The sequence below is a fragment of the Cyprinodon tularosa genome, unplaced genomic scaffold, assembly GCF_016077235.1.
Source record: "Cyprinodon tularosa strain WSP-4 unplaced genomic scaffold, ASM1607723v1 ctg589, whole genome shotgun sequence".
Lineage (NCBI taxonomy): Eukaryota > Metazoa > Chordata > Actinopteri > Cyprinodontiformes > Cyprinodontidae > Cyprinodon > Cyprinodon tularosa.
In genome coordinates this window covers 379179-451014 of record NW_024039328.1, presented here as the reverse complement: position 1 = coordinate 451014, position 71836 = coordinate 379179, and the positions used below count along the sequence as shown (strand labels likewise).

Genomic DNA, 71836 nt, shown 5'->3' with positions numbered 1-71836 from the left:
GTGCCTTGTCTGTTTCAACACCGAGTCAGCCGTGGCAGAATCTTATTAACCCTGAGCATCCTCCTGGCTCAGATGATGCAAAAACATTACCAGCAAATGATTTTGGCTTTGCAGTTTCTTTAAAGATGAATACCTTATGAAATTCTTTGAAAATCGATTCAAATAACTGCTGAGTATGGCTGGTAGCAATTAATTTTTTGTCTCATGTTGCTGAGCTAATATTTCATAAGTAAAGAACTAAAGACATCTAACTTTGTGACGCTTTCGCTCGGCATAGACCTGAGCTGTGGCTGGATCTTTACAGTACACTTCTTAAAAAAAAAAAAATGCAAAATGGTCACTATATAAGACAGTTATGTCAGGATGTATAAGCATCTGTCTGTTAAGTGGAATAGGTCATATTTAAAAATTAATCTGTGCCTCGTAGCAGAAAATCTGAATTTGACCTCTAGCGTTGTTACTATTTCATGCTTTAGAGTACAAGACATTTCCATATGTCTTGTGTGAATTTCTTGTGGAGTCAGCATTTCCTTACAAGGCTTAGGCACTGTGGCTTAGTTCGTCAAAGTGCCTGTCTAGTAAACAGGAGATCCTGGGTTCAAATCCCAGCAGTGCTTGACCTGTTTTGATGTAAATCTAGCTGACAAGTTTAGTAAGCGTTGAATTTGTTCGCATGTTTTTTTGTTACACAATTTTTTGGTTTCGAAAAAAATGTATTTTCTGTATGCAAATGGCGCTGTTGCTTAGTTGGTCAAAGTACCTGTCTTGTAAACAGGAGATCCTGGGTTCAAATCCCAGCAGTCCCTTTTAACTAAGCATCCAGAATTTGCTGGTCATGATGTTTAGTCTTCTTGTAAAACATCTTTAAGAACCTCATGGAGAAATATCATCTACCCTTCATATTTCGGAGTTGGTCCTTTTCAGCCATCTGCAGCTCAATGATAGGAACCAGTTTGTTCATATGGCGGAACACTCAAACTTATAAACAATCATTTCCTTGTCCTGCATTTTCCCAAAAGGCGACAAAGTAGCAAAATGTCACATGCAAAGTGCACTGTACTTTGAGACCTCAAACACTTGAATTGTAGCTTATATCTCATCTGCTAAGCTGTGCTTAATCTCCGAATCATGCCTTTAAAGCAGCTGCTATTGGTACTTACCTTGAACTTTTCTCTCTTTTCCAGTGAAGTCCTGGACCAGTGCTTCTGTATCCATTTTTATGTAAGTGCCTTGTCTGTTTCAACACTTAGTCGGTCGTGGCAGAATCTTATTACCCTCAGCATCCTTCTGGCTCAGATGATGCAAAAACATTACCAGCAAATGATTTTGGCTTTGCAGTTTCTTTAAAGATGAATACCTTATGAAATTCTTTGAAAATTGATTCAAATAACTGCTGCGTATGGCTGGTAGCAATACATTTTTTGTCTCATACAAGACATTTCCATATGTCATAGAGTACAAGACGTTTACATATGTCTTGTGTGAAGTTCTTGAGGAGTCAGTATTTTCTTACAAAGTTTAGGCGCTGTGGCTTAGTTGGTCAAAGTTCCTGTCTAGTAAACAGGAGATCCTGGGTTCAAATCCCAGCAGTGCCTGACCTCTTTTTATGTAAATCTACCTTACAAGTTTAGTAAGCATTGAATTTGTTCGCATGTTTTTTGTTACACATTTTGGTTTAGAAAAAAATTCATTTTCTGTATGCAAATGGCGCTGTTGCTTAGTTGGTCAAAGTGCCTGTCTTGTAAACAGGAGATCCTGGCTTTGCAGTTTCTTTAAAGATGAATACCTTATGAAATTCTTTAAGAAGAAACAACTTAAACCCCCACCGAAAAGAGTTAGAGCTTTTGTGTCTGGATTAGCCATGGGGTCGGACCCAAAAGGCATGGATGGAAATAATTCGGTGTGAAAACTTATCCTGATGTCTAACGTTAGTTTTTATAAATGTGCACATGGAGTTTAACAAGGATCCTAAATTAGGCTGAAAAGCACTGGTGCAGAAGTCTTAAGACCGGACTGGTGAAGAGATTATGATTTTTTTGTTTTTGTTGAAATTGGGAAAATTCCTCTATGAAGATCGATCAAAAAAAAATTGTTACTGATGGATTAAGCAAACTTTATGTGGCCAATTTCTGTCTGTCTGTCCTAAATGTTGAACGCATGTGAGGTAGAATGTGTATGGTGCGTTTTGAAATGATCTAGAAAAGTTTTTGATGTGACATTAATATGATTTGCATTTTTACAGAATTTAGAAGGAGCTCTGGGGACATAACAGAAGTGTAATCCTATCTAACATGTTGCTCAGAGGCTCCACCTATGAGAGGCTCTGACAGGACTGCAGCAGGTTGCTGTTGTAAGGTGTGAGATAATTTTTGGGTATGGAGTGCAGCTGAGAGACGCTAGATTAATAGATTATAGATTTAAAAAAAACTAAAATCCCAGATGGGGACATTACATTATTTTAAGTTAGATGTATTTTTTTTCTAGCTGAGCAGGTTAGCCGGATCAAACTTTTAGAAGCAAGACTCAAGAGTTAAAATTAATTCTGATGTGACCTGACCCTGGGTTTTTCAGCCTCCTGTTTTTCATTACTAACACTTATCTTTTACTAACTTTACTAATGAAATAATTACAAAGCTCTACAAAATAATTACAAATAATTACAAAGGGGTCATTTACTTTTGCCCTGCCTGTAGATAGTGACAGTGAGGCTGTCAGTGAGCAGGCATGATAATTTGGAGGCCCAGTTAAGTAGAATGAGGAGATTGTTTTGCTGAAATGTGTTTTTTTTTAGGCTATGTTCCTTAAATGGTAACATTTTTCTTCCAGGACAGGCTGGAGAAATCTCATCCTTCGTTGTGTTTTGTTTAAGATGTGCATTAACCCTTATTTTCCCAGCAGGTGCAGAAGTCCTGGCAAATAAAATGAACAACTTGGCTGAGAGCAGCCAGAGAGAGAGGGGTTAAAAGGACTTGAGTAGGTCCTGACTGACTGGACTGACTTGGTTAATGACTGGACTGGATCAGAATCATTGATTAGGACATCAGAGAGATGGTGTGAGAACGTGTTTAGAGATTGTGAGCTGCATGTTTTGTTCCTGGCTGAAGGCCATTCTGGAAAGCTCTGAGTATGTTTTAATTCCTCTGTGGTTCTGATATAACCTATGAGGTGCAGATGGATGTGGTGGTTTGAAGCTCGAGGACTTTTGTTGGGGTGGAATTACACACCGATTAAGAGCAGTCATGCTGACAGAGGCATTAAACGAATGACATGATGAACCTACAACTTTTTTAAGAAATCGGATACACCACGTAGGTTGTTTTTTTGTTGTCTTACATGTTTGTTGTCGTCCTATAATTCTCTTCTTGACGACTTAAAATTGAAGCTAAGTTTTATAAAAATTCAAAGTTCTTAAAAAGCAGAAAAAGTCTCAAACAAAGATCAAAAAATTCAGACAGAGGGCAGCTGAGTCCGGGTCCAGTGTTTATTGCTAAACACTACACATTTACACAGAGCTGGTGAGCCGAAGCTGAACAAATGAAGAAACCAGCTCCCTTTTATACATTTCTTATCGGTGGAAAAAAAACCTTCAGAACATATTTCAGTCATTGGTAAAGGTTACATTGATATTTATCTGCAAAACACGGTGACATTCATAGACACATCTCATACTTGTGAGAGCACTCTCTCAGGCCATGAAAACATCTGGTGCATTCAAATCAGAAACTTATGACGGTTTAGTCAAAAACATGTCAGCCCTTGCTTCAAGCTATGTCAATCTACCATACTGCTCCCCCTTCGTCTCATCACCCTTTATGGGACCATTACTGCTCCGTGTGCTTTGAAAATAACAACTCCTTTGTATGGCCAGATTTTTGCTGAGCTGGACTACCTTGGGATGTCAAATATTTCATTTTTATTGCGAGTGCTTTCTTATCACTAAGGGGCCTTAACCCTGCGTTGTCCTGTAGATCTCACTCCCAGCTGCAGCTGATACACACACTCACTCTGCTTCTCTCCTCTTTAGCCCCGAATTGCTCTTATAACAGTTTTTGGGAAAACAACTTTAAACTTATAAAACATTAACTTTATTTTATCTTAGGATTAGTGCAGATTAATACACAACATTGTCATTTTTTGTGTCTGTATGTTTGTCCTTTTTGTTTGTTTACTAACATCTTAGCCTTTAGGAGGAAAAAAAAGATGTGGCATGCATGTTAATTTTGTTTGAATAGCTCTGACTACACAATGGATGGAAACGTTTCAAAATGTACAATGGATTTTTGTTTGGAGAGACATTGGACACTTCCTTTCTTGAGTCACAGGAAGGATTACACTACAAGGGACACAGATTAATTTTACACCTAAACTTCAGAAGGACAGAGGGTGCGCAGCCATTAAGGAAGTGACTGGATGCCCACTGCTTCAGATGAGAATAAGCCACTGGCAGTGATGGGGTGATGGAAGGTCATGGGATCATCTGACAAAACTGATGAAAAAGATAAGTGAACTAACTCACCAGACTGCTTATTCACAATGAAAATTATGAGATATTTGGTTTACAGGGATCAACAGGTAGATGTAATGCCTTTCTAAACAACACAGCAGTAGTTGGGGATTTTTATAAAAAATACCAGTAGTGATGGCAACAACAGAGTTTATATTGTGGGGATAGGTAACCACACATTTAACACATGAAGATTTTTGCATCTGGTCAGGGGTCCAGATTTAGTTTTTTTAATGGACTATAGCTGGACACTTGGCATGGAGGAGGTGCTGTCGAATTCAGCATTTTCAGGAACTGTGAATTGCCCAGTTTTGGGACACCCAGCTGCGCGTGTTGCTGCCCTGCCGGGGTCGTCTGGCTCTGCAGAGGAAAAATAAAACAGTAACCTGACAGTAAAGTAAATGTTTCTCGGTTGATAATTTACCCATCATTGCAGGTAAAACACAAACCCTCAGGGAAGATTCAAGCATTATAATTACATAAATATGAATTGTCATGATCTTGGCACTGATGTCCGGTCTGATTGCTCATCTCGCACACCTGCTTAACTCTGCCCAGTTTTTATCTGCTTATCGGATCCACCTGCACTAGTCACTATATTACCAGCCTCCAGACCAGTCATCAGTGCCAGATTATTTTCGAGCCATGAGAAGTGTTCTAGAATTCCTGTATTGTCATTACCTGACCCTCACATGTTCTGCCTCTGGACCTCTAAGCTTGTCTGTTCCCAACTGATCTGTTTGCCTGACCTGTCTTCTGAGTCCTTCCGTATATCTGCCTGTGTACCTTACCTCTAACTGTGACACGACTCCATTCAGGATTCCCCCTTGGCACCTCCCAGGATCTCTCACCTCCTGACTCTGACTATCGAGCACATCACAGACATTGACTCTGGCTTTGCCCTCCGGATTATCCTGCCTTCCTTCATCTGCTCTGTTCTGATCTCCTGCATGTCCTCCGACCAGCGATCCGGGACTCTCTGTGCAGCAAACGCCACTTTGCGTTTGCATGCTTCCGGCTGGAACCATCCCTACCCTATAGGCTCGAACTGAACTATAAGACCAAACCTCCCTGTCTTAGATGCCAATGCCACTCACTCGAGTTCAGTTTTCAAGAAACGCTTTGAAAAAATCCAAGTGTTTGTGTGCTTTGTCTATTTTGGGCTCTCGTAGCATCTAGTCTAATATTAAGTCACATTTGTTTATATACTAGTGTCATTTATTGATTTTTATATATATTGATTTTAATCATTAAAAGCTTGTTTTATGTGATACATTACTTTAGTAGAATTGTTAAAAAAAACAGTCTATTTAAATATTTAATTGAAAAAGAATTACAGAAATATATGTATACAATATCAGAAGATGCAGCACTCTTTTCAATATATTTGCAATATATTAATGATTTAATGAGAACAAAAAGTTATATCTGAGAGTCTCATTTCTTCCAGAGCAGCACCCTCACATGTAACATATGAAACATCTAATTAATAAGTTTTTTATTTTATTTTCAAGTGGGCCAAGTCAATTATATTAAAAGTAAACTAAAGGGAATTGCCACTGTAATTTCATAAATAGCTATGTTCTCTGGTTTAAAACAGGTGTATCAGTATGTAGCCAAAGTTCGTACATCTGATGTTGCCCATAGTGGTCCTCAGTGTACTCATGACACATGAAATATTAGAAGGAACTTGGCCCACAGACCTGCATCCGTGCTTGTAGGTGGTTAACATTTACAACATAAATCAACATAAATATCACAAAAAATAAGTAAATAAACTACAGTGTTGTTTTACTGTTATAAAGAAGATGAAGGGTTATGAATACTTTTGTATTGCACTGTACATGTTCTTTATATTTATGAATGACATACTTTATTGAGAAAATAAATCCCTCAGGAGAAGGTATTATGCAGTGTAAGCCTCAGGTAATGGAGCATCATAATTTGAAGAGTCAACATAAAAATCCTCTGCCGCCATCTCCTGGCCAACATAGCACTGTGAAGCACTGCATCCTCAAGATTGTTGAAATCAGTGATTCATCTTTCAAGCAAAATCTGTGCAGATTTGCATGACAGCTGTAGCTGTTTGCTTGTGCTAGAGCCTACCCATCATAGCTGGAGACCAAAGCTCTGTAGGAAAAATAATAAATTGCTCTAGTCATGAAGCCAAAGCTGAATGCTGTGTAGAACATTTATAGATTTGCAGTCATGCCTCTTAGAATGCATCTCCCACAGTGAAAACCATGTCTGTATCAAAATTTATTTCACAGGATAAAGAACATCTGTAAAGATAAATAACCATGTTTATTTAAAGATTATTATGGTTTAAATGGTAGAGGCAGGACAGCTAAGCAGTGAGCAGCATGTGTTCATGTCAGAATAAATGAAGGCACTCCTTCATCTATTTCCATAAATACATTATTGCACAAATAAACACCAAATTGATTTTCTCTGCAATCACTGAAAACACAAATAATGAAGGTTATTAATCAGACTGAAAACTAAAAGCTCATTCTTTGGTGTAGTTTGTGTAACATACATTTAATTCAAGCTCATAAGTAAAACTCAGCTATTTGTGAATAAATAAAGCATAACTTAGATAACTTAATAAAAAAAAACAATGTAACTCTGAAAAGGATGGATTTGCCCAGATTTAGTGATGGGGTTGCTAGTTCTATACATACTGTCTTAAACAATACAGCCCCTTTAAAAAAGAAAAACTTTTAAAGTAGAATGCTGGATCCCTGGTTAAAAGCAGAGCTGCACACTTTTAAGCAAGAGGCTAGGAAACTGCAGAGATGCCTATGGGAATCCTACCTAGTCTGGAAAAACAGTTTACTGCCGTATAAGAACAACATGAGAATAATAATAATCAGGGTTGGGAACTGATAAGATTTTCGATTCCGATTCCCTTATCGATTCTGTGCAACGATTTGTTTCTTTGTCGATTCCATTCCATGAAATAGATTTACTGTAAAATTTCTGGAAATAAACTAATCTCCCCCTGATTTAAATAAATGAGCATCGTAGCATGTTTCGTTACATCCATTGCAATAGCTGGAATCATGTAAGAATCCAACTATCAGTAGTTCTAATTAAACATGCGCATGCTCCCTTAATAACCCCAAAGAGAGGTAGGAAATTGGTTTATTTCCAGAAATGGCAAAGGACTTACTAGGAACCACATGAAGCACAGCCAGTGATTTAAAACTAGCTACTTACCACCAGAGTTGCCATCCATGCTGGTCATAACTAAAACACGTCATTTGTTAAAATGTATGCCATTGTCTGTGCGCAGGTGTGCGGATGAAATTGCCACTTTGCAGTGATAGCAAAGCGCCTTGTGTTTTGCTTTTCTAGACTTACGCCTGATCACGTCGTAATTGCTTTTAGAATGCTGTATACGTAACTTGTGTAAAAAAGGTGATGTATGTCGTGCTGCCTGGAATCGATAAGAGAATCATTAAGCCAGCTGTCAAATGGTTCCATGGAATTGGAACATACGGAACCGGTTCTAAACAGGAACTGGTATTTGATTCCCATGCCTAAGAATAATTCTAGATTTATTTTTAATACAAACTCACCCAGAGCCATAGCTCTGTTAAACCATCCATCCCACCTGCAGGATGGATAGACTTAATGTTTTTATGGGATTCTTTATAAATAAGATTGATTCTATTAAAAATAAGATCATTAGCACTCCTCTAACTATGATTGGTTTTCTCTCTGGAAGGTGTGCCAGCATCTGAGGTTGCCATAGAATCTGAACCGGGTCTAGACTGCTTTGATCCAGTTGAACTTTCAGAGTTAGCAAAGCTATTGTCTTCATCTAAGCCTTCTAAGTGTTTGTTAGATCCATTTCCAACCAGGTTATTTAAGGAAGTATTCCCTTTGCTTCTCCTCCATTCATTTTAGATGTGATTAATCTCTCATGTTACAGGGATAAGTACCAAAGGCTTTCAAGGTTGCTGTAATTAAACCTTTACTTAAGAAACTGTCTCTTGACCCAGATGACTTGGTCAATTATAGACCTATATCCAATCTTCCTTTCTTATCTTAAATTCTTGTGAAAACAGTTGCCAAACAAGTGTGCAACAATTTACACCATAATGATTTCAGTCTGGCTTTAGAGCTCATCATAGCACAGGAACAGCTCTTCTTAAAGTCACTAATGATATTCTCGTGGCCTCAGATTATGGACTTGTATCCGTAGTTGTGTTGCTAGATCTCATTTCTGCATTTGATACGGTTGATCACAATATTCTGTTAAGAAGATTTGAATATTTTGTAGGAGTTAAAAGAACAGCACTAGTTTGGTTTAAATCTTATTTATCTGACAGATTTCAGTTTGTTCACATTAATGATAAATTTTCCTCATGCTCAAGGGTTACCTGTGGAGTACCACAGGGATCAATGCTAGGACCAATTCTCTTTACTCTATATATATGCTCCCAAATGGTAGTTATTGGACAGGATGGGATTAATTTCCACTGTTATTCAATTCAATTCAATTCAGTTTATTTATATAGCGCCAAATTCACAACACATGTCATCTCAAGGCACTTTACAGTTCAACCAGATCATACAGTCAAATTGATACAAAGTTTTCTATCTAAGGAAAACCAGTTGATTGCATTGACTCATTGACTCAAATACAATCCCCCACACTAAGCATGCTTGTAGCGACAGTGGAGAGGAAAAACTCCCTTTTAACAGGAAGAAACCTCCAGCAGAACCAGGCTCAGTGTGAGCGGCCATCTGCTGAGGCCGACTGGGGTTCAAGGAGACAGAAGCAGAGATACAAAAAGCAGCTGTAAAAGGCGGCCCCGTCCAGGAAACACACAGCCAGGCAGACGAGCTCCAAGGCAGCTCCCATGCCAGAGGACGAAGAGAGCACATCCACTCAGTCACGGTCAGAGAAACAGGACCACACTGGAAAACAGGCCGATCTCCAACATCTATTAACAAGGGTGTTGATAGAAGCAGCACAGCTGATGTTTTTTTTCCAGGATGACGTCACAGCCAAACAGGAACAGACGAGGCAAAGCTACTCTGAGGAAAAGCAGAGAGAGCAGAAGGTTAGAGATTGAACTAACAGATTCTGCAGAATAGGAGAACAGAGAGAGAATGAAGCAGAATGATGAAATGGGGGTCCCTATGTCCTCCAAAAGTCTAAGCCTATAGCAGCATAACTATAGAGATAGCTCAGGATAACCTGAGCCACCCTAACTATAAGCTTTATCAAAAATGAAAGTTTTAAGCCTAGCCTTAAAAGTAGACAGGGTGTCTGCCTCACGGACTAAAACTGGTAGTTGGTTCCACAGGAGAGGAGCCTGATAACTAAAAGATCTGCCTCCCATTCTACTTTTAGAAATTCTAGGAACCACTAGTAAACCTGCAGATTGAGAGCGAAGTGCTCTGTTAGGAACATAAGGAACAATCAGATCTCTGATATAAGATGGAGCTTGGCCATTTAAGGCTTTATATGTGAGAAGAAGGATTTTAAATTCTATTCTTGATTTAACAGGAAGCCAATGAAGAGAAGCCAGGATAGGAGAGATATGATCTCTCTTTTTTATTTTCATTAGAACTCTGGCTGCAGCATTTTGGATCAGCTGAAGGCTTTTAACTACAGTTTGTGGACTTCCTGATAGTAAAGAATTACAATAGTCCAGCCTTGAAGTAACAAATGCATGGACTAGTTTCTCAGCATCACCCCTGGACAGGATATTTCTAATTTTTGCAATGTTCCTCAGATGAAAGAAGGAAATTCTAGAAACCTCTTTGATATGGGATTTAAATGACAGGTCCTGATCAAAAATAACACCAAGATTTTTTACTTTACTTTATTAGCGTTATGCTGATGATACTAAGCTATATCTGTCTATAAATCCAGATGAAGCTAACCCATTACAGGCATGTCTTGAAGACATAAAAACCTGGATGACCGTTAACTTTTTGCTCCTGAATGCAAACAAAACTGAAGTCATATGTTTTGGATCAGAGTCTTTGGAAAAGAAGCTTATTAGTCAGTCACTTTATTTAGATGGGATTAAACTGATCTCAGAAAATAAAGTAAGAAATCTCGGTGTTGACCTGTCATTTAAATCCCATATCAAAGAGGTTTCTAGAATTTCCTTCTTTCATCTGAGGAATATTGCAAAAATTAGAAATCTCCTGTCCAGGGGTGATGCTGAGAAACTAGTCCATGCATTTGTTACTTCAAGGCTGGACTATTGTAATTCTTTACTATCAGGAAGTCCACAAACTGTAGTTAAAAGCCTTCAGCTGATCCAAAATGCTGCAGCCAGAGTTCTAATTAAAATTAAAAAGAGAGATCATATCTCTCCTATCCTGGCTTCTCTTCATTGGCTTCCTGTTAAATCCAGAATAGAATTTGAAATCCTCCCTCTCACATATAAAGCCTTAAATGGCCAAGCTCCATTTTAAACAGATATCTGATTGTTCCTTACGTTCCTAACATATCACTTTTCTCTCAATCTTCAGGTTTACTAGTTGTTCCTAGAATTTTTAAAAGAAGAATGGGAGGCAGATATTTTTTTTAGTTATGAAATCATGATTTCAGGTTGTGAAGCCAACTTAAAAAGTGAGATTGTACCTACATGACTTTAATCACATATTTTTGTTGAGATTATGCTACATTAAGGAGACTAGAAAAATATATATTTTCTAACTCTATATAATGTTATTAAATGTCTTGAATGGAAATATTGAATTTATAGTAGAGTGTTATGATGCTAGCATAATACTTACAGGCTGCATTAAAGATATAATTAGTATGTTTGATATATGCCTGTGTCTAAGGTATTGTTAATCAGCATGAAAAAAATGCACATAGAGCAGTCCTGTTACTAAGGTGAGCTTCTTGGCTGGTTAGACACTCCCACAAGGCGGTACATGTTCCAGGCTGCACCATGAGTTAGTCTACACTCACTAGAGATGCTGCTCTTAGCTCAGTCCTACGTCTTCCTGTGTAAGAGCAACAGGTCTAACAGTGAAAGCCATGGCGGTATTCCGGATGAGGAATCTGCACAAACGGAAATACACGCTCTTTTGCCTGGTTATTGGTTGCTTCATCATCTATAAGTGTCTAGGGTAAGTGTTGCTTGTTCTTGGTTTGTTCATGTTTCTATTCATTAAGCTATTTGTCTTCAGTAGTCTACTTGTTAAAGGTTTGTGTACATTTCCAACAAATATTGTATTTAAATCTTACAGTATTACTCATTTGGAGTAAGGACAAGCAGTAAAACGTAGATTTCATAAAACTATTGAAAGTTATTTAGGAAGGTAAATCTAAACATATTCATATGCACATATCAAAATCTGTTTAGACTCTACACACGATATAGTTCAGCGTCTTTGTTATGATTTTTGCCAATTCAAGACATCTGCAAATTCCTACAGAGCATGTCATGTGGTCAATTCAAGAACAATAGCCTGTGTGTCACATAACCTGATTGTAACAGGAACTATGCACAGCTTCTTTTCCAGCACGCCACAAACCGGCTGGAAGAGGAGCAGAAAGGTGGGCCTGAGGGCCAATTCTTCACAGTTCACCCTGGAGCGAGAACCCTTCCGCATCCTTGGGGGATCTGTTCACTATTTCCGTGTGCCAAGGGCGTACTGGAGGGACCGGCTGATGAAGATGAAAGCCTGTGGGATCAACACCCTCACCACGTAGGGATTATGCATGTTTTGTTTTGTTTTTGTCATGAAGCCCTTTCCTTTAGCTGAATGCTAATTTGTGGCATCCTCACAGATATGTTCCATGGAGTCTTCACCAGCCAGAGAAGGGGGTTTTCAACTTTCACACACAGCTGGATTTAGAGTAAGGAGAATATGGGTTTACTTGTCTTAACTATAGAACATGTAGAAATAATTACAAAGTCCATAAGCTGCTTGGCATATCAAAAAATCTACATCTCAAAAGAAAATTCCTGCATTGTTCCACTAGTTGTCATAAAAATAAAAATTTTTAAGCCTTTAAGGAACACTCTCATCATTTAACCCCTAAAACTCAAGGGAGAAAAGAGAGTGGGAGCCCCACCTGACAACAGCCTAATCTCCACAACAAGAGCAAATTATTAAAGCATGTATCCACAAGGTGAAGAGGGATGTGATGCCACCATTTGCTGCAATGCTTTCCAGGCACTTTTCAAAAGCCCTTGTATTTCGGTCTTATCATGAGTCTTAAGTTTGTGATCTTTCTCTGATTGGCAGATCGTACCTTTCTCTGGCAGCTGAGCTGGGGTTATGGGTTATTCTACGTCCTGGGCCATACATTTCTGCGGATATGGACCTGGGTGGACTGCCAAGGTAACCCTTTTTTTGTTTACATGAAACCTCCTTGAAGATTTATTGATTTTCTTCTATTTCAGAGTCTTTTTCTGTTTGGGAAAAACATTATTTGCTGTCAAACGATTAGTTTTCTTCCCATGTAAATGTGAGCCTAAATGTGAGAAATACGCATTTTTTAACAAGATCTGTTTGCTTCATGACATATGTGTGTTTTGCCCCGTATGTGTATTGGCATGAGTTGTGAATTGGGATTAGCCCACACAGATGCAGTGTGGGTTACTGCATCAGTAAGCGGTTAGTTAATTCTGAATAAATGTCACCAACTAATTTTCCCTTTTTCCAAACTCAATAAACGCCTGACCACCAGGAAATGAAGGCTAAATGACCAAAGAGTTTGCAGATTATTAGCTCGAATAATCACAGTGTAGGTCAGGCTGCCATGCATTGGAGCCACTCTGGATACTTGGCATGAGAGGTGAGATTATCTTCATTAGCACAGATAGAGTTTTTGCATGGTGAACCTTGAAATATTCTAGCAGCAAGGCTGTTTCCTTAGCAGTCGTCCAGTTGTAACATTTGTGCTTGCAAAGTTTAGTGATTTGTAAGAGAAAAAAAAATAACATTAAATCTCTGACAGCATGGTTTAGCAGTTCAAATTCTACCTGTTGGTTGCGGATGTACAATTCTGTCAGATGTCAATGTGTGCCTTAGGTTTAGATCTGCTCTTGCTACTGGTAGTGTAAAGTACTTTGAATGGTCAAACTACAAGAGGATCCGTATTTAGTTTTTAATTTTATTTTAGATAAATTATTTACATAAAAGTGTATTACTTCATAAAATACTTAAACAAAACACAGATGCAAGGCTTTTTTGTGTGTAGCTGGCTCCTTAGAGATGACAGCATGAGACTAAGGACAACTCACCCAGGCTTCACTCAGGCTGTCAACACTTTCTTCGACAAACTTATACCGAAAATGGTTCCACTACAGGTTATTTTTCATATTTTATTTGGAACCAAGTGTATCTAACATCAATTCATTTCCCTGGCCTAAAATATTTGTTTGTCTATTCTAGTTCAAGAAAGGGGGTCCCATCATTGCAGTGCAGGTTGAAAATGAATATGGATCCTTTGCAAAGGATCAAGGCTATTTGTTATTTATTAAAGAGGTAAGGTTACTGGCTCATATTAAAACTTTTTCATCTTAAATAGATGTGTTCTGATTTGTTCTGCCTCTTCTGTTATTTTTCTTTATGTTGAAAGGCTTTACAGTCCAGAGGAATCAGTGAGCTCCTGCTCACATCAGATAACATCAACACATTGAAGTCAGGGGGTGTTGATGGAGGTACCTGTTAGTGTTTTCACCTATAGATACAGAAAAAACTTTTAAAGTATAACTTGTTTTCTTTTTTCTCGCCATTATCCGATCAGTAAAGCTGCAGAAGCTGACTCAGAGAAACATCCAGGAACTACACGGCATCCAGGTCTATAATCTTTTTTTTTCACATCAGTTTCCTGTTTGTTTTTAAAAATCGGAGAATGTGCTTTATTTTTATTTTATTTCTCTCTCTCTCTCTCTCTCTTTTTTTTTTTACTTTTTTCCCCCCATTTTTTTCTCTTTGCACTTGATAAGGCATATAGAAGAAGTTTTATCGTCTCCCTTTTATCTCCTCTTTCTTTCATCTGTTCTCCTTTTCTTGTTTTTCCTTTCCTGTTCTTCTTTCCCATTGCAGTGTCCATATAATCTGAAATACTCCCTGCATTAATTATAATCAAGCTATTTACATTCATAAATCAAGCAGAACACTAAAAAAAAGAAAAAAAGGAAAAAATTGGGGAAAAAAAGGGAAAAAATGTTAACGTACAATATCCCTTGCCCTGGTTTTCAGCCCAGAGGTCCTTCCATAGTGATGGAATACTGGACAGGCTGGTATGATACATGGGGAGGCCTTCACCATGTCCTGCCTCCAGAAGGTAATTCATGTCCTCAATGTTAGTGTTGACTTTCTAGACCAAGTCTCTCCTGGTTATTTACCAACATTTCTTATTATTGCTCATTGCTATTGTTGCTCATATTTTTTATTACTTACTCTCTTACTCTGTTGATCTATAAAGACATCTTCTCTGTATACCAATGCCTAATGCTGTATTTGTTTACAATGAAAGTCTGAATTCCTTTCATTTCTGCCTTATTAAAAAAAAAAAAATCGTTATTTTAGCCAGACTTATTGAATCTCATCTGACTGAGAAAGTAAGGATTAGGCTAGTTTAGTGAAAATCATGTCTCCCAAATGCCAACATTTTTGATAGTTAACAGTCAAAACAAATCAAATCAATCACCCAATGTCACCTTATTAACAGAATGTAACACAAAATAAGTGTGAGGTCAAGATGGCCTTCCAACATAACCTTTTAACACCAGGTTAAGATATATGATAGGTAAGTTTTGGATATTTTTGCTTTTGAAAAAGAAAATCAAGATCCCATTATTACTAACATGTTGATAGAAATAGGTTGTTCTTGCAGTTTTGCATTATCTCTTTGTTATCATATTATCCTACCCATGAAATAATGTACTATCTGCTATAGGCATGACTAACTATGGACTGAACTGGATTTGTAAGCATAAGAAAGCCAACTGTAAAAACAAGGGGTCATAATGCTTTAGCACCTAACAATAGATGATGATTTTGAATATTCCTTAATAGGTTTTGAAAATAGTTAATAACTTTGGTTATTCAAAATTAAAGTAGTGAAACTGTCCATAGAAGGATTAATCTTATGATGCTATGAGGCTTTTTGAATAAGACCTTATGTGTATATGTTGCATTTCGTTATAGATATGGTGTCCAACGTGAGGGAAATTCTGAGAAGAGGTATGTCTGTCAACCTGTACATGTTCCATGGAGGATCCAGCTTTGGTTTCATGAATGGAGCAGTCTCTAACCCCTCCTACAGAGCGTTGGTCCCCAGCTATGGTGGGTAAGCACAAACAAAACAGCCACGGCTTGCATGCAAATCTTTACAGATTTAGCTTGATTGATGAAGCGCTGATGTTACATATCTCAAGAATGCAGTGTTTCTGCTGTAATAACCAGCAGGTGGTGGTAGAGGACAGTTACTGTGTCTGATGCTTTCCAGATTATGATGCTCCCTTATCTGAAGCTGGGGAATACACCCCTAAATTTCATCTCCTAAGGGATTTATTTTCTCAATACAACAGTAAGTTAATCTCACATTAAACTTTAAACTATAAACGCAACCAACATTTTTCCTATAGTGGTGGTTGTGTTTATTATTATTTCCAACAGTTTTGCTCAGACATGTTTATAGATTCTGTCCTACCAAACAGGGTGTTTTTTAAGGTTTCTCTGGCTTTACTTCTGTTTATGTTCTCTAGTTGCTGCCATATAGGTCATCTGTTAAATCCTGTGTTGTTGCTTTTTATCATAATCTCTTAGATTTGTTTCCATCTGTCTCCTCTCATGTATTACTCTCAGCTCTCTTTCCCTTCACTTCCCCTTCATTAGATTCAGCTGCTCTTTCTCTCTACTTCATCACTCACCTGCGTCTGCAATGCCATTTTTCAATTAAATTAAATGTTATTTGTATAGTGCCAATACACAACTCATGTTATCTCAAGGAACTTTACTCAGACAATTCAATCAGAACTTCCAGTCAGATGGATTAAAAGTTTATATCTAAGAAAGACCAGCTGATTGCATTCCGTCACAGACTTAGAAGCATATGCTCCTCTTGGTGAGCATGTGGAGACAGTAAACATTAGCTTGTATTGTGTCACTGAGTGCACAGCAATCCCTCACATGTAGTATACATACAGCGACAGGAGAGAGGGAAAAAAAACCCTTTCAACAGAAAGAAGCCTCCAGAAAAACCAGGCTCTTTGTGAGCAGCTTTCTACCAAAGCTGATTGGTGTTCATAGGAGACAGAAGGAGGCTTACAAAAAGCAACATAGAAGCACTCATTCATAAATACTTTGTATCTTAGAAAAGCTAATAGTAATCTAAGCTCCATAGATGGCTCTGTCCAGGAAAAAAACAGTTAAGCAATGAACCACTTTTAATACCAAATGGAGTAAAATAGAAAATAGAAAAATTCTTAGTTCAATAAAAGCTGAGCCCATAGTTATGTCTGGGAGAGAAACAGAACTATGCACTGAAAAACAGGCCCAACTCCATAATCTATAAACAGGGTTGATGACAGCAATGTATATTTTCCTTCAGGATGGTCGCACAGCAAAACAGAGAACATAAAGTTTGGGATGGAACTAACTAATACAGAAGAATTGGAGAGTAGATATAGAATGAAGCATAATGATGAAAAGTGGTCCCTGTGTCCTCTAGCAGCCTAAACCTATAGCAGCAAAACAATAGATTGGCGACAAAGCTGATTCAACAATTTTCTTTGTTTACAAGCTCCCTGGTTTTAATTGCTCTTTCCTGGCTTACTTCATTGCTGTATCTTAATGTCACCCATCTGTTACCATTGCCATTTTCTGTCCATGCTCTATTTCCTGTTCTTTTTTATTTTAATCTGCACTTAATTGTTTTCATTGTCATTAAAAACTCTTCACCTTAGGATCTGCCTTTATTTGAGTCACTTTGCAGACCAAACAATATGCTTTGTCCGTTTAATTTGTACTGCCATAAGTTTCACGATTATCTACTAGTTTCTGTTGGCATTTCAAATAACATTCCATTAAAATATATTGAGGTTTGCGGTTTTAACATGATTGAATGTGTAAAAGTTTATAACTTTTGAAATGTGCTGTCATCGCCTGACATTGTGGCCTGATTAGTTATTTTATCTTTGTTCAGCAAGAGGAGACAGCCTTCCAGACATGCCGACACTGAGATACAGGGAGGCGTACGAACCTGCCATTATGTACCAACATCTGTCATTATGGGATGCCTTAAGCTTTGCTGAGGGTGTGAGTTTTACATACAATGATAGGCAAATTACTATCTAACAGAAAAAAGGTTTGCTTACCAGTCAGATTTTTGTTTTCTCTTCAGCCCTTCAAGTCAACCAAGCCAATAAACATGGAAAATCTGCCAGCAAACAATGGCAATGGCCAGTCATATGGCTACACACTGTATGTGACCACCATCACCAGTGGAGGGTCATTACACTCGGGTGACAATGTTCGAGACCGTGCCCTGGTGAGTCATGATTGGTTCACAGCAAAGTTTAATCTTAGACTTTAAACACTTTCATGGTTATTTTACTTTGTCATGTCGTATCTGAAAGATGGTCGTTATGTTTATTACTGCTGGATGAAAAACATACCACTTGGGATTGGGAACGTTAGAATGAATAACTTTTTTGTTAACAATTAACTACAAATTTTTGGGATTCAGGCGTTAAAGACTAAAATACAAAATATTGAACAAAACTTGCTATGGCTTCTAGCATGCTCAATAATTGCAAGAAGAACTTGGTTAAAGTGTTTGACTGTATTGCTGGGGAACTGGCTCAACTACCAATTGAATTAGGAAAGGAATCCTGTGAACTTCTAAAGTTAAATCTGTGAGCAAGAAGTAATGACTTGATGTTGTGACCCCTAAATACAAAAGCACCCTAAAAGACACAAACATTAATCATTCAAGAATCCAAAAATAGAATGACTTGTAGTATTTGTGGAAAACCAGCATAAATTGTTTTCCAAGCTCCTCATGAACAAGTGGTAGATAATAATCTCTGAAACCAAGCCTAATATCAGTACATTTTATTTTAGGTGGCTGTTGTTTGCAAAAAAAAAAAGAGAGATCACCACTTGTTGTTTTTCTCAAACATCATAAATATAACTTTGCTCTCAATTAGTGCTGTAGGTTAGCCTATCCCTTAAATGATTGGGGTTTTTCGGTTAACTTCTCAAGTTTAATCAAGCCTTTTTTATGAATATCACCAAAATATGGTGCAGAATTTATGAAAAAAACTACTTAACTTTAAGGGAACCAAAAGTGTTTAACTAAGAAATTACATATTACCTTCAGGTGTTTGTAGACAGAAGATATATTGGCGTTTTCAATCATCAGAACCTTGAGCTGGCTGTTCCAGATGCTAAGGTATGAGGAGGAAAGGTACCTACTTTATTAGCAGTGATAGAACCAGAATCTGTTTTTGATTAGGCATACAATTAACAAACCAATGATTTCTTCAGGAAAAACGTACCTTGAGCTTCCTGGTGGAAAACTGTGGACGAGTTCACAGTGGAAGGGACCTTGACAAACAACACAAAGGTAATCAGCTGAAATTACTGCGGCTCATTGTTTTGTCTGCTGTGAAATTATTTGATTTCTCAGAGGATATTTGATTAATTGCTTTGTATGTGTGTTAATGCAGGTCTAGTAGGGGAAATTTTATTTAACCATATTCCCTTGCGTGACTTTACAATATACAGCCTGGATATGAAACCCAGCTTTATTGACAGGTTTGTGTGCTTTATTAAATCCAACAACCTGCATAAGAATTTGAGCTGCATTTAAAAACAGGTTTGAACAAAGATATTTCAGTCTTTATCAGGCACCTTGGAAAAATCTACCAGAAAATCCTAGTTTTCCTGGATTTTTCATGGGGAGGCTGTTTGCATATGGCTATCCGAGTGACACATATGTGAAGCTGCCAGTAAGTAAGATGAGGTTATTTATTTGTATAACACTGGCTCATTTGCACTTTTTTGTTTGATTTGTCTGACTGATCCTGAAAAGCCATCTACAGCTCACTAATCTATCTATATTTTCCTATGTTTTGTTTTGAATGTTAATGCAAATGCATGCAAATGATTCAGGGCTGGGAAAAAGGAGTTGTGTTTATAAATGGCCTAAATCTCGGTCGCTACTGGTCAATTGGTCCTCAGCAGGCTCTCTACCTCCCTGGACCCTTTCTCAACAGTGGAATAAACCAGGTATGGCTATTTACAGACGGCCTTTTATTGCAGCAACATAATATAGTGAAACCATCCAACCTTTAAATAAGGTACTTTTATTTAGTGGGGGAAATATTCAAAAAATTACTTGTCACAACTGTTGAAACTGTTACTTTGGACAGATCCCTTTTACATTTATTCTTCACCAGAATATTTTTAAAAGATTGTGGCAAATAGATAGAGAGATGCTGGACCATTTAACATTTCGGGGTGCAATCTGGAGAGGTTATAAAAAAAGAAAACAGCGCATCCCATCACAGATTCTTAACCAGACCGATTCTGGGAATGTTTCAATGACAATTTTGTCCAAAGTAAATGGTTCCAACCAACTTTCCTGCAAAGTAAACGACCAGTTGGCATCTAAATAGTATTCAGATATTGCATTATTAATTGACCCCTAGAATACCTCTTCTTTCTGTAGGCCTCAAAACATAAGTTTGGAAGTCATTTTATTCTAGGCTGCATGATTAGTGAAAGAATTGACACGTGCATAAGCAAACAATATTGATGCAAAATGTAATGCATAAATGGGTCGTTTAAAAAGATTTTAAAAATTCTGCGTCTCAATATTTAATCCTTAGTTGTATTTTAAATCACATGCAGTTCACTATGTTGACTGCATATGGCAGTGTAAGTTCCCTGCTGAGCAAAGCCCCCTATCTATTGATTCACTGCAGCTCAAAGCATTAAAGGCTGAAGGTAAAGAGAGCAAAATGTGAGTTAAGTGTTATTAATTACATTACATTAATGTTGACACAAAATTAATTTCTAGAATCATGTTATGCAGTAAAGCAGGAATGTTACGCTAAAAATATTTGCTTGGTCAATTAAATTATTGATCAACCCCAACACGGGATGCCCTGCTCTCTATGCACAGCTGGACCTCTTGACGACGGCCTCTGTAAACTTTTCATGTAAACCAGACGCTTTGATGAAAACAAATTCGGAGTGAACACACCATAAGCCTCTTTCCCATTGAAATTAGTGGGTTTAAAAAACATGGGATAACTCACTAGCAATCAGCATTTGGCTCCCTTCCCACCGGCACAAAAAGCTGGGTCAAACCCCCCAATGGCAAACTGCATGGCATCTGTGCCCCTAAAGCTGGGTGTGTGGTGACGCCATCCATCTTGGGTAGTATTGATGATGTCACCAGTGTGACAGAAATGAGGAAATTTGAGAGCGAAATCCAAGGGAGCCAGTTTGCTTTATTTCATTCATTTGTTCATCCGAATCCCTCTTAACAGAGCTGTGTCATGTTTATCGAATGTAAACAGAGTTGCTTTGGCTTATTAGATCTGATGTGAGTGGTGTGTTGACGTCAGTCTGTTGCAATTGTATCATAAATTACCGGGTCTGATGTTCCCACTGTTTGCCAGTCAGAGCTGACCTGATTGAAAGCGATTAACCTGGGTCGCTTGCAGAGTTTTTTGAGACGGGTCGACCCGGGTGAGCCAATCCCACTACCACTCCAAGCTGATAGTTCCACGGTTAAAAATGTTTTATTGCCTGTAGGAATTTTCCGGCATTTTATTGTCATTACACTGTCACAAGTACAGAGCAACGAAATTAACTCTCTGCAATTAACTCATCCCCTTGTGAAAGTGAATAAATTAGGGACAGTAAGAAGATGCACCAAAGGGTTAACATTTAAGGGTGTGTAGATTAGAAGTGATATAAAATATTTTAACAAGCAACTGAGAACAGAATTTAAAGATGAAGATTATACTGTGCTTCAAAAATGTCTGAAATAATTAGTTGTCTTTTAAGATGATCTTTACTTGTAGCCCTATTTTACTCCCATAACATTTTTACTCACTGCATGAAGTGGCCATATAAATAAGGGTTTTGTTGGCCAGTTAAGAGACCTGTAGGAAAAAGAGATGGATGTCTGTGTGGCATCAAACCATAAAAACAGAACTTGAATAACTACTAATTAGAAATTGCAACAAACTCTCATCAACTTAAAATTAAATTTATTTCTAAAGCCCCACTTTAAAACACATGTTGTCTCAAGGAACTTTACGAAGACAAATCAGATTATATGGTCAGATTGATTGAATTCTTTTTATCTAAAGAGACCTAGCTGATTGTAGTGACTCAGTGACAGTGCATAATTCGCTCCCTCTGAATGAACATTTAGTGACAGCTGATATTAATATTTTGTAGTTTACTCTGCAGCAATCCCTCATGCTGAGCATGGATGCAGCAAGAGTGGATTGCAAAAAATCCCTTTTAACCATAACAAACCTCCAGCAGAACCAGGCTTAATGTGAGAGGGCTTGTGCTGAGGCTGACCGGGGGTTCAAGGAGACAGCAGTAGACATACAAGAGGAACATAGAAGGACTAATCTAGAAATCCTTTGTTTGTCAGAAAAGGTAACGTAAGCTAGTTCCAAATGAGGCTCTGTCTAAGAAAGAAATAGTTAAGCAGATGAGCTATGAGCCGGTTTTTATATCAAAAGGATTGAAAGAGAACACATACAGTTAGGGGTTTACTAACAACTAACTAACAGTTTGAGTTGAGTTGAACAAATACTTCAGAATTAGTGAATGGAGACCATTAATCCAGCGGCTTAAGACTATAGCAGCATCATAAACAAAAATAGTAAAAGAATTTGCAGTTACAGTTATTCTTTATAACATCCAGGGGCATTAACAACTGTGTTTAGTGGCTGATAAAGAATAAAGTTTTTCTTATCTATGAAAGTGATAGTTTTGCTAATAACAAAAAATTTCAATTTAATTCAATTCGGCTTATTTATATAGCACCAATTCACAATACATTTCATCTCAAGGCACTTTACAATTCAACCAGATCATCCCGTCAAATTGATTTAGTTTTCTATCTAAGGAAAACCAGTTGATTGCACCGACTCATTGACTCGAAGGCAATCCCTCACACTAAGCATGCTGGTAGCGACAGTGGAGAGGAAAAACGCCATTTTAACAGGAAGAAACCTCCAGCAGAACCAGGCTCAGTGTGAGCGGCCATCTGCCGAGGCCGACTGGGGATCAAGGAGACGCAAACAGAGACACAAAAGGCAACTGTAAACCAGCTCCACAGGCGGCCCTGTCCAGGAAACACACAGCCAAGCAGACAAGCTCCAAATATAACAATAAAAGGAAATAAGGTTAATTCTATCGAACACATATGCTAAAAAAAACCCACAAAGTTTCAGCCTGAGTATATTGATAGATTTTTTTTTTGATTGACTTAATTGATATTGATAAAAGCATCCAAAAATAATTTCAATAAAAACTATTAACTTTCTTTCTTAATTTTCTTATTTTAAGGTGTTTCATAATTATAGTGCCTGCATAACAAAATGTAAACAGCGTTACCTGATCTTTATTCCTACACTTAATTTGCATTCATAATTATTAAAGAGCCAGATTCTCCAACCCTCTACAGTTATGTAAAATTATTATAATTCACATTCTGGAAGGCTTTGTTGTTTTTTTGTAGTGGACATAAAATCATCAAACAGAAAACAGAGCAAATATTTATTGTCCTATTTTTCTCTTCGGATAAACTAGGTCATTGTGTTTGAAGAGCAAGAGGGAGACTACAAGGTCCACTTTGAGGATTCACCTGACCTGGGCATGGCAGCAGAAATCCAGTGACAACCATCAATATGAGAAATAATCTTTTGTGCAATTACTATTTATTATTCTATTTCTATTTATTTTTTTTTTACTGGGATCCTATATAAATAAAGATTAAATGATGCTGATAAAAATCTACAGACCACTTTTAAAAAAGAAGTACTCTGCACAGTGCTTTGAAAATATTTAAGTCTTTAAACCTTTAAATGTGTGTTATGATCCAACAACCCTCTCACCCTCTCATCACCAGAGATAGGGCAAACCCTCCAATACAAGACCATCTACCTAATCCACTGGCCAAAGATCATATTATACACAGTAAAAACATTTATGTTACTTTAACACCTATGGAGTTTAATATAACTCTGTTTTAGATAACATTTGGTCCCACTCAAAATTAGTATAACATTTATTCTATGACTAATATTAAATAGTTAATTTTACTATTTTTTGTGTCAAAACCAAAAAGACCTCTCAGAGACTGGTGGTTATTGACAACAAATGGAGTAAAAGTTACACTGCATGGCTGTCAAATTCTTCACTAACTAACACTTGAGCAGATTTACACTCAGTGTATTTGTAAATAATCTATTCTAAACTGTGAATTTTAAGTTCTTAAGAAAATCAGAATCAGAAAAAAAGCCTTATGCATACAGACCCTCTCCAAGAAATGTAAATATTATGGAAAACATGTTTAACTTCCATAATTCTTTTCAAAAAGTCAGATTTTCAAAGTTTATAGATATTTTAGGCTTACAATTCAAATGATTTAAATGTATTGTTTATTTTATATACAGTGTCATGGTTTTACAAAGTTCAGACCCAAATGCAGAAAACCAAAACAGAGAGACCAGGGAAAAGGTTTAACGGGTTTTATTGAAGAAGTTAAACAGAGCAAGAAGTTAATTGGCTGATCAGACAATTAACACAATAGATGTAATTCAAACTAACCAAACTATCACAAATTACAAAACACAACAGTACAGTTAGGTCTGGCAATAAACTATTCTACATCTTAGAAAAAATGAAAATACACCAACTGCAAAACAAATCCTGAGTGAAAATGCAAAAATAACAAAAAAATTAAGAAAAATTCAAACTCCCCCTTATTAGCAGCAGCTGATGGAACAGTCCAATTTCCCTTCCTGCATTTAGCAGATCTGAGCCCTGGTTGAATATTATGTCTGGCTAAACTCCTAGGCACCATGGAAGGTAGGAAACAGATTAGTGACAAAAATACACAGAAATGTGAATGAGTGCATATCCACTACAAGTACAGTGAACTAAATGTGTGCCCTTACAAATAGAACACATCTATTTGAACTAAGAATAAAGTTTTATTGCAAACTAAAGTACGTGTATGGATTAATAAATAAAGGTGAATGTAGAGTACTTTTAAGGTGTGGCCATGGGTTTGGCCATCAAACTAGGTGTAGAAGGACTCTTTTGTTGCCCTGCCTTACATCCAGTGCAGATACTGGTCAGCTGCAGTGCTAATGGGTGAATGGTGGGGACATGATCTGGTGTAGATGCTTTGTGGGGTTAGGGGGCAGGCTGGCCAACTCTGAGGGGAGATGTGGTTGAGAGTAGATGAAGTGGAGGGCTTTAGGTTTATAGAATGTTATATATTTGAACTTTGAAAAGAAAATGCAGCTTAAAGCTACAGTGTGTAATTTTTAGCGACATCTAACGTCCAGACTGCAGACCGCAGCAACATGAACATCTCCCCCCCACCGCTTCTCCCCCCCAACAGTACGGCGAGCGTTACGGGACAAAATGTCTTCCACGACGTCCGAATCACCTACCTTCTCAAGTGATGAGGTTTGTTTACATAGATAATTTTACAGATAGTATTTCATTAGTCTGTGTAGGGTATAGATTCAGTACCATTTCAGTTCATCTCTCTCAACTTGCCGTAGTTACTTTCGAGCGTAATGGGCGATCTCGCAATCGCTAGTTTGTTGGCTCTGCGATGCCGTAGCGCAAAGATGTCTGCCTCCATGGCTGCGAGACCCGCTCCTATGTAATTATAAATAACGAATTCTAAGGCAACGCAAATATTAAGGTTAAGAGGCTGAGCTCGTAGATGATGATAAATAACATAGTTATGTATAATATATTACATTTCTGACTGTATATCCCTGTAATTATTACACACTATAGCTTTAACTTAAATTAATGACTTTAATTAGTAATTGAATCAAGTTGATCAATTATGACTATTATCTTTATAAGTTGAAAACTCAAATAAATAAAGTTAGGCAAGCTTAGTTCAATTAATTTAATTTGGAGCTGCATTTGTCATGATCTCGGCACCTTAATGCTGGGTTTTACTCTTTGTTGCTCTCATTCTGCTTTGCCCCTGCCTTGCGCTCGTTATCTCTAATCAGATCCCCCTGTTCCTGCTGCTATTTAAGCCTCCAGATCCCAGCCTTTGGTGCCAGATAGTGATAGTGAGATGAGGCCTCATGAGGTATTGAACCATTTGGCCGAATTGCTTCAACGATCCCCACAGTTCATGAGGCTCCATGTGAACATGTCACCACCTACTGGTGAAGTGCATAACTACAGTTTGTAATAAAATATGTGATTGCCCCCCCCCCCCTTAAGTTCTTTTGAATTTGTCAATGGTTGGTGTGTATAATAAGATATTTTGAATTTTTTTTAAGTGTAAAATTTCTTAGGACAATCATTTAAGGTGCACAGTTTTTCTGCCATTTTAGTGAAATAAACTCAAGCAGACAGTGAAAGTGAGTAAGTGCAAATTGGGCAACGATGAGCAATATGAAAGGTGTTAGTCGGTTTTATTCAGACATGATACGTAGTTTTTCCACATTTTTTGGATTTAATCGGGTTGGAAGTTGTGTTCCACCAATTTTTTGGCTAAACCGAAATAATTTGGCAGCGTTTTTACCCAATCTATATTTTTACTGGGGCAAACCAATGCAAATCAGTCTCATTAGCCAAAATAATTAAGTATAATCGCAACTTTCAAAAGTCAAAGGTGGGTATTAAACGATTAAACTAAGGAGTGGGAGTCTCTGTCTTATAGACGACACCACTAATGTTGTTTACTGATCAATTGAAAAAAATAAATGCTAACCTTCCAACTATGTCCGGTGGCTTGCTCAGATTTTGATCATTACATTGTTTATTCTAACCAAAATAGTTTTAAACAACTAGATTGGTTGTTTTTCCAACCAATCTATTCTTAGAATCTATCCAAACTCTATCCAGCTGACCGCAACTCCTAAGAACTCCCACATCTTGACTAAATCGTGAGGCTGTTTAAATGCTTGTTAAAATTGTTGCGCTTCCTGAACCACTTCCCTAAGCGACCACGTGGTATCACGGTAGCGAGGCATCAGACGTCATCAATTTTGGCCCCTCCTCTAAATGAATCACGCCTCGACATTCTCTTCAGGGAAACCCCCCCTCCATTACTCGACACACGCCTCGAAGCCTCGGCTCATATCATAACATCACTAGTGCCAGACTATTCTATCTTCTAGCAAGACTAATTCTAGCAATCCGTGTTCAGTTCTGCCTGTTCCTGACCTGTTTCTGTCCCCAGACTTCTGAGTTTTGGTCACCCCTGTTCTGTTCGGTTTTGCCTGTCCTGTTTCTGGGCTGGTACCTGGATTCTGCCTGTTGTCGACCTTGGACCTGTCTTCTGACCACGGCTTGGATTTACCCTCCTGGATCCATCTGTTCCTCTGCGTCCTCTGGCTGCTGCAAGGCGCTGCTCCTCTTCTTTCCTGGATCTCTGCTACCGGCTCAGTAACAAGCAACACAGTTTGACTCCTCTGAACTTCACTCCTTCTTCTGGGCTCAGACTGAACTTTGCCAGAGAATCCAGTGAGCCCACCGCAGCTGACAAGTGATATTGTGACATTTAACAAACGCCTTTTAATATATCACTATCTGTCGCGCCTGAATTCTGGCTCCAATGTTCTGACCCCTCTGACAGCGTTATCTTTTCGACATGTGACCCACCTAAACACAGATGCTGTGTTAATCACAGAGAGCCGGTCAATTTTTGCCAAACCTGTACTTTAACAACTGGATGAATTCTTTTTCCCGACTCCTACATGCCTCCTTATCCTCCAACCTTAGCTGTCTCAGTTTGGCTGTAAACCAGGGTTCATCACTGCTATAGTTCGCCCTGGTAAGGAGTTAGAGCAGGAGATCAACAGCTGAATCTCAGCTTTAGTTTTCAACAAGCTAAAAAATATCAGAAGCTACTTTGAAAAAAAAAAACCAAAACATCAGCCCACATCAGTTTAAACAGACCTCCCTGGTTTTGAAGCTTGGTGGTGGCCGTATTATGCTGAGGAGGGCTCAGGGAACTGGGTCAGATCAGACTGGACACTTTATATAGGATGTACTGGAAAGAATGGCCAATCCAGCACACCTACCAGTAGGACAAACTCCTACATCATAAATGACCTCAAAAGAATAAACTGTTTGAGGCTGTAAAAGATTTGGGACTAGGGTAGACTTTCACGGTGTAGCAGGAAACTAAAACATGCAAGCAGATGTACAATGTACAATCGGAAAAACGTCCATTAGAAAAAGGAATCATTCCAGATTGAGGAAAAACATGTATTGAAATAAATTCAGGTTCAAGTTTAATGTTTACAAAACAATTTCACAACAATACTCATGTTTCTGTCATGATCCTCCATTTATTGTAGTATGTGCTGCTGTGAGCTGGTCTAAAATCCTAAGTTTCAATTTTGTGATACTTATGGGACAAAATATTAAAAAGTTAACAGGAAATTTTTGCAAGACGTTTGCAAGACGTTCTTCTTTAAAATATTAATTAAAACATTTTTTGTTTTTATTATTTTTTCTGTTTACAGTGGAATCACTCAGAGAGGAGTTATCACAGCCAGGAGTTCCTAGTTAATGAGTTACCACCATGTGTTAGATTGACAGCTTAGTTTAATCATTAGGCTTCTTTTTCATGCATAAATAACAGAGAATAAAATAAATACAAACACATTTGTAAAAACGAAAATGCCTTTTACTGGACACATGTCAATGGCCTTCTCTTGACACCTATATAGTTGTTTCTGTGAACTGAAATGGTACCAAATACATGTCACATAGAGAGCAAACCAAGCTGCTCAATGCCAGGACCTGCCAGTGTTAACATGTTTCAGAGGTGCTACTGCAGTTCTGTCTCATAAGAAATCAACAGTTGAAAAACTTGTTGAGAAAAATTGGAAATTGATAGAGAAGTTTTCAATTCCACTGTTAGGAGTTGTGGCTCTGTATTCCATATATTCCCAAAGGTTTTCTCCAAAATATGAACTGAAAATGCAGTCAAATCATCAGAAAACCTTTCAAGTCTACACACCATTAGCTAAATCTTCTCTTTACAGGAGGTACTGATTATACATGAAGGTAAAGGTTGCTCTTGTTTGACAGTGAATCCTCACATCATGCTGTGTGTCTGCCAGCTGATCAAGTAAATGTATGCAACTCCTCATTAGTGAGGGGTTCAGGGTGGTTAAACAGACTGGTCTTATACAGTACTATTAGAGAATGGCTCAGATCTCAGTGTGCTCTGATCTCAGTCTGCCAGTCATAGCTGCATTTCTTCAAACAAGGAGTTCTTGTATTCCTGTGTGCAGCCCTGTGCCCGACAGCCCGCTGGCCCCAGAACAAAGGGGCCCTATTAAGAGCTGATTGGGTGCCTGGCTGCTGGTGTCTCTGCTGAGAGGGTTCTTTATTGCATGCTGGTCCAGCTCTTTCTCAAGTCTGTTGGGTAACATCCTTTGTCTCAGTTCCCCATGCAGATCGTACTGGGCGGAATCCATTTGGCAGCTCCTTCCACTGTCAGCCCAGTGTCTCCCACAGCAGAACAGACATCAAAGTTTGTGTGCAAAGTTCAGTCCATGCACATATTTTGCTGCCTCCATTTTTGCAGACAATGTTAAGTGCTGCTATTGTGCCGTTATACTTGTGGCCAAAGAAGCTCTGCAGTTGATTTGAATCCAGGCAGATTCCTAAGAAGTTCTCCTTCCTGAAACATCCTGGATACACTTAATGAGACCTGAGGAAAAACATAAAAACAAAACTAAATTATGCTTTGAGAATACTGGGGGATATCTAAGCTATTTTTGACACTTTTCTGACTCAGAATCAGTCAACCCGTCAGCTCAGTGTACATTCACAAAGTAATATTTTAATTTAACCCTTGATATAATTAATAAAACATCATGTACATGTCAACAATGGGTGGTGAGGTTGCTTGAGGACCCAGATGCTGAGACGAGTGAAGCAGAGATGAGTTCTGACAGATTTAATTGAAGAACACAGGCAAAAACAGAGGCACCAATCCAAAAATCCAACTTAAAATGTTAAACAAACCAAAAACCATGGAGACATCGGGGGGAAATGAGCATGAGGAGTCGGGGAGAGACGAGCTGAGAAGAAAACTACAACAACGACAAGGAACCAGCCATGAGTGACTGCAGAGCAAGGGCGTAGGTATCGATTTGAACTTTGGTAGGGACACTATTGGTCTGGTGTCATTGGTGCTATGCAATATGCATGCCCTTTTTTATGCTCGATGTGAGCATCCGTACTGATAAGAGGAATTCATTGTTAAAAGAGAAAAGCAACATTTTGCTCCATTAATAAAAATGTTATAAGCTCTACACTCATTAGATGCTGTTTATCAATGTTTGAAGTATCACCGGCTCTGATGAATGTGGAATTAGGACTGTTTTCCACTTTGAAAACGGTTTCATTTGAGCGACTAAGAGAGAAGGTAAATACAGTATTTTCTTTTGAAGATATAGAATTGTGCAGAGTTAAACCCCACTGTTATATTTGTACCTACTATTCTCTCTCCGTATCAAGCAAAATAATACATTCATTAATAATTAATAATTAACTTCACTATAAAAGTTGAACATCTGGGCTGTAGTTACTCTGTGTAGCCCATTTCATGTATTTCATTAATCATTAATTTCAATAATCGTCAACTAATTTAGTAAGTGATTCATCATTAACTGGAGTATAGAGACTTTAAAACATACAGTAATATAAATGTAAAATGTGCCTTTCCCTAGAGATCAACCCACTTAGATCAGTTATTATATCAAAATTGTAAAAATAAAAACAAAAAAAATGAAAACAGTAATATCAACTTAATATCGGTAAAAAGGAAACCCTCACATTTTCTTTTTTAGTTGGCTGTGGCTAAGAATCAGAAATGTTGATGGCTTACAGCCTTTATTTATCCATTTTTCCAGCAGTCTTCAGAACTCCTGGCTGACTCAGAATATTTAGTTTTATAAAAGAAAAAAAAAGGTTTTTGTTTTTTAGTGTACATGATATAATTTTTTTTTATCGGGACTAGTTTTGTAGCCTAATATTAATTGTAATAACCGCGGTATTCTAGCGTGAATAAATTTTCAATGTTGTGCTCCAAGCAGACGCGGACTAGAAAACAGCCAATCAGAGAGAGAGAAGGCGGAACTTAAGGCATAACAACCAATGAGAGTTGAGTTAAACAGCGCAGCACAGTTCCATGCGCTGCTACATGAAAGGTACAGGAGAGACCAGGCAGAGGAGCTGCGAGAGAAAAAGAAGCCACTGCTGCAACAACTGCTGTAAATTATAAACATGTTGCTCACATCCAATTATTTGTCGGGACAATTGGGTCGGTTCAAAATTTTGGTAGGGACATGTCCCTATGGTCCCTATGCAAACCTACGACCATGCTGCAGAGGTGGAGTAAGGAGAACAGAACAAAGGATGGACTAATGAGCTGAATAAGGAGCAGGTGTGGGTGGAACTGGCAAGAAGGAATCCAAGGGGAAAGAAAACAAGCACAAGGGGGCAACAGAGAGGAACTAAAAAAATGCTTGAATATGATGGAAAATAAAAAAAATATATAAATAAAACAGAACAACTGATAACAGAAAACTGAAAACTCAGAGTCACAACAAATGGGAAGAACCATAACAGTACATCTTCAAACAACATCTTAAAAAGCTTCATACCCTTTCCCTCATCTCTATCAAAATGGAAAATAATTGTCATGAGTTGTATAAAGGTTGGTTGAGAACCCAAATGGAGATAACAGGAGGCTGAAGTGAATCTTGTGGTTTTAATGAAATAACAGAGGCAGACAACCAAAATTTCAAAATACTAAAAACCAAAAATCCAGAAAGCATCAGGGAAAACTCATGGGGGAAGCCAGAGACGAGCCAACAACAAAACAACAACAAGGAACCAGCACTTAGAGACTGCAGAGGCGTACTATATAAGTGGAACAGAATAAACGGTGGGCTAATGAGCTGAATTAGGAGCAGGTGTGGGTGCTAACTAGAAGGAACCCAAGGGGAAAGGAAACAAGCAAAAGGGAGCAACAGAGAGTAAATTAAGACTGCTTAAATATAATGGAAAATAAGAAAATATACCAAAGAACAATAAAACAGAATAACTGAAAACTAAAAACTCAGAGTCACAAAAGGGGAGAACCACAATAATCATACTCAAAGTCAGTTTCAAGTTGGTTGAAAGCATCATGTGAACATTGGCTTTGTTCTATAACTGAAAAAAACAGGGGAATGGACTGATATCCACAAAAATGTACCGAGGTAAAATGACCATTATGACCTAAAGACACAATCATCCAGTGTTATTATTACCTTTCTAAATTTTGTTTACCCAAATGTGTTTGTCCATTTTTTAGCTATAGAGAAAATGTCAGATATTATAGCTGTGGAAAGAAAAATTATCTGAGACCATATCTATACTAGGCTGCATAATATGCAGAACAATGCAGCCATTCTGCCTATAAAGCCTCAAACATGATGTTACAGTCATTACTTACTGACCATGGAATGCCCCCGGATATATACATCATTTTTTTTTTTTTTTTTTTTTACAGCTAGATCATAAAAACAGTTCTTTGTCCCAGATCACATATACATATGGATGCCTAGATGCAGAGGGGGGGAGATGATTTCAAAGACTTGTTTTGTATTTTTTTTCCCAAAGATTAAAGAGGCCGGGTCACATACTATGATGTGTCATACTATGAATGTACAAGACACTTTAACCGATTCTGGCTGCATACAAAAGCTTTCTGAATAAATCATGCCACCATTTTGGCTTATTCTATATCATTTTTTTCCCCCCACACTTTGTCTTTGATTTATATGTTCGAAAATATAAGGGTTTTTGTTTATTTAATTTAATAACAGCACATAATAGGATTCATGATTTCGTGCATGCACACCATGAGTAAACTTAGACAACAGAGAAGCAAAACTAAAAACCTTGAGGATGAGCGCTTGGTGTATGAAATTATTTCAAGATAATAAAGTCGTAAAATTACGAGAATAGGGTCTTAAAATTCCGAGATTAAAGTCGTAACATTACGAGAATAAAGTAAAATTATGAGAATAACGTCGTAATATTAGGAGAAAAAAAGTCACAATGAGAATAGTCATAAAATTACAAAAATAGTCTTAAAATTACGAGAATAAAGTAATAAAATATGCGAATAAAGTCCTAAAATTACGAGCAACAGGTTGTATTTTATCACAACTCTTACAAAAAGCATTTTCTTCCCTTAAAGGGATAGTTCGGTATTTTTGACATGAATCTGCATGGCATCCCGATCACCAGCGGCATGCAATCACACTGACTTACCCCTGGCAGCGTCCTGTGAGCAGAGTTATCGTCCAGTTTTGGTCAAGCCGAAAGTAGTCCTGCAGGTTTTTAGGAACAGCGAAATAAAACTTTTCTCTTCCCAAAACATTATGTGTCCAAAAGAGTGATATTTTTGCATCCCAAAAACATTGTAGTGGAAAAAGTCACACGTCGTTATCAATTGGTCCTATTTTCTCTCTGTTCGTATCAGTGCGCGCCGTCATTCAGACAGCGAGCCCAACAACAGCCATGTCTCCCTCCGCCGCGGAGGGAGACATGGCTATCAATAGGGTTATCAATAGGACCAATTGATAACGACGTGTGACTTTTTCGTCTGCCCTCATACACAGTCTCTGACATGGGTCCCCAGTTTGTGGCCCGCTACTGACAGGAGTTCTGTGCTATGCTGGGTATCTAAGTCAGCCTCTACTCTGGTTTCCACCCCCAAACTGACGGCCAGAAGGACAGTCTCAACCAGGAGGCTGAAGCTAAACTTTGTCTCATCTGCAATTCTGACCCCAACTAAGTGGGCTTCGAATCTGCCTTGGGTGGATCATGCTATAAACTCCACACCCCCCACCGGGCTCTCCCCCTTCTACATTGTGTATGGCTTTCAGCCACCAGTGTTCTCCGTCAAGGAGAGGGAGTCCAGGGTCCCTTCTGGCCGTCTCTCTGCCCTGAGGTGCCAGCGCGGCTGGAGGTGGGCTCCCTTCCTCCCGGACCCAGGGCTGAGCTGACAATTTCCAGGGGGTCCCAGCCCCACATTATCAACCGGGTGATAAGGTCTGGCTCTCCACAAAGGACCTTTCCCTTAAGGTGGAAAGCAGAAAGCTGGTCATTGGACCTTTCCCTATCTCCAAGGTGGTTAATCCTGTGGCGGCCCATCTTCACCTGCTCCCTTCTATGACGATCTACGGTCATAGAAGATCCTCCGTCTCCAGTGTCAAGCCGGTCAAGACCTCGAATCTTGACCACATCACCCCTTGATATATCTTTACACACAGAAGACTTAGGAAGAATGTTTTGGAACTCTGCGCATATCCCCAAAGCACATGATGGTGAATAAATAAATAATAGATCAAGACAGATGACCAGATTTGTTTTTATCTAAACAGGTGAAAAGAGCTCTCGAAGTAAATTGACTGCTTGGTTCATAAAAAGGGGTCACTAGAAGTTGTGTACGATCAGATGAATATGCTACCTGGAAGCAAACCCCCCCCCACACACACACACACACTCCTTCTGCCATTGTAGTGAGGACCATGTGTTGACTCTCATTAATTTTCTGTCATTTTCAACCCTTTCTATGCCTTAAACCTAAAACTAATCCTAAACCTAACCATTACCAATGCATCCCTCTTCCTAACCCTAATCCTAACCCAAATGACGCCATAGCCCTAAACCTAACCATTAGATAAATAGCATTAGAGGACCAGCAAAATGTCCTCACTTTGCAACAACTGGTTCTCAATTTGATGGTGAACTTGGAAAAATTGAAAAAAAAAAAACTGCTAGACGGGTACACACACACACACACACACACACACACACACACACACACACACACACACACACACATGTTGTGTCACACCATCCTTGTTGGGACTGTCACTGATTTCCATTCATTTCCCAGTCTTTTTTAACCCTGTCTCTGGGAGTTACTTTGTTTGTTCAAGCATGATAATTAAGTTTCCAAAGCTGGCATCAGAACCATAATAAATGTAATTAACATTGCATACCAATTTCTGACAACAAAATACAACATGAAAGACCAATTCTTCACAGTTCATAATAAAATAAAATTAAAAAGAACTTTACATGCTAAAGTCTGAGTGTTGGTAAAAACTGGGATTAGAAAGAGATAAAATATGGATGGAAATTTAGGAGGTATTTTGGACACTGAAGGGTGTTGCTTAGGATTCATCATGGTCTAATTACAGTCATAAATAACATTTTCTTTGATCTAACTCTGTAAAGGAAGAATGAAGAATGTTCTGTATGAAGTACACACTTTCACCTTGGGCTATTCCCACAAAATCACTGCACTGTGGAAGTGCATTAATTTGCATTTCCAAATCTGTGCTATTACCTTTGTCAGATCAAGTACATCAGATCTCCACAGTAGAGTCTGTAAATCCTTTCTTGCCCTCGTTTACGAGCACCGGTTTCTCTGTCCGTGTGTGCCATACTAATACCTGCAGGTAAGCAGAAAGGCATGGATGAGAAGAAAGCCAGTCAAAATGATGAAATACTATCGCAGAGCATTCGGCTGTGAATAAAGGCCTGTTTTTTGTATCCTGTTTTCCTGAGATCTCTTGGTGGAAGCATGTAAAATATTCAAAAGTGGCATCAACCTAATAGTTGAGTAAAATCTACCAGTTTTTTCATATTGCAGGAAAGAAAAAAGACTAAAGTAGGGGTAGCCAGGTCCAATTCTCCAGAGCTTCTATTCTGAAATACTTGTTGTGTTACACACCTAAATCAAATTAATGGCTCTTTACAGAACCTGGCTGAACTGAGGACTACTGATGAGGGATGCTTTTAAAACTATTTAAAACTTCTAGATTACGTAACCCAATTTGAAGAACAAGTGCCCAACTTACAGTAGCATATTGACGACCACCTGCCTGTCGCCTTTGACAGACATGCGTGATTCTCAAAAACTGTAACTCCTGGACTGTTTATGATATCTCAAAGATCCAAAAAGTACCAGAAGGCAGAGAATTACACTTGCAACCTTACCTCTAATTACGGTAACGCTTAGGACTTAACCAATCACAGATCAGATTCAGCAGCAGATCAGATATTTGCTCCGTGAGCTTTTCAGGAGCGACAGCGTTCTGGTCCTAGTGTTAGAAATATCTCAGTGTACTGTAGCGCAACATTGTTTTTGGAAAGTAAAAAGTGCAAAGGACATGTCCCCTCTGTGCCCCCATTAAAATTACACCCATAAGTCTAAGATTTTAAAAAGCCTAATTTTCCCATGTCTGTAAAGCAGGGGTCCTAAACGTTTTTCAGGCTAACGACCCCCAAACTGATAGTGAGATGGAGCAGGAACCCCCTAATTTATATATTGTATGAAATTGTGTTATATCAAACAGGACCTATAGTCACTCTATTAACTATGGAGTAATGTTACAAAAGTCATTTTGCCCTGGGATTATTAAAGTATTTATGATTCAGATTCTGATTCCCCGTTAATGGGTCAGGTGTTGTGAATGAAACGGTGCCCAGCTTGAAAGAGCTCCTGTGTGTCGCTGAATGTGTGCATTGAAGACTGAAAGACATCTTCTGCCTCCATTTATCTGTTTACTACAGTGTGTTGCCTTCATGTTAATGTGTATTTAAAGACATTTCAATTAGTGGAAAAAATTGCTGGTGGCACTATAAAAAAAAAAAAAAAACTTAATCAACCAAAACTTTCGTGACCCCCATGAAGTACTTCCATGCACCCCCTAAGGGTCGCGGACCCCCTGTTGAAGACCTCCGCTTTAAAGGATTACTATATATTTAGCTCCCTGCAGCTTCTGTCCTCCTGAAAGAAAAGCCTTCCCATAACATAAGGCCACCAGAACCATGTTTTATTTCGGAATAATAGTAATTAGAAGCTATTTGGTTTTCCTACACATATTTTGCATATCGTCCTCTTCAACCCAGACTTGAAGCTTGCAATCATCTCCTCTCCTAGACGATTTGGACCAGCACAAGCAGAACTTGAGGAGCTATTTTTTTGTAGCTGACTTAAGCAACAAGGCCCAGAGGACATGCTGGTGGGACTGAGATTCCTCAGGCTTCTACCAGAGATCCTGAAGGAGATGTCTCGGGAGAGGGATATCACTCATTTGGTATGACTGCTGCACCCATTCCCTCTTCCTGGATAAAACGGGAAATGTGTAAAGGTACTGCTGACATGCAGTAGTAGCCTTTCAAAATATTCCCATTTTTCTTGTTAGGCCCTTGTCTGGTCTTTTGCTGGTCCCCCTTCCTTTGCTCTTAAACATAATTTTTGTACTAAAATATTCTTACTGTCATGATTTGTGGACATTAAGATCTATAGAGATCTCTATCTATAGAGAAGCATTATCTTCTGGTCAGACCCTGTAATGAAGTGAAAGGGTGGTGTTAGAGTAAATAAATATGCAAGATGGGGTCACTCCAGTAGTTGGAAGTTGGAGGGAAGTGGGCTACCATTTGGCTGGAGTTTGACTGGGAAGGGCCATTTTGAATGGTTGCTACTGTAGCAACATTTGCAATATTGCATAAACAAAAAAATATATTGTTTTATGTGACCTTTACTCGATTGGTAAAAGTTTGCATTAAAACCTAAAATAGAGTTATGCTTGATTTATTTTGTTGTACAACTTTAGGCAAGAATTGTTCTAATGGCGTCTGGGCTAAATAGGCAAATATTTGTCATCAGCACTTTAGCCCCCATTGATGTTAAAACCTTAACCTTAACATCCTTAAATCAGCCTATATGTGTGGCTGTTTTATTGTCTTCACAAATCACGTCAATTCAGACTGAGGAACTGAAGTGCATTGGAAGTGCATCTTGCAATTAGAAAATCCCACCCATACTGGAGATACTATTTAATTGTAATCGGATATAATCAAACAACATTGAACTAACCCAAGTCGTCCCAACCTAAATAAATAGGTATCACTGAACAAGAGCCATTTTTGCTTTTTTTTCCAACAGTAATCCTATACTTTGGCAGAGCACGTCAGCAGTATCAGTCCTCTAAATCAGCCACAACTCGTCAGTCTGTTCTTATCCTACAAAGAAATGAGTAGATGCTTAAATTTTGTGTTAAACCTGAAGATAGTAAGTTGGTTTGGATCTCAGGTCTTGGTGTGGGCCTAGCTGAAAAGCTCCCAGCAGACTAACACATCAGCTAATTAGATATCTTAATACAGACCATGAAAAGCTTTTCAAGCCAAGCTTGCCAATTAAGGAGGATGGCTCCTTCAGATGTTATTCATTAACACAAAAATGATGGAAGATCTGTCCAGTTTTCCCCATAAGGTTTCTGCTAAAACCATTGCTCTTTATGATGCAGTTTTATTTTTGCTACTATTCTCCAAGAAACTTCCAAAAACCTTTTTTCTCACTACAAATCCATTCAATTTGGTTCAGTGAGTGACCTGAAATCCCAATTTAGGCATTTTAGTTTATGCTTGCAATATCACAAACACTGAAAAATCTCAATGAGACATACCTTAGTGCAGTTTGAAGCTTTAGGCTCCAGCTCACTCAGAGTCACCAGTTCCTTTAGTAAGCTGCTCTCCTGATATCCTCCTTTCACCCCTCGCAATTTGAAATAAGCCTGAGGTTTGGTTAGAATCAGGCTTAGGTTCACTGCAAACCCAGCCATGTCTATGGCAAAAGGTCGGTGTGGGTCGAATACAGTTTTCCAGCCATACACCTTGCCTAGAGCGTTTATCTTGGGTGATTCGTAGCGTAAGCCACCCACAAATGCAACGGGCCACACAGACACCTTTTTCGTGGACCTCATCTGTTAGATGAAAGCACAGAGATAAAAATCACTCACAGGAGGTCACAGAAATCATGTCACACTTAGAGAGCAGGCCTTAAATTAAGATATGCAAAAGGATGACCAGAACAGGACACAAGTATCCAACTGTTGTCAGTAGGATTTTTTCTCTTATTTTGTCATAAAACATGCTTGTGATTAAATACATCGTCATGACTTGGCGCTGACTAGTGGCTTAATTCTTAATTTCATTCACCTATCTAATTCTTTGCGGTTTTCTCATCACTGCTCAACATATCCACCTGTGCCAGCTTCTATTTAAGGTGCTTGTTCCCATTGGTCAGCGGCAGATTATTTTCATGCCCTTGGTGAGATTTTTTCTAGAGTTACTAATTGTGTTCTGATTGCCTGATCCTGACCCGCTTCTGTATTCGGACCTTTAAGCCTGCCTTCCCCTGTTCTGATCTGTTTGCCTGAGATGTCTTCGGATTCAGTTGGATTCTATTGTGGACTGAACCAGAATCTGCCTCCTGACTTTGCCCTCTGGAATATCCTGCCTTCCATTGTCTGTTTGGATTTGATCTGTCAGTTCTGTGTCTTTCAAGGTTTCAGCCTCTGAACCTCTCTGTGCGACAACCATTGCAGCTTGTCAGCTGACCAGTTGGTATCTACCTCGTTCTCTGGGCACAGACTGAACACTAAATCAGGTTAGTTAGTCACATATTCAGATCATTGTCGTGATTTCCTCTCTCCAGAGTTACCTGCCTCAGACACCCACAGACACACTGCTACTCTGATCCTGTTACTTTAATAAACGCTTTTGAAGTTATCTCACCGTCTTTCTTGCCATAATACTGGCTCCCTCTGTTCTGAGTCATACATGCATGTACTTGATGCTTAAATTAAAAAAATTATTATTATTTCCTTTTAAGTCGTAGGGAAGCGGCTGTTCCAACCATTGCATTTTTAAATTCTCCCGAGTGGTGCACGAATTTACACAAGTGAATAAATTGAATGTGATTGGTCATTTATCAAGGGGGCGTTGCTGTTGTGGCAAAAGATTCGCAAGCAAGTTTGGTTGTGGCCGGTTTGTCAGAAGCATCTTGCTAACCAGTTAGCAACTTAGTGCTAGTAGGTTTCCAATGTGAAATTATATTGGGCCCAAGTTGCCCTTAGAAACGACACTGTCAAGGAACGCTATTGACAACGAAAACATGCAAGAGGAGGAGAGTTTTGTATCGGAGGTTGTGGAGGAAAGCGGGGATGAAGATGTTGTGGAAGAGGACACCAGGGCGGCAGATGCTTGGTTTGGTGTAGAAGGCTTACAGCCGTACATGTTTGAGCCCTTGCCTCAGCACATTTCCTTGGGTGCTATGACTTGTCCAAGGGTAGCTAAAGCAACTATAGCACATAATTAGACACAGGCTCTATCCGAATGTGAGCCCTAACCCCTGTACCATTTTAATAAGAGCCCAAATGTCTTGTGGAAAAGAAGTGGACTCAAATTTCCCATAAATTGTCAAAACTAATCAAAGACATAATTTTAAATGTGAAGTCAAAACTAAATAAATAAATAAAAAACAAATTAAAAAAAGCAAAGATATCAAAACATTGTTCTCACCTCTTCAAACAGCTGTAGACTGTACGTGTTGTCATCATCTGCAAAATAAACGACTCCAGGCTTGCTAAAGTTTACAGGATAAGTCTCTCTAAGCCACCGCAGGGCCAGGTTCCTCTGCAGCGTACCACGGGGTACTCTGGTGTTCCTGCTTTCCCCTCTGGTTTTATAGTTCAGAGGAGTCTCCACGTTGAGGTGGGTGAAGTTAAGCCCCGTTTCCTGAAGGAAGCGGCTAACTAGAGCAGTCCTCCTCTGGGAATCCTCCACCACGATCCAGTGCAGGTTGGTGACATGAAGCAGAGTGTTGGCCAGACGAGTGAGTTCAGCCTTCTGCACTGGGCGGCTGTAAGTAGGAGTGATGATGTGGAGAGTAGGAAGGGTTTCGGACCAGGGTGGGGGCCGGATGTACACATACTCGGTCTGGACAACGTGAACGCTGTCACGGTTCTGAAGTGAGAGGGATTCCTTTAATGCTCGGGAGTCTGAGCGACTACTGATTGTGTTACCTAGTGTGAAAAGAAAAAGGCAGGCTGAAGCTTTTGTATTCATGGAAACTATAGCACACTGACTGATGGCTTTATGTTGAGTCTTGAGACAGTGGGCCTCATGGAAGAAGAAAATTCGCTCCTAAATGGTTTGATATCGGAAAAAGATGCCGCATTCACAATTTGTCTTCTTTTTTTAAACTTCTCTCTGGCGCAAACAAAATACTTGATGTACAATTCTTGTGTAATCAGTCAGCAGTAATCCAAACCTAGCTTTTCACTAACTCAAGAGACTTTTTTAACTTAGAAGCAATTTTCCATTTTAAAATCCAGTATAAATCAGGCTACAAAATGTATGTATTATGCAACTCTGCAAGTATAAATGACATTTGTATTTACTGATGATAGAACTGTAGGTCACTGCACCTGCAGCTGCTATTTCGGATTCCATTGTTATTAGACTTTTGAAGAATATGTATTTCCGAAGGAAACAATTGATTTTTGCAAATATGAAATAGAATAAATAACTGACATTAAGAGAAATTGAAATTGCAAAGATCAGTATTAGGGAGCCAGAACCAAACTACATTTTCTGGGTATAACATAACACAACAAAAGAAAAATATATCCACAGGCACCAACCCAAACACTGATAATTTACCTTTTTGAGCAGCGAGGACAGAGGTGATGTTGCTTTGGTGCCATACACTGATGAGCAGCGTCCAAGGTAGCACAATCAGCACAATGGCAATAATGTCTCTTCTCTTCGGCATCTCCACTGTCACCTTGGGTCATCTCACTGTCTGAAAGAATACAGAATAGGGTTATGTGTAATTTCTTTTCTTGCCCTAATCCACCCATGCCATTTGTAATTTATAAACAAAGTCAAATCATAGCTGTTTTCTTTCTGAAAAGACATGGTTTGTGCAGATGCTCACAATCTTAGCCCTCTGGGCTAAATGTCTAGCATCTTTTAGGTGTTTCCCTACCCCGCCACACCTATCCACTCCTTGGAGGCTAATGAGGCTACATGAAGCTTAGGTCATTCGCCATTTGCAGGAATATATCATCTATAAGTCTGTTGTGGAGAGTGTGATCTCTTCCTCTATCATCTGCTAGGGTAACAACTTCAGATTAAATGACTTAAAAAGAGAAAAGATAATCAACTAATAAAGAAGGCCAGCACTGTACTAGGAACTCCTCTAGAGATTTCAATCTGAAAAACTCACAGAGAGAGAAAGATGCAATTAGAAGAGTTTATTGATACGATAGTTTGAACTTTGGCGCTCAGGCCTCGGCAGGAAACATAAACGCTGGTTTATACTTTAATGCAAATAAACTGATGTATGAAAATAAGGATATTCCCCCCGGGCCTGAAACTGGTGGTGGAGTTTAGATAGATGAAGTTTGGTTAATCCATAGAGGCTGGTATACAGGGTGATGCTTGAGTTAGATGTCACTGAATGAACAAAGTTTGCATAAACTGTCCATGAAGAGCAAGCATGAAGCGACTGTGGAGAGAAAAAACTCCCCTTTGGGAAGAAATCTCTGGCAGAACCAGGCTCAACGTGGCGGTCTTCTGCCGGACCGTTTAAAGTGACAGGGAACTCCATGAAAGTCTGGAGGGAGTACACACTGGAGGTGAGGTTGAAGGAGCATCGAGGAGGAGTCGGATGAGCTTACTACAATGGTGGAGAAGGGAATGGAAGTGGGTTGTCTGAATCAAAGTCCGACATAGGAGCGATGGATCTTGCGCTTGTTGAAGAGCAGGCCGAGAGATGATTTGGAGTGGCTTTAAGTAGAGTGCTGGAAGATGATTGGGCATCGAGGAAAGTGGCTTGAAGCGGGTTGGCTGCGTCGGAGGCGGATCAGCCTCAGATTGAATGGAAGTAATCAGAGTTTCTTCAGTTGAATTTCCGCCTTAGCTTCATAATTTCACAAAGAAGAATTCTTCATAAAGTGAGGAACATTTTAAACAACAGTGTACATACTCTTCAGAAGATTTTTAAACAACAACAAAGTATCTTGAGTCAGAGGCTTCTCTGGATCAGGTGCAGGAAAATAAAAACAATTAAACATCATTGATCTCACAATGGAGAAATTCACTTCTGCATCTTAACCCACCCCCTTGGGGAGCAGTGGGCTGCCCCTGTGTGGTACCTGGGGAGCAATTGGGAGTAAAGGGTTTTGCTCAGGGAACCAGGGTGCAGGCTATGAGGATCGAACCAGGTACTTGCACCCTTCTCACAGCACAAGGGCACTGCTCTACCCACTAGGCCAAAACTCCCCTGATAGACAGACAGCTACAGAAGATCCTACCTCCCTACAGCTCTCAACACCTACAACTTAAAAAATATCGTATGACTTATTGTAACTTTTAATTTCCCTTTGGGATTGATTTCCCTTTGGGAGTATTTTTGAATTTAGTTTAAAAGAATATACATCAGAAGCAGGGACATATTTATAAGGATTTTTGCTAGGTCTGTAAAAACAAGAACTTAAATAAAAAGGTCCTATATACAAAAAGATGTTTCATACTGGCTTTTTTGAAATTGAGTTTTACTGATTGCCTTTGAAAGTGTTTAATCTTGTGTAAGAGTTTTGGTGTAACTAGACTGAGAAAATGTGGATTATGGAAGTGGATTATATGCTAACATGGTATATTTTATATTTCAAGTGGAACTCGACCCAACACCTTTTTTTAATATAAAATAAACCTGCATTTTTCCCCCTCTTTACATGTGAGAGTTTTCATTCTACAATATGTATCTTGAGCAGTGGCTATTGCACTTGAATTTCCCTACTTGCAATAACAGGCACATCCAAAGTTGGTCATCGAGGGTTGCTGGCACCTGCTGTGTTTTGAAGTTTTCCTACTTCAGCACTGCTGATTTCCATGGTTAGATGATTAATAGGCTTATGCTGAACTGCAATCATCAGAATCAGCCGTACTGAAGCTGAGAAGCATTATAAACCTGTAAGACAGCGGCCCTTGAGGACCCATTTCTCCCATTTAGAAATTATGTTAGAGACTTAATCTAAAAAAACAAAAAACAAATCCAGAAATCACAATTTACGATTTTTCAAGTTCTTATTTGTATGATACAGCTGTGTATCGGCTAGAATTCTGACCCTCAAAGGTGAAAGCTGGTGAAAAACTACAGGAAATGTTTGACCTCTGGAATTGCAAACAAAGGCTACTGTACCAAATATTAACATCAATTTTCTCAGGTGTTCAAATACTTATTTGAAGCTGTATCCTACAAATCAATGGTTTTTTTAGATTATGTTTCTCACAGTGGACATGCAGCTACGATGACAATTTCAGACCTCCATGATTTCTAAGTTGTTCAAATACCTATTTTCCTCGCTGTACATGCTGGAACACACCTATGTCACTGCGCACCAACATATAGAATCTATGAAAAAATCTGTGAAAAGTATTTTTGAAAAACGAAATCTGAAAGAACAGCAAAGTTACCATAAAACCTTTTTGTTTTAATTAGGCCCTTTTTCAAACTCTTATTTCTGAATCACATTTTTATGTTTAAATTTTCTTTCACAAAATGTGTACTTTGTTTGCAACAGTAACAGATTTCCCTCCATGGTGGTGAGACAGCTATGAGAGTATAAAATGACCGGCAATGGTTCAGGATCAAAAAGAAACTTTAAGGAAAATTTGGTCTGTCAAAGGCTATGCAGGGGTTGCAGTTGTTAATATGGAAAAGGGGTCAAACAATATCAATCATAAGGACTCTGTTGGAACGCTGATGGGGCAAAAAAAAACGATCCAGCCCTGGAAAGGGGACTGAGAAGTATATTCATAGTGGTAAAACATGCAAGTCACAGTTGAGATGATAGAGATCTGCTACATTACAGAGATAGTTACATATGTTATTTATCACAGTAAAATGTTTAAATAAAAGTTAAAACTCTATTTTGGGTTCTTGCTTTAAACACATGCATCACATTTATAACCACTGCATAACTTCCCCTGAGTGAAGCCCATTTTCCTACAAGCAAGTCAAAAATACCCAGAAGTGACTACATGGCTTGGTGAGTTAAAGGCGTATCAGATGCATCATAAAACACATTCAGAATGATTACCTATTTACTAGTTACACAATATGACATTTCCTTATGTATCACCTCATGCTATACCTGACTTCTTATATTAATTCCTCCCTTCATAGTACCGCATGGCTTAGCTGAGTCTCTAAGGATCCAACAGTATATCAAAGTCTGACAAGTACTCCTGTAACTGCAAGGAATAAACTAGAAGGAGGCATTTTGTTAAGAAGCTAACGAGAAATCTGGGTCAGACAGTGCTTCAAGCTTTCTGTTTTATCTCAAGTGAAAGAGGGCTGATTCTAACAGAGAGAAAAGAAAAAAAAAAAACATTTGTTGTGTTTAACAGTAGTCATGGATTTCAGTCAGATTTTCTAAACTATGGCTAAACAGAAATCCTGAGACTAACTCAGAGCAACAGCTTGGTTCATTTTACACTAATAGAACATGATAAAGGTTCATGTTTTAGTTTGGATAAAGCAGCTGGAGCTCAAACTAGTGTGGTACAGAATTTTAAGTACTTCATCCCTTACCATCTGAATTGAAGTTTATGCTTCCCAAAAGCTCCACTCTTGTCTCATGCTGCTTCCCCATACACCAGTAGTCATTCAAAATATCCCCACTTTCCTTGGCTGGTCCCGCTTCAGTTCCTTTTTAATTATCAACATTTGAATTAAAATATTCTTTCTGTCATGATTTGGACATTAAGATCTAAAGATAAGCTTTATCTCCTGGTCAGACCTTGTAATTCAGTAAAGGGGTGAAGTCAGATTAAAAACATATGCAAGAGGGGGTCACTCCAGCTGCTGGTAGTTGGAGGGAAGTGCGCGGCCATTCAGCTGGCGTTTGACTGGGAAGGGTCGTTTTGAATGGCTGGTAAGGTACAGTAAGATACCATGGTCCTGTGTTCATTGTGAAGCTATTATGCACAGTAAAATATATCTACTTTATGTGGCAAAGTGCTTTGTGACCTCTAGAGGGCGCGACTGCTGTTGTTGGTGAGACGTATCATGTTGACTTCCTGTTTTGACTGCTGAGCTGCGTGCTGTTCAGGCTATCTCCTTCTGAATTAACTTCTTTTTTTCTGTGATATATCTGTATCCTTTGATGGGAGTAACTGTGTTACTAACGCCATTACCTTTTTTAGTAACGAGTAATCTAACTAATTACTTTGACTGTAACTATAACGCAGGTACCATTGCCGACACCCGGTTACTGCATGCTACTCAGGTCGCACAATTAACCTTTTTTCATGATAGGACTCGTGTGCGCCTTGTCATGAGAGAGGGGAGGATGAGATTGGCTGATGTATGTAGTGAGATTACGTCTGTAAGTTGGGTAGATGGGTGTTTCTGCTGGCGGGTGTTAACGTACAGCACACACAGAGAAATGGAGACTGAGGAGGACTCAAACAGCCAAACAGCGTTTTCCACATGGAAATACAGGTGTTACATCGAGCTGTGTTTCCCCATCACATGCGGTATCCCCTGCATCTCCGCACATCTAGGCTGCATGATTCACTGCGCAAGCGACCGGAAACGCGCAACCTCGCCAAAGGCGCGTAACAGTCGCCCTATGCTTGCTCCATAGGGGAACAACGGAGAGCGTGAAGGATCAAATGTTAGCCTATATGGAGAAAGAGTGGATGGATGGATGGATGGATGGATGGATGGATGGATGGATGGATGGATGGATGGATGGATGGATGGATGGATGGATGGATGGATGGATGGATGGATGGATGGATGGATGTTGCAGTATCTATAACAACCCAAACACACAGGATTTCCGAATTAGACATACCCAGTTATTAATTTCATACACTCACCAGATCTTAAAGCCCTGCTAAAAAACTTCACACCCATGAGTAGAGGTTATGCAGCCTGATGATATTTACAATGCATCAGATTCCATTCTCCCCATGTTAAGCAGGGGGAACGCTATCTGACGGGGTTTATAGGTAAAACTATAATGCAAAACTCTCTGCAGGTTCTTGTCTTTGTCGTCCGCTCTATTCAGATGGCTTTTGAAAAACACGGCGAGAAGGTGGGGGCCAGCTGGTGAGGGTTACGGGGGCGAGAAACGCAATAGTTACTTTTACTAGTAACTAGTTACTTTTATTGTGGAGTAACTCAGTTAGTAGTTCAGTTACTTTTTGAGAGAAGTAACTACTAACTATAACTAATAACTTTTTCAAAGTAACATGCCCAACACTGTCTGTATCTAAGTAACTCTAACTGTCCATAACACCTGCTGCACGTCTCTAATGAGCACTTGTCACTTTCACATGGTTTTATATCTGGTAGTAAGGAGTAGCTAGCCTAGGCTAGCTCTAGCTTAGTATAGCTATGGCTGCTCCCTTTCCCTCCCTTCACTCTTTTCCAACTTCCTCTCCTCTCTCCTGCTCTCTGTGTCAGAAGTTCAGCTATTCCTCTGCCTCCTTTAGCGATAATGTTAAGAGTAATAAGTGTAGTATTGTTTTTAGCTTTGGAGGTGAGGAAGTCATTTAGAATCCAGGCTTCAGGCTGTTGAACATCCAGGACCCCCACGTAGCTGTAATCCAAAAGCAGCCAGGTGATTGGGTAACAGTAGCAGAATGCGTAGCCATGGTTCTCTGCCCACTGGCTACCACCAACCTGTCCACGTTTCTAACAGGTTTTCCCCACTCAGCGACGCACCCACTGAGAAACCCACTCTGGTGATTGGCAGCTCCATAGTCAGAAACCTGGCATTAGAGACACCAGGGACCATAGTCAAATGTTTGCCGGGGGCCAGAACAGGCAACATCAAACCCTACCTGAAACTGCTGGCTAAGTATAAGGTTAAATACAGTAAGAATGTTATCCATGCTGGCAGCAATGACACTTGGTTACGCTGCATGCAGTCATTTAACCGTTGGTTGTCTAGGTGGTGTCCTGAAAACAACGTGTGCTACATTAATAATTAGCAATCCTTTTGGGGAAAGCCTGGTCTGATTCGGATAGACGGCATCCGTCCCCCTTTGGATGGTGCAGCTCTTCATTCTAGGAATCTGGCCAAATTTATTAGTCCTCCAAAAAGCTGACAACCCAGGTTGCAGACCAGGAAGCAGAGTCGTAGTTTAACACACCTCTCTGCAGCTTCTCTACTGTTACCCACTCAAGACAGTGTCTTGCCCATGACCAAAATCTAATAAATTAGAAAAGATTCCCAAAGGAGTAAATCATGATCATCTAATAAAAATAAAAATAACTCTAATTGGGAAAATGTTAAAATGATTAAATCTGGTTTATTTAAAGTAGGATCTCTTTCTTCAAAAAGTCTGCTACTTAATTACTTGATTTGTGATAATCACATTGATTTATGTTGCCTTACAGAAACTGGGCTGCAGCAAGAGGATTATGTGAGCATAACAGAGGCAACTCCTTCTAGTTATTTACATTTTCACTTACCCAGAAGTTCTGGGCAAGGAGGAGGAGTGGCAACAGTCTTTCAGTCTGACTTACTAATTACTCCAAAGGCAGTTAATAATAACTCTTTTGAACATTTAACCCTTGAGGGCTGGTTATACTCCCGCAGAAGTGTGTTGACGTGAGCTTGTCTCAGGTATGAGACAGACATTTTTTATTTATGCTCAATAGCAATTTATGCCCATAGCGAAGAACATGCTGAAGTGTGGTTTGCGGTATGTTATTCCACGCCAAAATGCAAGAGGGACAATCACAAACTAGCTGTGGGTCTAGATACGAGGCGGAGAGGAAGTGAGGGCAAATTTGTCTGACAACGGAGGGAGATGGGGGTGAAAAAGAGCGGGGATCAAGGTGAAAAAAGAGTCCCGGCATTCTCGTTCACCTAGAGCAGATGTAGATTTGACCAATCAGATTCCTCCTGTCTGCGGTCACATAGAATTTTGAAGAAGTGCAGCAGAGTGTCTGTGGAGGGTGCGGGGACGTCTCTGCGTTCCCACCTACGCAGATGACCTAGTTTTGAAGTATTAATCAGCCTTTATTAAAAAAAATAAGGATAAAGGAGCAAATATGTGTATGTATTTAGGAAGATTTTTGTCAACTTTTTTTCCTTCTCTGAAACATATGATCAGATATATATGCCTACTTTCTTATAAATCTTACATCAGTGTAACTTCTTACACTTGCAAGGGAAATTGTTTCCCTTTTTGGCTCTTGTTGCTTGTTAACTGGTATTTATCTCCCCACTCCACCCCAATATTTAAGTCTTCTGCAGCCTCTTTCATGATTTCTTCACTAAGCAGAGCTTTGTGATGTTTAACATTTGCATATTGTTCTCTAACCCAAACTAACCTAACCTAACCCTTTGCAAAGCCCTCCTCAGCTTCCTCACTGATCCGTCTGTTGCTTGACTCTCTAACAAACCAATAGGCAAACATTTAAGGTGGATAAAATCACTAACAGATATACTCACAGATATAGACTCCGGTTTGTTCCACTTGAAAATATTCAGGAATATCAGAAAAAAAGGGGACAAAGTGAGCATGCGTCCCAATTTTTTTTTTTACTTTTTTGATTGATAAAAGACTTTTATAACTATGTTAGTTATGATTTTACTTCAGAGTATAAGCCTAATTTGTTTTGACCTGCCTGTCACATAAAATAACACTGAGGATGGTTTAAATGTTTGAATGTTGATCTTGTTTGAAAAAGGAGAAAAGATAATATGAACATTACTCAGCCAAGCTCCGGTCGATGGCTCTGATAAGAAGCTAATACATCCAGGTTGCTATTGCTTTATTTCTATTATATTCATCTAATGTTTAATACAACCATCCATCCATCCATTTTCCGTCATGCTTATCCCAAGCGGGGTAGCGAGGGGTGCTGGTCCCTATCTCCAGCTGTCAAGTCGCCAGTCCTGATATCAACCTAAAATGTGTGTAGGATGTATGAGGTGAACAGTCTTAACAGAAGCCAAACATAACCATGGTGAACCAGAACCAGCTTGTATTAATTTCTCAGTCTCAAGGTTTATGCTTCAATGAAAATCCCCACAAACCATTGACAAGCTTCATTTTTTAAAGAATATAAATGTATTTTCTAGTTTTGCAGTCTATAGCCTATAAGGCACATCTTCTTAGCCAGGAGGTTAATGGCCTAAAAAGCCATCAATCAACTTTAGGAAAATATAGAACAGGTAATAAAGCCGATGCTTTTAGCAAAATAAACACTAAATCACAAAGGCCATGGCTGGAAACTGCTGCTCATCAGTTATAGAACTTGTTTGGATCAAACAACAAAGTTAAAAAGGAGGAGAAAAGAAGATGAGGTTCCAAAGTCTTCATTTTAAAAATGGTGGGTGCAGTTTTAAAAATTATGATTAGGTCTCCCCCAGCATCAATCATGAATCTGCACTCATTAAGCACATCCATAGCTAGCCCATGGCTGTAAGGCTGCTTGGTTAATTTCCTATCTAATTAGATTGAGCAGAGGGAGAGGCTCCTTAAGACTGTATGAGGAGAGCACACATGTGTCGAGTCTGCATCTGTTTACGTGAGAGTGTGTAGGCATGATGGACAGATGAGTAAGATGAGCCAGACTAAAGTTAACACCAAAAGCTAGACATCTGACAGAAAATCTGCAGATAAAAATCTACAACAGTAAAAGGCTAACGGCTCATCAAGATAAGAGTGTAGAATCCTCTTCCTTACTAAACCTAGCAGCTGTCATATACCGCTATAGTTGTTGAAACAAATCAGGTTTTAGTACTATATATGTCTTTAGTACTGCACTTCATACTAGAAGTGGGCTCTGTTTATACTCAGTTACAAGATTTATTTTTCTATCAAATCACAGTGCAAACATTGGCTGAATGATCCTCTCAGGACATAGCCTGGCCTGCAAGGAACGGCTAAAACCAGAGTCAGTGGAATTTGTCTACAAGCAATATATTTCTATTTTTTTCAACAGAGAAGCTGCCAGTTGTTTAACCCTTTAAAGCCCGATCCAAGAATAAAATAAAACAGAAAATTATTTTTTTTTGGTTTGAAGTCCTTATTTGGCCTTTTAACAAAATATGTAAAAAGAAAAAACAGAAATACATTTTTGATATTAATAATTTATTACTATGCGATAAGTCAAGATTATTTTTTTTGTAGTCTTCTGCCCTCTGCTATCAGGTATATCTGATTGTGTACAATAGGATTTTGAGCAAAGTTTTTACCATTAAATTATGCAAAAGGTGTCAGACGCAAAACATTCCAGAAACCGTATGTATCAAATATGATACATTTGGCATTACAGGGTTAAGTATATATAGACACCTCTTCCGGGAGACATATTGAAGTGCATCATTAAACACTTATACAAAAGTAAATCAAAGATTTAATTGGATGCCAAATCATGGGGACACTTTGTATGATATGATACATTTTTAACGGCATGACTGTACGTTTAACACGCCCTAAAACACAGCTATATAGCATCTGTTATTGTAAACATTTGGGCCTTTTTTGAAAAAAAAACAAAAAACTTTGCACTCTAATGGGATTTTCTGAGAAATACCTATCAACGATATTGAAAACCATAAATTACAAAAACAAGTCCTCAAATACGGATACTTACATAGCTGAATGAGTATCCAACAAGTCTAATCCTGTAGGGCTGTGATGACATTTTCCACGGCCGTGTTGTTCCATAGAGCCAGTCTGGATAAATATTCTCTCAACTCCTCTTTGAGGAAGAAAAGTGGAAAAGTGTGAGCAGTAACCTAGGGGTGACAACTTGTGGACGTCTCTCCCAGCATCCAGTGGGGACTGTCCAACCGTCGGGTCCCAGGGTCGTGTCCTCGGTTCCAGCTCCTGTGGAAAGAGAGGAGGTCATCCTAATGAAAGAATGCTGCTTCTCATTGCAACAACAAAGGCAGCTATTGTCAAACCTGGCAAGAGCTTGGGTGGAAGGGGCAGTCATGACCAGAGATAGAATAAATAACACAAATATGTTACTGCAATACAAAACAAGTTTTTTGCTTTAAAGAAAAAGAGGGAGAAGAATCCTAAAATGTGTCTTTACATCATGATAGTCCAGTGACAAAAGGTCAGAAATTATGGACAATTATAATATACATATTTTAAAACAGTGGATTACTTACAAGTGTTTTGGTTTGTAATTGTTGTATAAAAATTAGATAAAAGAATATATATTATCTAAGAAAGAGAATGAAGTAAAAATGTTGCACAAAAGAATGACAGCATTAGAAAATTATAATTTCCTTTAAATTATATTAAAAGTTACAGCTTTCCCTCATTTTTGAGACACATGAGGTTTAGCCATCGATAAACATCACTGGGATTATACTGGAGAGGCAACTTACCACTGGATCTCAGTGTGGATTGTTTTTTTACAAGTGGTGAAACTTGAAAATAGAACATTGCAAATAGAAACTACGGGGTAGCACTCTATTCAGTGGACATTAATAGGCATTGCAGATAAAATGTTTCCAAATATTAATCCCTAACTCCTTTGTGAGTACATTTTATATATTGATTTAACATCAACTAATGTTGATTTTAGACAAGTGAGTAGCTTCTTATGGTTAAAGCATTATCATTACTTAGAACTGAGAGCACATCTCTAACGGAAAAGTTAAAAAGGAGCTAGTAGCTGTTGTTTGATCTGATCCCATCAGAATTTCTAAATTATTGGCATTAGAATAAATGCAAATGCACAATATTTTCAGGACCTTTATTCCATGCATGTTTCAGGCTTTTAACAGTAAACAAAATGATTCATTCTAATGTAGCCAAGGCAGAAGTTCAACTGAATAAACTGATTCATCCGCCTACGACACAGCCAATCAGCTTTCAATCACGCCTCCACGAAAGCCAATCGGCATCCAAAGTTCATATTATAAGGTTTTCCGATCCGTAACTCATCTGCTACCTAGTGCGCAGGCGGTGGTTGCGCTGTCTGACTTCATTCAGTTGACCCCATTTCAACTCCCCTCCATCCCCTCCTCCACGATCGTAGCTAAGCTTCATCAGAGTGTCATTCCTCCCGGACTTTTACTGCATTCCGCGTCTCATTTCAACCGGTCCGGCAGAAGACTGCAGTGATGAACCTGGTTCTGCCAAAAGTTTCTTCCCGATGGGGAGTTTTTCCTCTCCACTGTTGCTTCATGCTTGCTCATCCTGGACAGATTATCTCAACCTGTGTTTATCCTAGCTGGACTTCCATCTTCCAGGTCCCTGTGAAACACTAGTATGAGCTCACGCAGTCCACTGGATCTCCCCATACAGCTCATCATACTCTCTCACCGAACAGCAGTCATGGACTTACCAACTTCATCTATCTCCACTCCACCACCAGATTCAGGCCTGGGGGGAAAACATCCCTGTTTTTTCTCCTGTTCATACATATCAATCAAAATTCAGCACTATGTATACTGCGGAGGTCTGAGCGCCACAGACTATGAGCTCTCAGAAGAATCTGATCTACTAAAGTTGATAGTTTGTGCAAAGCTTATCTACAAACCAGGTACACATATTTCCCTCTTCAAAAAATGTTTTTGCTATAATGGACAACACATATCTTGATCATCATAATGTGTCAGATACTGGCAAATGTGATGTATTAACACTAGGGATGCAAATTATCGATTAATTCATTAATCATTAGTTGATTATCTTATCGATCGACTTTCGATTAATTGATAAGCGGCGTTTTTCACCTGAATTTCAGGGCTTCAATAGGGCCTTAATATAATTGAGGTATTATATTACATTAGCCAACATTATGATACCATAATTATATTGTATGTTATTATACATTCCTCAAGTAATTATGCATTAGGAGAAGAAAGCAGACACGTTTTTAAGGTAAAACAAAATCTTTAATTTAAAAAAAACCTGGCTCAGTTCTTGCATTTGAAACAGACATAAAAAGAGAATAGAAGAAATTAAATAGAGAGCCAAACAGAATATTATTGAGCCTATAGGTTAGAAAGAAACTGCATAGGCTATTAATTGGGTAATCCTCAACAATCCTAAAATGAAACATCCACAACATATTTCTACCTCAGTTTGTATAGGGTTACAGCAAAACAGAATGAAACGTTCACAGGGTCACTGAACACAACAACATAGCATAACATTACAGGGCCTCAAACCAGAACAATCAAATAAAGTGGTGATTCAATATTACCCTCTCCTAACTGAAATGTGGAACATCACAACTTGACCTAGGCCTAGGTTCTATATATTTTTGTTCAAGAAAATTAGCATGTTAACGTGCTCTGGGGTAAGGCGTGTACGTAGCCTGTTTACAGTGAGCCCAGCTACTGAAAACACACGCTCAGAGGGGACTGATGTGCCTGGCGTACACAAATACCGTTTTGCTAGTGTTGCCAGTGTCGGAAACCTCCTTTCATTCACTTTCCACCAGCACATGGGGCTCGACTCAAGTGGTGCAGGAGGGTCCTTTAAGTACATATCCACTTCACTCTCCACGTCATCTTTGCGGGCATCGGAATAGGTTTCACCCAGAAGTAAACTCATAGCAGATGTAGGCTTAGCCCCATGTCGCTGAGGCCCTGTATGGACAGTGTTACCGTCGTCTCCAGCGGTGGCGGCACCTGCAGTGATGCTGTCGCGTTCGGCTGTAGCCATTTGAAGCAGCATGGAATGAGCTGACTTCCTGGTAGCTGGAGGAAGAAATCCCAGGTGTTTGTGACGAGGGTCAAGCATTGTTGCGATCATAGGGGTGGATGTGTTGAGGTCATCAGACTGAATCTGTTGAAAATAGAAAGAATAGGCATAGGCCTACAATTACACATATGAAAACGATACAATTACGACCTATTTGCATCATTATTTATTTTATTCATCATTATTATTAGTCTATTGGATAGACCCTATAGGTAGTTTTAATAATTAATGGATGTATACCTTCATGCGCTCGCCCAGCGAATCTCGCACTTTTTCCTTGAAGTCTGCGACTTTGGGGCTGTCCTCGTCTGAAGCGCTGAGGTGAGTGTTGATTAGACTGAACGTGATGGGGTACGTGTTTGAGATTGACACCTCCGACTCCGCAGACATCACCGTAGTTGCACACTTCAATGTTCCCAACACGGGTGCCATATCTTCCATTAGCTGCCAGTAGTCGTCTCTCAACTCCAGCGTCCTCGCATCTGCCAGTTTTGTCACGGATCGGTCTGATAGCACGGCTGACACAGCCCATCGCTGTTCAACCAGGCGCTCAAACATGTCGCAGACTGAATTCCACCTGGTTTTACAGGATTGAATGAGGCGATGCGGAGGAAGCGACATTTGGTGTTGCTTTTCTTCCAGGGCTTTGGTTGCGATTGTGCTGTGGTGGAAATGTTTGACCAACCTTCCCGCTGCCGCAATTGCTCTGTCTACCCCAGCAGAAGCAAAACCATCATTTACAGCGAGATTCAGGGTGTGCGCGAAACACGCTACTGATTTCCAGCTGACTCGTGTAGGATTGTTCGCTTGGACAATATTCCTAGCATTGTCGTGGACACATGCTATAACGCGGCCGGAAAGTCCCCAAGTCTCCACTATATAATTCAGCTTCTCAGCCAAGTTGTCGGCGGTGTGTCTGTCAGAAATGCTCGTCGTAATCAGGATTGCAGATTTTAACAGCCAGTTTTCGTCGGTGTAGTGGCAGGTAACTGTTATTGTAACTTTCTGTTGTGAGAGCCGTCCAACAGTCTGTTGTTAATGCTACAGCTGTAACAGCAGCGAGCTTTGTTTTTAGCTCACCTTTCTTTTTTTCGAACCGAGCTTCGAGGCGAGAAGTTATTGATGTCCTCGAAGGGATGTTGTAACCTGGCTCTATGAACCCAATGAGATCCTGAAATCCTGCACCGTCAACTGTGTTGATTGGCATCAAATCCCTCTCGATCATGCAGCAAATCTTCTCTGTAATGCCCTCCGCCCTTCTCTCATCACACGCTCGCCTTCCAATGGTAGCTGTGATTTTAGGTTGACCAGGTGAACTGGTGGTGCCATGCAAGACAGCAGCATGCACGGTGTTCAAATGATAACTGAGTGAGCTAGTGGAACTGTTGTATTTCAACACCGCATTACAAAGAGAACATTTGACTTCTTTGCCTGAATTAACAATATTGAAGTGGTCCCACACCGCACTTCTTTTCGCCCGCTTCATTTGGTTTTCAACCCTGGTCTCTCTCGCGACACGAGGCGTGTTCTCGTTCTCACGCTGTGTTCAAGTTACAGTAAAGCGCTAGCACCCTCTAGCGGTTAATCGTGATTAATACATTTTGATCGAGCAACCTCTTGATCGACAATTAATCTAAAGTCGATTAACCGTTTGCATCCCTAATTAACACCTGCAATGCAATCTATGAAAACTGAAACTGATTTCTGCATCTAATTTTAGCAGGTCAGGTGCAAAATAACACATACAATTGCTCTGGGTCATTCTTACAAGATGGAGGCATAGGTACAATTACAGACGATAGAGAATACTCTGTGTAATTCAACCGCTTTGGATTGTCAGAACTTAAAATAGTGGAGGCATTTTATCTATCACTCAACTCCATTATCAGGAGAAATTCCTTGCAACTCTGCATTTTCTTGCATCTGCGTCTATTATCCCAATACACCATCAGTGTTTCCCTGTGTAATTTTTTTTGTAGGTGATTTCGGAGAGATACAGTTTTATTTAAGAGTTTGAGAGATGCCGGTTGCGTTACCTTGTACCTCTCTGTTGCACATAATAAAATAATTCATGCAACTCTTGCATCTAGTTACAGTAAGCATATTCAGTTACCGTAAAACTGCTTCATGTTTGACTAGGACATAAAAATGTTGTGTAGCAAGATACAAAAGATGCATGAAATCATCAAACCAAATGGAGAAGTAGCTTGTAAAAAGCCTGTCTTTAAAGGTTGAAAACAATATTTTATGTAAAGAACTGCAGCAATCTGTCATGAATCGCGGACAGATGGACCCAGTATTCAGGAGAGACAGTCAGTAGGAAAGTTCAAAAGATTTATTAAAATAAAAACAAAGCGGAGCTGTGGCTCGCGGACACTGCAGGCGGGGGGGCGGGGCACCGCCCGATCTCAGACACTCTGGTTTAACAGTCCAGACCACGAATGTCCCAGTGCTGCAGTCCCAGAGGTGATGCTGGAAGCTGATCCTGGTGAGGGATCCAGAACAGACAGGAACAGGCAGGACCCAGACTTCCAGGCATGCACAGGCTCCCAGGAGGGTTCAGAGTCTTACTGGGACCAGAAGCATGACCAGGTGGTCACGCACAGGAGCAGACAGGATCAGGTGCAGAACAGGCAGGCACAGTGGAAGAGGGTAGCCGAGACAGGACGTAGGAACCGGAACTTGAAGCAGACTTTAAACTGGTCTCCACCCTGGAGCCAGGCTTACTTTGAATAAAAACTGAACCTCCCCCCATAATGAGCCAAAAACCCAGAGGACTCCGCAGGGGAGGAACAGTGGACGATCAGGAGACGAGACAAACACTAAAACCCTCTTTCCACTGGCAGCTAGGGATCCAGGACATGAACCAAATAAAAACTGAACAGAAAGACTGACAGAACGACAAGCAGAAAGACAAGCAATGATCTGGCCCTGAATGCTCAGGCTGAACTGAATATAAACCAGAGGAAACAGGTGAGAGGGATAAATTATAATTGAGGCTGGGAAGGAAGAGGCCAGGTGAGAGGAATTACTAATTAGGGGAGAGCAAACAGGCCAGATCATGACAGAGCCCCCCCCTCAAGGGTGGATTCCAGACGCCCAAAAAAGAACCACGAAAAAAAGTCAACCAAGCAGGGTGGGTAGGGGGGGGTCAAGAGCAGACACAGACCATACAGAAAAAAAAAAAACCCAAACAGAACACGGACTTCTGACATGAGGAGGCACAGACCAAAAACACAGACTAACTAACCTCCAGCATGTCAGAACCGGGCCGAAAAACAAACCCAAAAAGAAAAACCAGTCTTATCCTACTGACTGTCCCCCGATGGGTCCTGTTGTGGCCAGATCATTCTGTCATGAATCGCGGACAGATGGACCCAGTATTCAGGAGAGACAGTCAGTAGGAAAGTTCAAAAGATTTATTAAAATAAAAACAAAGCGGAGCTGTGGCTCGCGGACACTGCAGGCGGGGGGGCGGGGCACCGCCCGATCTCAGACACTCTGGTTTAACAGCTCAGACCACGAATGTCCCAGTGCTGCAGTCCCAGAGGTGATGCTGGAAGCTGATCCTGGTGAGGGATCCAGAACAGACAGGAACAGGCAGGACCCAGATCAGACAGGAACAGAGACAGGTGGCAGGATCCAGACTTCCAGGCATCCACAGGCTTCCAGGAGAGTTCAGAGTCTGACTGGGACCAGAAGCATGACCAGTTGGTCACGCACAGGAGCAGACAGGATCAGGTGCAGAACAGGCAGGCACAGTGAAAGAGGGTAGCCGAGACAGGACGTAGGAACCGGAACTTGAAGCAGGACTTTAAACTGGTCTCCACCCTGGAGCCAGGCTTACTGGATAAAAACTGAACCTCCCCCCATAATGAGCCAAAAACCCAGAGGACTCCGCGGGGGAGGAACAGTGGACGATCAGGAGACGAGACAAACACTAAAACCCTCTTTCCACTGGCAGCTAGGAATCCAGGACATGAACCAAATAAAAACTGAACAGAAAGACTGACAGAACGACAAGCAGAAAGACAAGCAATGATCTGGCCCTGAATGCTCAGGCTGAACTGAATATAAACCAGAGGAAACAGGTGAGAGGGATAAATTATAATTGAGGCTGGGAAGGAAGAGGCCAGGTGAGAGGAATTACTAATTAGGGGAGAGCAAACAGGCCAGATCATGACACAATCAGGAATATTAAGTTGCTATTTTTCCACGTCTCTTTTTCGATTGGTGGTAAAATTAGAATTTTTTTAACAAAATCAATAGCTTCTCTCTGTACGTATGTTATAAATGATCGGCACCTTTCACACAGCTGTAGTTGTGTCAAGACAATCTGCAGCAGCTACTTTCACCTGTCTTTCATGTTAGTCAAGTTATTTTTAAAGGAATGGTTATCATTGATCAGAGAAAACATAATAGAATTTTTATCGCTATGCTGGTTAGAAGGTTTTTTTCTTTGTAATACTTCGGTGGCCAAATCATGCTACATTTTTATCCCAGGTTTTTATTTATATATTTTTATTGAATGAAAAGAAAAAATAAAGAGGAATTCTCCATTGTAAAAAAAATAAATAATAAAAAAACATTCTTTTGCATCCTGGATGACTAGAAAGATGATGTCGCCGTTTCTGAGTGACATTGCTATTAGAATTAATAATAGGCTCTTAGACGCTGTGCCGCTAATCAGTTCAAACTGTATTGAAAAGAAAGACAATGAAATTATTTTTTTTCTATAAACTTCTTTCACATTTAAGATTTATTTGGACTAAATACGTAATCAATAAAAATATTGTCTAATAAAATATCACTATATTTGACAGAATGTATTTTCTTTACTACTAAATACTTCTTGGTGACAAAGAAACTTATAAGCGAGAATCCCATCTTTTCACAATGTGGGACTTTTGATCATTCAGGTAAAGTTAATTCAAAAGGTTAAAAAAAAGTGATGCCTTAGACTTAATTAAATTTAATTCACTTTATCTACATAAATTTACAACACGTCATCTCAAGGCATTTTACAGAGAAAATTTAACCAAATCATCCAATCAGATTGGTTACAAGTTTTCCATCTAAGGAAAAACAGCTGATTGCATCGACTCATTGAGAAGGAAATCCCTCACACCAAGCATGCTTGTAGCGACAGTGGAGAGAAAAAACTCCATTTTAACAGGAAGAAACCTCCAGCAGAACCAGGCTGGGTGTGAGCGGCCAACAGGGGTTCAAGGAGACAGAAGCAGAGATAAAAATTCAAGAAAAAACGTAATAACTGACAAGTTCAACAAAATATTATAAATCACTTTTTTAATTTTAAATGTTTTAGAATATCTTTTCTTTTTCACCAAAGTCTGCTTATGTGTGAAAGTCTCTGGTTAAAAGTGGTCCTATTTATTTAGAAAATAAATGGTTTAAAACAGCCCAAAGTGTATGCTATCATTTCCATATTGACTGCTGTAGATGCTACCCAAAGCAAACCTGAGCAGATTAACCCAAAACCTGAAATTTCATGTCTAACCAACCAGGCTCATGAACCTTTTCTCCAATGCTTAATTGCTCACCAATCCTTTTTAATTAATCAAAAATAGTGTTTAAAGGTTTATGCAATTATCATTAATTTTTAAGTATATCTTTGCTAAACCAGGGCATGGTGAAATTAAATTCAGATTTACAGGCTTAACAGTGATTAATATAATTTAAACCAGACAGCAATCATCTGCACGTTTTAATCCATACAAAATCAAAACATGGCTGCTTTGACTAAATTGTGAGGTCCTTTAAATATGGTGAATTTATGTAGCTACACATGTTTTAAATGTTTGAGTTGAGAGATTAAAGTAACCTTCGTTTTATTGTGTTTCTATAATCTGCCTTATTGTAATGCCTATAGAAAATTACTGCATAAATACAAACCTTTTTTAGCCTTCAATAAGCCATTGTTGGACCTTCAGACTGCCTGACGTTGAATATGGGAACAATGAAGTAACCATTTATGTTTTGCATCTTTTGTTGTCAGTCAGATTATAAATACAGATTGACCTCATTGGTGCCCACCGGTCCCTTCTTGAACAAATGCAGCATGCATGCTACAGTCAGCTCCTGATACTAATAAGGCATGGGATATAGTGATGATGGTTGTTGTTTAGATATTTTATGTTCTGGAGTTAATGATCATTAACTTAATATGCTCTATTTATCCAGGATTTGCCTATATAAATGGCCATTTAAAACTGAAATCATCAACAAAAAAAAACTTTATTGTTAAAATAGTGTTCTTTTTACCTCATTAGAGATTAAAGCAGTAGATGCAAACAGCCTCCCCCACCTCCACAAATGAAAATATATGTCATTTTTCTTAGTTCTTAAAGGGGCTTTATAACTAAACTAATTCAAATTAAATTGAATTGTTTAGAATATATTGCAGGATTCTGAGTCAGGGAGGAAACATAAACTCACGCTTGTTAGGTTTCTGTTATGTTTATCCAGTTTTGCTTTTCTCCTTGTTTACTAGTTTTTATAGTTTAATTCTTAGTTTATTGTGTTCTTTGTTTTTTTTCTCAGTTACTGTCCTAGTCTTGGTTCTGTTATATTTTCTTTTTAGTGTTCAGTTTTGCTTTGCTCCTTGTTTTCTAGTGTTAGTAGTTTAATTATTATTTTGTTGTGTTTTGTAGTTATTTCCAGTTTTCCAGTTTTTTTCATTTTGTTGCCCTCTGCTGCCCTCTTGTGTTCTTCTTTCTCCCTAGCTCCTGTTTTTGCTCTGTCTTCACCTGTTCCCAATCTTCTCATTAGCCCTCTCTTTGTCTCTGGCTCTGTTCGAAATCCTGGGCTGCATCCTCCAAGGACGCGGTCTACCTAGACTGGATCCTTCGAAGTCCTTGAAAATAAGGAGACCGGAAGAGTTTTGGCGGTGAATTCGAACAGGTCTACCCTTCGGCGGGTTTTACCTCCATATGCTCTGTTGCTTAGCAACTGTGAAAGTTGACACACAAAGCAGGTAAAGAATGAATAGCTACCGAAGTTTTCAAAACAGTTTGTTTATTTATTTTTTTTTTATTATAAAGTGAACAAAGACTACACTCACAAGAATCCAGAGTGGAATAAAGGTTCCAACCACCGGGAGCAGGAACAAATAAAATCAAATGTAATGATAGAAACTTTAGTCAGTTAAATAACCTGCTGCTGTCATTCTGCACATCTCTGATGTTGCTCCTATTTTCAAATATCCATTACTGTAAAAATGTCCATAGCTGCATATTGGTTATGTATTCTCCAGTTTTATATTGTTAAAACACTTAACAGTATTGTATTGTTTATATTTTAACTCTTCCCTATTATGTTATTCTTATACATTTTTCTAAGGTCCACATTTGTGTGACCATTTTCAATAATCTTTCTGCTGCTGTAAATTTGCCCATTGTGGGACAATAAAGGGATTTTCTATTCTATAAAAGGGGTAGAAATATATAAGTAAATCAATACAATGTATGTATAAAAATATATCTGCAAAATCTCTAATATTCAACAACAAAAAATACTTAGTTAAGCATGTTGTGCAAAACAGCAATAACAAAATAAAAATTCTATCAGATTTATAGTCCCCACCCTGCAGCTATATTAGAATCTGTCATTAAATTACAGCCAAACCCATTTACACAGTAACAGATAAAAACCTTTAGATAAACCAAACATTACCGCCACATATCTGACTCTATAACCATTAAAACAACTATTTTCATTCATCTCAGACGGAACTATTCACAGATTTGTATTATATTAAACTGAACTTCCAATTTTCACCACTGTTCAGCGCCAAGCTATGACGTAATCGTCCTTTGAATCTGGCCTTCTAAGGACGCGTCCTAGGTTCTCGAACAGAGTAAAAGTCAAGGAAATGCCAAAATATATATGTTAAAAATATATATACGTAATGATATTTGTAATGTTTTGATTAAAATACATGTAAGTATGAAATTAATATGAATCCTAGTACATTTTGGTAATAGATTTATTTTTCAGCAATCATGTGACATAGTGACGTTGACTACTGTTTGTACTTGATGGTTTCCCTCTCATTATCAATCTCGCTAGCCTGTACGTAAACGTTATAGCATACAGTTGCCTCATGTAAGTGAGTTAAAACTGCAAATGGCTATTCGATGTTTTTTAAAATGTCCCATGACCTCTGCCAACACCCTGCAAGAATTCGAACCAGAACCAGTACCAACAAGTGCTGCTCTGGAAACACCAGGGATCAACTCTGCAAATCCAGCTAGCTCACCATTGGATCTTGCAGGGCTGTCTTCGGGGTCAGTTAGGTTGCCTAGCAGCTGTACTAAAGCACAGCAACTACCAAATTATCTTAGAGACGAGCACTGCTGTCCTAAGCAGCCTATTCTTCCAGATTTTCCTTCAAGATTGTTTGGAAAGCCTAAACGAGCCTTTTCCACGTACTACAACAAAAAGTACTGTTGGCTTGAATACTTGGTTTACTCACTTGCTTATGCACTAGGTAAGACTTTCTTTAAACGAATACTCCTAGCAACTACGTTGTACTGTATACAGTAATGTAACAACTTATGTTGAAAATTGTCTAATCACTTGTGCAATCATGCGTAATGAGCTTTATGTGTTTGTGTGCATCATAGTGAGAATATATATAAATGCGCATCATAGTGAGAGCATGTTCATGTGAAAAAAATTTTTTTTGCCCCCCCCCCACCCATTGCAAAAGTGAAACTCCGCCTATGGTCTAACCTCGTCTGTCTTCCTCCAACTCGTCTCTCTGAGCCTTCCCCCTGGTTTCTGCTCTTCCCCTGATCAATCCATGTTTTTTTGGTAACGTTCCACTTGAGTTTTCTTGTTTCTTTTTTGTATTCAATTTTGGATTTTTGGTTGCCTGTTAGTCAGGACTCTGTTTTTTCAGTAATTCATGGTTAAATCAACCTTCTATTCACCTCTGCCTTCCTGCCTCTGCTTTGGGTCAACTATCCTAAACCAAATCCTGACAACGCTAAATTATAAGGACTCATGCTAACAGTTAACAAAGCCAATGTAATGCCTGGTCAATAATGTAATATTTTTTAACTCATACCATATAATATCTCACTGAACTTAGGGAGAACAGTCAACCTTCATGGAACCAGGAAAGCACAATCCGACTTCAACAAACTACTGAGGCCATTTATGTTTTATGTGAGCAGTTTCTGACAAACATCGTTAGCAAGGAGAATCCTTTTAAAAGGATGCAAAAGACCAAAAATAACTTTATATTCTTCTTACCATTGGATCTGCAACAGTGAGCAGAAATAGAGGCTTTCTTGATTCTGTGAAGCAAAATGTAAATGCTTTGGTGGAAAAGATGAATGGTTGATACCACAATATTATGTTAGTAACTAAGAGAACATTTTATAAGTCACAAACAATTGACAATTGAGAATTTTAATCTGAGAGTCGAAAACGCTGTGCTAAATTCTACAAAATCTCATATCTATCTATCTATCTATCTATCTATCTATCTATCTATCTATCTATCTATATATATATATATATATATATATATATATATATATATATATATATATATATACTCAGTTATGGCCCCATCCTTATAATCAATCAAAAGAAGAACATGTTTGATTGTATTTGTCGTATTCATAAATATATAATATTTCAACTTCAAAAACTCAAAAATTCTTTTTAAGAAAGACGTTTTTGCATTATATTTCCTGTTATCTGATTGGTTCTAAACTGCAGATTTTGTCAGACTCCCCTTTTCTAAATCGGGTTATGTCCATCCAGGTCATAAATATAGGCATCAGAATTTTCCATGGCTGTAAGGACGTTGCAGGAGCTTCATCTTTTACATACAATCAAAGCAGCATCAAAACATCATCAAAGAACGTATCAGGAAGGATATTTACGCATAAATTACAACCTCAGAGCTACAGCAGTTTTCATTATTTAAACTGCAAGCTTCCCGTACTAATTATAAAAGCTCACCCACCCTGCATACATTAACTTGTTTACTGGTCTGCTTTGACCCTGGGGATGAGTGTAAATCTAGAAGTAGAGCTGTACTGTATGTTCCAAGGAGTTCAAGCTTATTCAGAAAAAAAAAATCTTAGAGAAGAAAGAGAATCTGCTTCTATTTCTATTTTTGTTCCCCCAAATCCAAAGGCTGTAACACACCAAACTGACGTCAAGAGCCAGCAATACTGACGGAGCCCCTGCTGAGTCTCCTCACATCACAAAGCTTCTGGGGGAAAAAAGAACTTCTCACTCCAGAAATACAACAAGAAAGTTACAAACCCTGCAGACTTTGCAGACGAAAAAGCCATGATATTTTTTATTTATTAATTTTTTTATCTAATGTGTCCTTCTTATTGCTGTATCCAAGATTTATCTTAATGGTAGAGAGCATTTTAATTTCTAATTCATAATTCATGGGTTGACCATAAATTTGACTTGAGCTTTATAAAGCCTCTCAGCAGATGTACAGTTTGCCGAAAAAGGTTTTTCACCATTTTCAAATTTATTCTTATGCTCTTGGATTCCAGGATATGATACCACATTATCAATAAAAGGAGAAAAGAGGCATGATAAGCCTACAAAAGTACTTCAGAAATAAATGGGCCACATGTATAATCAGTGACAAAGAACCCAGCTTAAACAAGATTAGTGTTCATTATTCCACAATAAGAAAGACTATAAAAAATGCATAAATTGGACAGTTCCAGGCCAGAACCTCTACCAAACACAGAGAACAGTAACCCATCAACCATCTCCCTAAAGAGACTTTAGTAAACGTAATGACTATAAAATGAAATATTCTGACAAGATGGGAACTTTCTGGATGGGGTACATCTTACATCTGGTACAATATTAACAAAATACTTCAGGACAAAGAACATCATATGACATTAGATGTTTTGTCTGTAAGAATAACAGTTCAGAAGTTACAGGTCTGAAAAGATAGTTTAAAAAAAGCACAAAGTACAAATCTCAATTTTACAAGTATAAAACACAAAGTTACAGAAAAATAGCATCTCAATTTAGGAGTACAAATTCAATTCAGTTTATTTATATAGCACCAATTCACAACACGTCATCTCAAGGCACCTTACAGTTCACAGACTAATCAGAAGAAATCACACATTTATGAACACAAATCAAAGATTTACCAGCTACAGTTCCCAAATTGATGAGTATAAATTACAAATCTATGAGTACAACGTACAAATTTGAGCACTAAACAATCCAGCAAAGAAATACCATATTGATGATTTGGTTTTCCTCTTCGTCCTCTCATTTAATGACAGGTGTTGAACAACCTTCATGTGTGTTATGTATGAACCATACCAGTAATTACCGTCAGAGGGCAGACCGTCACTAGGGCATAGGAATATTCCATGTAACCATAGGACTGTTAGTTCTGAAAACATATCATCTACTGATCCAGCAAGAAGTGGTCCGCTGTGCTCTATGTGTCAGGTAATAATGTTTACTAGTGATGCTAAGGGGAGCAACACCACAATGTGCATAACTGCCACCAACATGTAAGAATTATAAAAGGTTTATCATAGATTAATAAAGGGAAATCTGTTATTAATCCATGTAAATTTGAGATTTGCTCTTCTATTTTTGCGAAGTTGCCAGTTTTCAACTTGTGTATTAACTTCTAACTTATGATTAAAACTTCTGAGGTTTCATGTATGTGAGATGACAATGAAAAACAAATATAAATCTTTAGTATAATTTCATATAATGAGTTACATTTATAAATTCAGCAAACCACATACACTGTTTTTCAATCAACAGTTTAAACTTAATGCTCAAACACATTTTAGTTCTACAACCTAATAAAAATCCACGCATAAACAAGTCCTCCTCTAAATAAACAAATAAAGCCAGAGTGGCCCAGTCAAAGCCCAGAATTGATTCTGATTTAGATGCTGTAGCAGTACTTTAAACTGGCGTTTAAATTCCAATAATCTCTTAGCGTGGCTGAATTAAAACTATTTTGCATAGAAAGATAAGTCAGATTCGTCTATAACAATGAAAAGAAGTCATTGGAGGATTTTATTTTCTATTTGACTTGTTTTTACGTTTAGGTTGAATTTTTTTTTTTTTCACAAAAGGCTAGTTGACCTGGGCATTTTTGTACCTTCAATAAATTGAATCATTTTTGAAAACTGGATTTAGTATCTACTCACATTTTTGTTTACATCTGTTTATTTCCTTACTGATCTGAAACATTCTGGTTAAAATTGAAAATACAAAAACTAACTTATCTGATTACTCCCCACTCTTCAAAGAATACTATTTGTTAGTATTCTTTGTTTATTTGTGTATTCTTTGTGTATTTATGTATTCTTTGTTTATTGGTGCATTCTTAGGTTCGTCTTATGTTTTAATGTCAGTCTTTCATGTTTGTTTTCGAGTTTAAGTTACGTTCCTGCTTCATGTCCTGACTCTTGTAAACCAGTGCATTGAGAAGGTTTGGTTTTTGTCTCCTGTCTCTTGTTGCTGTCCCGACTCTTCTCTGCGGAGCCCTCAGGGTTTCGGTTCAGAACGCGGGGGAGTTCAGTTTAAAGTTCTGCAGTAATTCCGGTAGCATGTCTTGTCTATTTCCCTCAACCACTGAGCCTGTCTGTCTCCACCTGAGCGTGTCTGCCTGAGCTTGTTGCTAGACTCATAGAACACTGAACCTGTCCGCGTTTCTGTCCCGTTTTGTTTTGTTGTTTTTTTTATCATTTCTGTCATTTGTCTTTGTCTGACTTGCCTTAATACTGGGTCCATTTGTCCCGTTTATGACAAAACTAAGAGAATCTTTAAAGGTTCACTGCTGAATTTCTTATTATGTTTATCAGATCTGTTCAGATGAACTCTTTGGGCTTATTTTCTAATACAGTTTACCAAAGCAAGTTCTGGCTTCTGTATGCATTAGGCATTTGTTTTTACATCACTGACTTTTTCAAAAACACTCCTTTCTCCCTTGAGCTTTGAACAGTAGCTAACATTAAACATGAAAGGCTTTTCAGACATGCTTGAAAATCTATAAATGCCATCAATGCTCCTTAGAGCCTGTGAGCAACACAATCTCTGTTTAAATGTTGTTTTGCCTCACAGCGTTTTCAAACATAATGACAGTGACAAAGGACGTGTAAAAAAGTTGCTTAGCTGTCAACCTGTAAATAATATTGGCTGAGTTGGCAAAGCGGTAATGTCTGCCTTTTTCTTGTGTATTAAATCAAGATGCAATTCTGTAAAAAGGTTACTTTGCTTAGTTGTAATGCATTGCTTCTACAACAAGTTTTTATCATATATAATATTGCATATTATATATGCTGTATTTACTCTGTACACTGAAATTCTTACTTTGTTGTCCATATTAAAGGCTGGCTATAAAAGTAGGATAGAATGAAATATAAAATAACAAAAAGTTCAATACAAAATGTTAAAGATATTTAAAATAAGCTAAAAGCATGAATGCAAAGAATGTAAGAAAAAAAGCATGTTAAATTTTACATCTTTCACAGATAATACCAATAAAGTTTATTAAAGTTTGTAATTTCATGATTGCAACTCAGAAGATTTGAAATGTATTTGATAAACCCTTTTCTACAGGCACTGTCTAATGAAGCTAGATTTAGTTTGTGGTTAATGTGTGTAGGAAACTGATGGTGAAGAGTTCCATTTTGTAAACCTGCAGAATGAGATTAATCTCAGTTATTAAAGAAAATGAAAAAGACATTGGTTTAAAGTCTGTGTATTGCAAAATTTGAAAGAAATTCTACTTTGGCAGATATAGATCAATATTGCTTACTTCTGTATTTAATACATATATATGCATAGTTTTTTTCTTTTCACAGGGTGGCATATAAAGCTGATTTCTAAGGATTTAATTGATACCTTCCTAATTATTACCTACAACTGATAGGTTAAGAGTAACACCAAGCAAATTACAAGACATGACATGTCACAACCACTGAGGAGAGTCAATATCAGAGCTGCATAATGATTGTCTTAGCATATAGAGTTGAAACAGAGAGCTTCATCACAGCTATTTTTACAGGAAGAAAAGAAATATCTCAGAAACATGCATTGTATAATTCGTTATATCCTTGATTGTTCACTTATAATCATTTTAAAAGTTTCCCAAAGATTAACACCATGATTTTCTTGTAGCCTTTGAACAAAACCCTCTCTGGTTTAAGACAACATGCGTACAAACTGAGAGCATGCCAACTCCTTTTGCGCTGCATAATTAACAAACAAAACTCAAAGGAAGAAAAAGACGGATTGCCCACCTTAATTGCAGACTGAGGCAACACAGCGATCACATCTCTGTGAGCCTCTTCCTCTTCTGCTGTGTCTTGCGCATAAAGAACGAATTAGAGAAGGTTTCACATGCATCTTGCTGCAGTTGGGGTCATTCAAGCTGCATCCATGAATGAATGAATAAGTGAATAGATGGTGGGATTGGGACTTTCACTCTGTGCTCCAGCGCTCTCACACTGGGATGTTTGAGAAAGCAGCTTACTCACACTCACTCTCTCTCTCTCCCTTTGTTTAACCCTCCTACCATTACTCCTCTTCCCTATCGACTTGACCCTTATTATTTGTTACCAACAGCTCCCCTCAAAGCCAACAATCTGCATCTTTTTGGCTTGCTAATAATATTGATGCCAGTGCATATTAATCTGGGAATCTGCTTGTGTAATAGAGAGAGACATAAACTACTTTAGGACATATATGTGTGTTTCTGGTTAAAAGGGTCTTGCAGAGTATCTATTATTAGGGAGAGACGATAGTTTCTGGCATGTAGAAGAAGCAGACTAACAAAAGCATATCCTACTGAAATTAGCGGGTTAGCATAGATTTTACAAATACAGGTCAACCCGCTAACAATCAGCATTTGGCTCCCTTCCCATTGGCAGAAAAAGCTGGGTCTAAAGTAGGGCTGCAACAACGAATCGATAAAATTGATAAAAAATCGACTTTTAAAAGTGTTGGGAATGAATTTCATCATTGATTAGTTGTGTCGTGCGATGAATGCGTCATCCGCCGCCGCCTTCATCACTGCCACTTGACTGAAACGGGGGAAGAAAAAAAATTACGGCAGAGTGAGTCAGCGCTGCAGGTGCGCAGTGTTGCCAACTAAGCGACTTTGTCGCTATATTTAGCGACTTTTCAGACCCCTCCAGCGACTATTTTTCAAAAAAGCGACTAGCGACAAATCTGGCGACTTTTTACGGTGTCACTGGCGGCTTTTGGAGACTCTTACGTGAAAGCATGTATCGCTCCTTCTCTTGTCCTCCAGCGGCAGCTGCTGCCGTGAGGCGCCCCCCCCCTGCCAACCCCGCTCTCCCGCTCCCGCATGAGTCCCTCTCAGTGCTGCTGTCAGAGCCGCAGGATGTTTACCCTCAGCATCCAGACTGCAAATGAAGCGCGCATGCGCCGGGATTGACGGCGCAAATTGATCACAATAATTAAAATAGCCTTTATAAATAAATTTACTTGCAAATTATGAGGGCAAGGCTTTTAAAGTTTAAATCTTCTGGCAAAGATAAAGTAAAGAAGATCCTGCAATTTATGGAAGTAAAGTATAAAATCCAGCAAGATCAGTAATATGTCAATTAATTATATGCCACATTCCCATGTAAATATCTGTCTTTGGAGGATGTGTTTTTTAGCACCCCTAGTTCTCTCATTTTCATTCCAAATACAATTTATAATTGGAATCACAGGGCTATTTTTATCTCTATGGTTAAGTATTTTCTCAAGTAGCAACTTTAACTGCTATACTTTCCTGTCTGAAAAGGCAGAACTCTTCTAGTCTAAAAAAACTAATTTGTTGAAATGGGGGGGCCTATTGTTTGAACCCCTTAGGGGCTTTAAAAAACAAAAATGTCTTTTTTTGCGCTTTATGAAACAAAGTACCCTATATTTTGTGGATGTACAGCTACATTTCTCATTTAAGTTTGCGTAGTTTTAACACAAACATTTATTTTTCACATTGCACCAGTACAGTTAATGAGCAACCTGTACTTGTGTGCTTGTTTGTTCTGTCTAAAATGTTTATTTTGGAATAAAGAGGTTAATATAAAAAATATTTTTTGTGCGATTCATCAATTAATCGAAAAAATAATCGGCCGATTCATCGATTTTTAAAATAATCGTTAGTTGCAGCCCTAGTCTAAAGTGCTGGTTATCCTCCCGCAGCAGTGTATCGCAGTGAGCTTGTTGCAGATATTTTAGATTTATGCCCAGTTTTGAGGCGTGGTCTGTGCTACAGTATGTTATGCTACGTTCAGACCGGACGCAGCAAAAGCAGCAAAATAGCATCTGCTGCTTCATTTTTGCTGCTTGTACCAGTGAATTCTGACGCGCGGCTGAAGCAGCTTTGCTGCTCTCGCTGCGCGGTCCAAAAGTGGGACTGATGCGCGTTGGGCGGAGCTTCACTATCCTTTCTTTGCCTGGAACAATGGCGGATGAAATTAAGGAGAGTCGCCTGGCTTATTTTAATAAATAAAGCTAGAGAACGCCGTTTTCGGGCGCGTCGTCGTCATATCTGGATTCACGAAACAATTCAGAGGTGTTCAGTTTGTGGAGAGTTTCACCATCTACTCCAGGAACTCCGAGCCGACGAGGGTCGCTTCCAGCGCTACCATCGTCTCTCCCCAGCCCAGTTTGATGACCTGCTGTCCCGCATTGGTGCCCGCATCACCTACCAGGACACAAACTACAGACGGTCAGTTTCAGCTGAAGAGCGCCTGTCCATCTGTCTCAGGTTAGTGAGAAAGAAGGCTCGTATCGGTGCTGAAAAAAAATAATAATTTCATTGCTGTGATAACAATTAAGGAGGGCTTATTTTAGTTAAAGTATAACATGCTGAAGGTATTTTTTAAACACTTTGATGAATTTGTAGCTCATATATATATATATATATATATATATATATATATATATATATATATATATATATATATATATATATATATATATTGCTCTCTCTCTCTCTCTCTATATATATATATATATATATATAGAGAGAGAGAGAGAGAGAGAGAGATGTCGATATAGATTTCTATATATATATATATATATATGTATATGTGTGTGTATCTATATCTATATATATGTCTATATATATATATACTGTATGTGTGTGTGTAATTATCTGCATTTTCTTAAAATAAATGACATAGATAATGTGTTTTTTTTTCTGTTTATTTAATTCAGGTTTCTTGCAACTGGTGACTCATACAGGTCAATTGCCAGCAGCTTCCGGGTGGGTATTTCCACTGTCTCCATCATTGTCCCAGATGTTGTTACAGCCATCTGGGACTGCCTTGTGGGAGAGTTTATGGCTGTGCCTGGAGAAGATGAGTGGAGGTCCATTGCTGAGGATTTTTGGAGGCAGTGGAACTTCCCTCTCTGCTGTGGTGCTCT

General features: G+C 38.8%; 3 protein-coding genes and 2 non-coding genes across 7 annotated transcripts; 3 read left to right on the top strand and 2 right to left on the bottom strand.

Moving 5' to 3' along the window:
- The first annotated feature begins 732 nt into the window (after positions 1-732).
- trnat-ugu lies at positions 733-806 on the top strand. The gene has a single exon. It is a non-coding gene; the product is annotated as a tRNA-Thr (tRNA).
- A 715-nt stretch (positions 807-1521) lies between these two features.
- trnat-agu lies at positions 1522-1595 on the top strand. Its single transcript has one exon. It is a non-coding gene; the product is annotated as a tRNA-Thr (tRNA).
- Positions 1596-11472: 9877 nt separating this feature from the next.
- Positions 11473-23514, top strand: LOC119797552 (beta-galactosidase-1-like protein 2). 2 transcript variants are annotated; one of them, XM_038306670.1, is made up of 19 exons: positions 11473-11620; positions 12005-12202; positions 12285-12353; positions 12746-12841; positions 13704-13812; positions 13898-13990; positions 14085-14166; positions 14241-14305; positions 14711-14795; positions 15662-15799; positions 15963-16043; positions 17661-17773; positions 17859-18005; positions 18840-18911; positions 19007-19085; positions 19189-19276; positions 19359-19470; positions 19634-19750; positions 23312-23514. In XM_038306670.1, exons 1-19 carry the CDS (start codon positions 11529-11531, stop codon positions 23396-23398), a joined length of 1923 nt encoding a protein of 640 aa, XP_038162598.1. In that variant the 5' UTR covers positions 11473-11528; the 3' UTR covers positions 23399-23514. The 2 variants fall into 2 exon arrangements, with proteins under 2 accessions (XP_038162598.1, XP_038162599.1); XM_038306671.1 differs by lacking the exon at positions 15963-16043.
- Positions 23515-28201: 4687 nt separating this feature from the next.
- Positions 28202-68906, bottom strand: LOC119797544 (galactosylgalactosylxylosylprotein 3-beta-glucuronosyltransferase 1-like). 2 transcript variants are annotated; one of them, XM_038306660.1, is made up of 7 exons: positions 68692-68906; positions 51303-51538; positions 41324-41465; positions 40181-40683; positions 38284-38580; positions 35154-35259; positions 28202-29444 (listed from the first exon to the last, which is right to left on the bottom strand). In XM_038306660.1, exons 3-6 carry the CDS (start codon positions 41433-41435, stop codon positions 35173-35175), a joined length of 999 nt encoding a protein of 332 aa, XP_038162588.1. In that variant the 5' UTR covers positions 41436-41465; positions 51303-51538; positions 68692-68906; the 3' UTR covers positions 28202-29444; positions 35154-35172. The 2 variants fall into 2 exon arrangements, with proteins under 2 accessions (XP_038162588.1, XP_038162589.1); XM_038306661.1 differs by having other exon boundaries at positions 41324-41461.
- On the bottom strand, positions 53551-55345 carry LOC119797545 (E3 SUMO-protein ligase ZBED1-like). Its single transcript, XM_038306662.1, has 2 exons — positions 54623-55345; positions 53551-54466 (listed from the first exon to the last, which is right to left on the bottom strand). The coding sequence occupies exons 1-2, from the start codon at positions 55001-55003 to the stop codon at positions 53930-53932; spliced, it is 918 nt and encodes a 305-aa protein (XP_038162590.1). The 5' UTR covers positions 55004-55345; the 3' UTR covers positions 53551-53929.
- Positions 68907-71836: the final 2930 nt, after the last annotated feature.

Coding starts and splice junctions, on each gene's coding strand:
- LOC119797552 (XM_038306670.1), top strand. CDS start 11,529: ATGGCGGTATTCCGGATGAGGAATCTGCACAAACGGAAATACACGCTC. Junction 16,044..17,660: donor TTTATTTTCTCAATACAACA/GTAAGTTAATCT, acceptor ATCTTTGTTCAG/CAAGAGGAGACAGCCTTCCA. Junction 19,086..19,188: donor CCTTGACAAACAACACAAAG/GTAATCAGCTGA, acceptor GTGTTAATGCAG/GTCTAGTAGGGGAAATTTTA.
- LOC119797544 (XM_038306660.1), bottom strand. CDS start 41,435: ATGCCGAAGAGAAGAGACATTATTGCCATTGTGCTGATTGTGCTACCT. Junction 40,684..41,323: donor TGTCCTCGCTGCTCAAAAAG/GTAAATTATCAG, acceptor TTTTCACACTAG/GTAACACAATCAGTAGTCGC. Junction 35,260..38,283: donor AAGCTTCAAACTGCACTAAG/GTATGTCTCATT, acceptor GCTTACCTGCAG/GTATTAGTATGGCACACACG.
- LOC119797545 (XM_038306662.1), bottom strand. CDS start 55,003: ATGTCGCTTCCTCCGCATCGCCTCATTCAATCCTGTAAAACCAGGTGG. Junction 54,467..54,622: donor CGCTGGGCGAGCGCATGAAG/GTATACATCCAT, acceptor TATTTTCAACAG/ATTCAGTCTGATGACCTCAA.